The sequence below is a fragment of the Amblyomma maculatum genome, chromosome 4, assembly GCF_055883805.1.
Source record: "Amblyomma maculatum isolate TAMU_Amacu chromosome 4, ASM5588380v1, whole genome shotgun sequence".
Taxonomy (NCBI): domain Eukaryota; kingdom Metazoa; phylum Arthropoda; class Arachnida; order Ixodida; family Ixodidae; genus Amblyomma; species Amblyomma maculatum.
The window spans coordinates 151,224,234-151,296,322 of NC_139347.1; the positions used below are offsets into that span (position 1 = coordinate 151,224,234).

General features: G+C 44.6%; 1 protein-coding gene and 1 long non-coding RNA gene across 2 annotated transcripts; one reads left to right on the forward strand and one right to left on the reverse strand.

Moving 5' to 3' along the window:
* Positions 1-27,963: 27,963 nt before the first annotated feature.
* Positions 27,964-34,214, reverse strand: LOC146193308 (uncharacterized). Its single transcript, XM_084600513.1, has 4 exons — positions 34,079-34,214; positions 32,792-32,848; positions 29,199-29,271; positions 27,964-28,095 (listed from the first exon to the last, which is right to left on the reverse strand). The coding sequence occupies exons 1-4, from the start codon at positions 34,186-34,188 to the stop codon at positions 27,964-27,966; spliced, it is 372 nt and encodes a 123-aa protein (XP_084456639.1). The 5' UTR covers positions 34,189-34,214.
* A 2,400-nt stretch (positions 34,215-36,614) lies between these two features.
* LOC146193309 (uncharacterized) lies at positions 36,615-42,665 on the forward strand. The gene is made up of 3 exons (XR_014706437.1): positions 36,615-36,831; positions 37,961-38,049; positions 42,608-42,665. It is a non-coding gene; the product is annotated as an uncharacterized LOC146193309 (long non-coding RNA).
* Positions 42,666-72,089: the final 29,424 nt, after the last annotated feature.

Genomic DNA, 72,089 nt, shown 5'->3' on the forward strand with positions numbered 1-72,089 from the left:
GAGTAAAATATTATATGAGGAACGCCTGAGGAAATTGGACAGTAACAGATGGGCAGCTAAGGTATTTAAATACCTGTACCTAAAAAGCGTTGACTCACAATGGAGGAAAAGAACTAGGAAACTAACTAGTAAGTATGCTAGTAACAAGGACGGAGAAATAAAGAGCATTAAGCAACAGGTGAAAAACACAGAAGGTAAAAATTGGATAAATTCAATGAAAAAAAAAACAGAGTGTGGAATTATACCGAAAGTGGAAAATGCAGATCAGGAAGGAAGATTTATTTTAATAACTCAAGAGGCAGTGCCCTACGTTTTGAATCTAGATCAGGGTGCCTTAGAACACGCAGCTACAAAAAGAAGTTTAACAATGGAGATGACGCATGTGCTGTATGTGGAAACTCCAGTGAAACAATTGACCATATTATACTCGAATGCAATGGTATCCATCCGGAAGTTGATGCAGGCACAATCACTGTTCCTGAAGCTCTGGGGTTTAGAGATAACAGTGACCGGGTGAATAAACCAGCGGTGGAAACTAGCAAAAAACGGCTGGAAGATTGGTGGCTTAAAAGCAGAGAAGTGACATAATGTTAATAATGTAGGAGGAAAATTTAATATATAGAATGATGGTTTAGTTAACCATTCTAAATCAATAATTAAGATATATGGAGAAAAATGAGCATGATAGCTACTGCTACCACCCCGTTTCAAAGGGGACGCTCCTATGTTCCATCCATCCATCCATCCATCCATCTATCCATCCATCCATCCATCCATCCATCCATCCATCCATCCATCCATCCATCCATCCATCCATCCATCCATCCATCCATCCATCCATCCATCCATCCATCCATCCATCCAACCGTCCGTCCGTCCGTCCGTCCGTCCATCCATCCATCCATCCATCCATCCATCCATCCATCCATCCATCCATCCATCCATCCATCCGACTTTCCTCAGACATCTTTGGGTCACACATCCGCTGTCACTCACTGCATCGACACCGGTACGCACGCCCCGGTGCGCCAATGCCCTTATCTCGTATAGACTGCAGAACGTCAAATTATCTCGAGTTCGTTAATGACATGCTTCAGCGCGGCGTCATCCAGCATTCACACACCCCTTCGGCTTCTCCAGTTGTTCTCCTGAGGAAAAAGGATACCTCTATCCGGTTCTGCGTTGTTTACCGGCGATTTAAAAAGATAACGCGAAATGAAGTGTTCCGCCTTCCGCGTATTGATGACGCACTCGATTGCCTTCAAGGTGCCGAATTGTTTTCATCTCTAGACCGGCGCTCGGGTTACTGGCAGGTACCTATGGCAGCTGACGATCGACCAAAAACCGATTTTGTGACACCTGATGGCCTCTATGATTTAATGTCATGCCGTTTGGATTGTTCAACGCGCCGGCCACCTTGGAACGCATGATTAACACAATTCTGTGCGGACTCTAGTGGCATGACTGTCTTTGTTACCTGGACGATGTTGTCGTGTTTTCAAAAGACTTTATGTCACATTTGGACCCTCTCGAGTCTCTGCTGAAGGGTTTGACTGACGCCGGCATGCAACTAAACTTAAAAGTTGTTGCTTCGGGGCTCGCCAGCTTCCTATATTTTCAAAAGTAGGTGTTTTTCCAGATCCTGCGAAACGTTTTGCAGTAGCTGAGTTTGCGTAGTTTTATCGGGCTGGGCTAGTATTTTCGTCACTTCGTCCGCAATTTCGCTTCGATCATCTCGCCGCTGACTGAGCTCCTTGCCGGTGACGCCATTCTTTCGTCTAGGACATCCGACTGTGATGAGGCCTTTTCGATGCTTCGGCGCCTTCTAGTGTCGCCTCCGATTCTCCGCCATTTTGACCCTGCGGCACCTACCGAACATCACACTGATGCCAGCGCTGTAGGTCTCGGCGCTGCTCTTGCACAACTAAAGCGCGGCTAGCCAGAGTACGTTGTTGGGTATGCCAACCGCACCTTACCAAAGGCCGAAAAAAATTATTCTTTAACCGAAAATGAGTGCTTGGCCATCATTTGGGCAATTAGGAAGTTTCGCCCATATCTCTACGGTCGTTCCTTTTATGTTGTCACGGAAACGGTCCCCAAGAAGCCACTGATAAACGCGTTCAATTTGTAGAACGAATTCTTTTGAGCATTAAACCAAAGTATAACTCCTTAGAACAAAGCCAGTGATTTATTATTAATTTTTAAAAACAGCATTTTTTGAAGTTCGCGGGCAGAAAGGATGTCGTTTGGCGGTCTCGCATGGCACTATTTCCTTGACCCGTGACGTCATGGGTGAGTTGACTGGCAAGCAAGCCAGAAGCTGCCATTCGCTGCAGCCACTGCAGCCATGACGTCACGGACACACTTCCGGTAGCTGCGAAAGTCGTCTGCTCGTGCGCTGCGCGAACTCCTCAGGCGCCTCAGGCGTGTGCGAGCGAGGTAAGTGCCTCCACGCACACTGCACACATGGGTACGATTTACTCGTGCGCTGCGCGAACTGGCGAGCTTCTCAGGTGCCCCAGGCGTGTGCGAGCGAAGACAATGCCTTCACGCACATGACACACATGGTTCCAATTTACCGCTTCCGCATCTTCCTGCCGGTGACTCCGTAGCCATTCGCTTTTTCTTCCGCGTCAGTCCAAGATGAAAACGCCTTGCTGTGTCGTCGGTTACAAAGCCAATGACTCGCGAAGCGTTGAACTTCGGCATACTCTGCCCAAAGATGCGCGTCAACGGGCTGCTTGGATGGAACGCGTCGGATTGCAAGCGTCGGACGCCCGCCCAAGTTTCCTAGTTTACGGTCGTCATTTCGCACCCAATGCGTACTTCTATAATCCGGTAATTGTGCGGCAGTCGGGTATGGATATCAAGCACCTGAGGCTTCGACCGAAGTCCATGCCGACACCCTTCCTTCCTACCAGAAGGTAAGTTTCACGGCTAAGATGAATAACTGTCTTCACGCGCGCGAATGGAAAATAGGATTTATTTGCTTTAGGCGCGAGTCAAAATGTGTAACGCTTAAAATGGGCCGTGTCCTAGTTCGGCTGCCACGCAGGTGCGGAGAGGAGTAAATGCTGTTGTCTTCTAACAGTTATGTTCGACGCACATTGGCCGCTGTGGTTCAGAAAGGTAGTAGATACTATAGTGCGCTTTCTCGTGGAGAGGTTATGTTTCTGTATGTCCCATAGGTAAGGCGTAATTGCAGTTGGAACGGCGCGTGCCGCGCCTTCGTCTGTGGTTTGGGATGCGTGCGAGTTCGATGCTAACCTTGGCTTGTAAACACATCGAGATGGGCATCAAAAGGGATCGTATTTTGTGCGATGATTCAGTGTACACGCAATAAATGGTGGTTTAAATATTATCGCTGCAACGATATACCTTTGCTTCGAACGTGCAGTACCCTGCCAGTTAAACCGCAGAACAGCAAAAACAGTACGAAAAAGACACATGCGGACATGTGCTGCATCCAAATTGCGCCGCCGTTCTATAGGAAAAGCACCCACGCGATCGTCCAACAGTCCATCATTTTCTGCCAGTTAAGGAGCGATTGTTCTTTGAGCAAGCATTTCATAATTACAATGTCGTTCCAAGTCTAAAGAACTAGAAAAAAATGAAGGGAGGTGGGGGGTTGAAGTAGTTATAAAACTTTGTAACCACATCTGTGCGTCTAAGTGTGCGTGATTGACAGTGAGGCATATAATTTTTATCTCTGCACTGCTTCCGGAGTGAAAGCAGCTGTGCCTGCAATTTTTTGTTTGATTTCTATTTTTAATTTTCAGCTCATTGAATAGAACATTCCAATGCAGGTAATTTCTTTTCACTTGTACATTCGTCAAATAAGTTTTCAGTATTAAGTGAACTGAAAACATTTCTTTGCATTGTAGTATTGTGCAGAAAGCTAAACAACATTGCAAAGTTACTTTCATATGCAACAAGCGAATAGTGTTGGCTCTTTATAATAAGAGAAATAAATGAGCATTTGTTGTTACGCGTCTCTGTGTTCATTTCCCTCTCGTGTTCAATGCCTCCTGCTTTATGCTCTGCAGTTTACTACACAATAAAAGTTAGGCAGCTTAGCTTTGTTCGATATACCAGTAGGCTATGTGATGTGCTTTTTTATAATTTCAATAAGAGCTGCCTATTTAATTGGTTTCAGCCTGAAGCCCAACCACAGACTGCGGCAGAACACTATTGAGTCACTGCATCTACTAGCCAGCCAAGAAATGCAGTAAGTAGTAGCAAACGTTGACTTCCACAAGACAACAGCTGTATGTAAACAGGTTAATAAGGAACTCAACAGGTATGCAACACCTTTTACATGAAGCCAGAACCACCTTTCAGTACAACTTTCAATGTTCATGTGCTGTGGAGAGTTATTTCACGGTGTAAGGCAAAAGCAGGGTAGACCCACCGATATGCTGCCCAGAAACTAACTAACTCTATGCTATTCCCTTACTACCTACTACAATTTATAACAAGGAGATGGTGTTCATAAAACTGTTGTATCATAGCCAAGAACTGAGAGCACTGCTTGTTTTTGGCGATTGTCAGTTGTAGTAAATCCCAGTAAATCCCTCCCTTTGTTCGAAAGAAACTGTCACAAACATGCATAGGAAAATGGTAAAATCATTCCTATATATTTTTTTTTACATGGTGTTCTTTTTCAGTAATTCTGGTCTATTCAGCATGTGTTCAGTGCTCAACTTTCAGACAGATGCATCTGCCTTTTTTTTAGGAGTCAGTTCGGAGCTGCACATGCTCTGACTCACGGCACAATGCAGCAACACAGACCCAAGAGCAATGGCCCAATGCACCCAACTGCACACCGCAGCATCTGTCCTGTTGTAAGTAGGATGCACTGCACAAGAGGGTAGGAGTTGCCAGAATTACATGTGTAAGCCTGCATATGAGTTGAGGGGGAGCCTCAGTTTGCAAGCCAGCAAGGTTGACGACTGGGCTAATTGGCAACGGCTCATTTTAAACCAGCCAAAGGATGAGACACAGGGAAGAAGAGAAAGGACAAGAGAACGAGTCTTCGTTGTCTTCTTTCGTTCAATAAACATTCAGTGGGTAGCCCAGCCTTTTCCTGTTCTCTTCTTCCCTGTGTCTCGTTCTTTGGCTGGTTGAAAATTGCAAGTCAACTTTTTGACAAGTGGACTTTCTTCGTCTGGGCAGCATGGTCGTCAGTCGTCACTAGTTGGGGTGACCGTGCTGCCCAGACGAAGACTAAGGCTCCCGCTCAAGCATGAAGACTAATCAGCCAAGAAGACGCAGACAGGAAACAACAGACGCAGAAAGAAAGAGACTGGTTCGTTCTTTCTGCCTCTCTGTTGTTTCCTGTGTGCGTCCTCTAGGCTGGTTGGTCTTTCTTCATGCAATGCACCAACTAATCCAACCAACGTGTTTTACTCCCGCTCAACCCTTGCTCGGTTTCTTTTCACTTCGTGCACGCATCTTACCTCATTCTACCTTGGAATATCAGCATGTTGTAGCAAGAGCAAAAAAATGTGGCAGCTACGCAGGTACACCTGAACCTGAGAGTCCTTGTTGCGGCCAGGACTATAACTGAACTACCTGCTGCCCCACTATCACCCATACCAAAATGCTTTAGAGCACAGGGTGCATCAACCCCACAGCCACGGGAACTACCATCTCATATAGTGCAGCCAGAAGCAGAGCGTTTGGTGTTCGACGACGGTTGGACTGGGATGAAGAGAGAGAGCCAGCTGCAGAGCATGATATTACATATATGCCGTCATTTGAGACAAGTTTTGGCAGGTGTGTTAAGTGTACAATTAATACTAATATAATGCTTACATGAGTATGTACGCTACAGTAGGCTCATGGTCACTGCTCAGCTCAAGAGTGAGCAAATAACACTTACCGCAGTGCGCACAGTTTAATGCATGAAAAATGCAAAGTAGTGACTGATGAGTGCGCATACTTAAAAGCCCTCCATGGTAGTGCCTCTTTCTTTCTCTTTTTATCACTCCTTCTTTAATGCTACAAATGAGTTACTCTTTGAAAGCGATATGCCAACTGCGCATTTATTTTTGTTTACGGCTAATTTATGTGCATATGCTGCAGTGCTCCCTAAAGTAAATGTTGATAACGTTTGAGGGCGAGTTTGCATGTCAGTTCAGTAGATACTGGAGTATTAATAATTTGAGCATATCCTCCACACACACCTATGAAACATGTAAGTCGGCATAACTGTTTACTTTGAGGACATTCATTTTACAGTATAGGGATGCAGTTGTGCAAACCTCAGACCAGGGTAGCGCTGTGAAAGGCCCAACCTTTCGTATTGCTAGAAAGGAGTTTCAAATGAGCCCATGACAACTCTAATGCAATGGAATGGTTTTTATTTGCAGTTCACATGCGGAGATACCTCTGCAAAATGAACAAAAGTTCATTCTATTTGAGGGGTGTCTGAAAGAGCTGGTAGGCACCTGCCGCACCTGCTCCCAACCCTGCCGCAGTCACTTTACTGTGGAAGGCACGCTGCTTACAGTGCGTGCTTCATGTGCACTCAGCCAGGAGTTTACCTGGCGGAGCCAGCCACAAGTGGGTAACAACGCAGCTGGCAATCTTCTGCTGGCTGCAGCCATACTTTTCTCCGGCTGTCCAGTGGCTGCATGCTTGAAGGCCATCAATGTGCAGACCATCTCCGAGCGGACATACTACAACTATCAGCGGGCCTACCTGCTGCCTGCTGTAAAGACGGTATGACTGCATGAACTAGAAAGCTCTCTGAAGCTTCAAAAGCCTGGCAGAAGCCTCATTTTTATTCATAAGATAAACCATACCGGCAAATCTGTCAGTAATAATTTAGGCATATATGAAAGAAATTTGATGCAAACTTACATTTTTGGATTCAGTGCAGTGCATTAACATATCTAAGCTGTCCTTATCATAAAGCACTAAGGATGCATGGCTACGTACAGTAGCAAGTGAAGCGTTCCATGGCCAGAGACCTAGTGGAAACTGGGTCTCTTCAAGAGAGATGAAACATACATTCGACACTTTATTTCAACGGAAATAATGTAATAATGTATGCTCACCCGGAACAACATATCAGAATTTGATTTTTAAAGAAATGTTAAGAAAAGTTACAAAGCCAACTTAGTGGAGGGGCCAGTATATATCCTGCAATTTGCCCAACCTCAATTTTGAATCGCTATAAAAAATTTCTTGCAGCTAGCTGTCCAGCTATTTTTCTGTCAACACTCCACATACAGCCAAAGGAGGCCATAGCTGTGATCTTTTCTCCCAGGATGGCTATCGTGTAAAATGTAATTAAACGCGGCAACCTTGATAAAAATAAGCTCAAATTGTGGAGGGGCATAGCTAGCAAAATATTAAACCCAAAATCCAGCAACTTTGGGATGTGATTATGCATTTTGTTGACAACATCCATACTTGTTTTGGAAGGCCTGCTAAGTATCCTTCATGTTTGCAAATATGTGCAATTGCAGTCAAGACATTTGTGTTGCCAAATTCAGAAAATGATTTACCATAAAAATAGCCATATTAAATTTCGTTCCAACCAAAACAAATGATGCTTCAGAACATGCCCAATCATATGCTTATAAAACATGTGGTGTTATTAATGTACTTCTAGACTTCAAAAGGTAGCGAATATAACCCTGTTGGCAAGTTCATTGCATTGACTAAAGCTGTGGATTAGAAGGATTGAGTCCCAATTTTAGGTGACTGAGTGGTCAGTGAACAGAAAAGAACTGCGAATTACTCTTTAAGTGACAGGTCTTTAGTGAACTCTTGGGCTAAAAAGGTCTAGCATTCTTTAATTATATTAATTTGACTTCATGCTTACTTACGCAACCCTATGCGCTTGCTCTTTTATGCCTACCAGTGCAATGCTTGCCTCCTTTAAGGATGCGCATCCTGCACCAAGCCACATAAACAGAACATGTAGTAAGCTGAAATTGTTGAAGCATTGACTTCACCCATGCGCGACAGGAGTGCATCAAGCAGAAGAGTCGAGTGGCGCAAAAAGTTGCTGGCCCCAAGTCTCAGCAGGCCCCCACTGGCGATTCCCGCCAACCAACTTTTGTAGAAACCTCTCATGAGTGCACAGATGCGCTTACCCTCCCGCCAACATTCTGTTTGGAATATCGCAATCTTTCGCTCCTTTCCAGAAAAAAAATAACATTGAGGGAAAACAGCGAAAATGCAGCTGCCAATTCCATCATTCAGAAAGGCACTAAGACCACGTATGTCAGCAGTGCATTGAGTTCACAGGTGCCAGTACAGTCTGTGGCTCAAGACAAGCTGTGCAAGCAACTCGTTAGATTATTTCTTTTCATCAGGATGTGCACACTTGCGTGTGTTTCGGCTGCAGCCTTTAGCGGCATTTGTCAAGAACTTAGCCCCTACTGCGCTTAAATGGGAATGCCCTCATAAACAGAGTACTCGAGTAACTCTCAGCCACACATGCGACCCCATCGATAGCGTGCCAGGGCGCCCAATACACACGCTTTCTAGAGCAGAGCTAGACCTTTCAAGGCACCCGTTGCTGCTGTTATTCTTCTTACTTTATTGGTTCGAACAGCCACCTGTGTGTATCTTAGCGGTCATAGCGAGAACACAGCCTACTGTAACTTAACAGCAACCTAAAAGATAGATGTCAAACCTAATTTCATTTTTAGAATATATTTTGGATTGCCTGTTCTAATGCAGAATAATCAGTTTGGTTTGGTTTGTAGGATTTACCGTCCCAAAGCACCTCAGGATGAGAGATGGCGTAGTGGAAAGCTCCGAAGATTTCGACCACCTGGGGTTCTTAAACTTGCACTCTCTTTTTTTGCCGTTGGTACCTGCTGGTATCACTGGTCTACGTTAAGAAGCTCTCAACAGTGGCTTCTTCAGGGACGGAAAGTCTCTTCTGGTCCCAATTACTCCAACAATTCAATGATCGGCTCATTCAAGCAACAAAAACATTTTCCCCACACAAAGTCTGCTTGTCCGAAGGAAAGAGATGCATAAGGCAGACTTATTCTCAGCATACCAATGTCTAGATCCATAATACCGTGAAAGTTCCTTCAATATAAAGTTCAATTTTTATCTGAAATAATCTGCACATTACATGCGCTTTCAGGTGTATTTCTCAGCCATCAAAGTATGTGAATGCACGATATGTTAGTGAACTACAACTGGCTAAGCTCATGGGCAGCTGATTGCAGCTAGGGGACTCACCCAACAAGATTCATATTATCACAGCCAAACATGTCCCTTTAAGCTGCGAGAGATAAACAGTAAAAGAGCAAACTTTTTCAGCTACTCACTTTGGCACTAAATTTAGAAAATTGTTTTTAACACTTTATGCAATTACCTTTTCAAGCCTTATTTAGCAGCATGTGTGTGCTTGCTATGATTGTAAAAGCCTAAAATAGAGTTCATATTTTATATCAGGCCCTTAAATATCGACGGTATAGATCTTATGTAGGCACAACAACTGAAAACATGCTGTCCTGAATGCAGCTTTTTCAGGAGCAGCAGGCACTTCTGACAGCTGACCTTCAAGACATACAGCCTGACCTTGCTGGCGATGGTCGGTGCGACTCACCTGGGTATAGTGCCAAGTACTTAACCGACAGCCTGCTTGCCACGAAACTTGGCAAAATTGTCTGCACTGAGCAGGTTGTGGTTAAAGAGGTGAGATTTCGTTACCTGCAAAGAAGGAGCAATACAATGATGGCACAACAACATTATGTAGGTGGTTTACCTGGCTTGTGTGTACAGGCGCTCGGTTGACGTCCCAGTGCCACCGCAATTTTGTGCCAGCAAAGAAAAAAAAAGGAGTGTTGACAAATCAGAATGAGGTTACATAAGTAAAATACATTAAATTGAAATCAAATGTCATCAGTCGTGTGAGTTGTATACAAACACAGAAAAGGACTACAGACTACATAGAGTTGTCAGGGGGAGGGCGTATGGGGCTTTAGCCCCCCACGAAATTGTTTTATACTGTCATACACCGCAGACCAAAACAACCACCACAGCCGGAAATTGATCTGCACTTTGTCTCCAGCATGTCTTTTTCGCACTCAAAAAGAGATTTCTGCGGGAATAAAAAAAGCGAAAGGTGCAATTAGTTTTCTGAAATTGTTCATCGGACAATACAAAGGAGACAAGCCATGCTATCAGAAAAGCTGACAAAGCACGCAGAGATGCAATGCATGCAGCAATTCAAAAAAAGAAAAAAAAACTTAGAAAGGAGCGTGACATCACATGCACAGCCTCCACAGGCCAAACTCGATCTTCTGACGCCGCGCTTTCTTCTCCCTCTCGGGCCTCTTGTTCCCAGTGAATCTGAGTTTTTATGTCGAATTGGTCTACTGAGAGTCCTCGTCTGTTCGTAACACTCCAGTTTGTAAGAGTGCAGATGCTGCATTATAATCAAAGTAATAAGCACACTAGAGAGTGCAGGCAACCATTCCATCTGCGGGTCCGTCAGGAAGACTACGTAGTCGAGCTAACGTTAATTGTATGGCTGAAAAAAGGCCTATGATGAATTTTCAGTTCTGTATTTGCTAAATTAAACAAATGATTTTAGTCTGAAACAATTCATGCGCAAGATACTCAATGAAACGAAAGTCCCTGATGGTATAGTATTTTTTCCGTGCAATCTTTGCATCCCGGCATTCAGAATTTATGGTGCAGTTTAGAGGTAATAGGTTGGTGACAGGTATCTCGATACGGAAGAGGCTGAGCAGCAACATCAGCCCCCCCTCGAAAAAAGTTTCTGGCTACGCCACTGGTGAAGGTACTCTTTTACAGAAAATGTTCAAATGGTAATCAGGAGCGGGTTCATATAAAGTGATATTATGCTTTCACTACTCACGGCATGTCCTCATAAGAAATGAAATCCTGTTATAAAAGTTTGCACCACACTAGCAACTTTTGATCTGCTGATGACGGATATCTGAGTAATTTAGGGGAGGAACTGTAATGCACACAAGAGGACCTTAATGTGTATCGGGTGATAATAGGACTGAAAAGTGACATCAAGTAAACTGAAGTAAGTTAGCAAGGTACGAGATATAGAAAATTCACTTGCCTATGTTAAGTAGCACTGCTCATTAGGAACCAAGGAAGGAAGTTACCAGTGGAATAAGGAGCAACTGAGGGGCATCTTAAAAGCCCCTTGATGTGAATAGCCGCACCATAATATTATTGCTATGAGGAAGCCGAGGACGCGCAACATGGAAGACAGAAACCTGAAAGTCACTTCACATAACAAACAAGATTCCAAACAGAGGCAAATGCACAAGGGTAGAACGAAGTACGTTGGCGAGATGTGGAAATTCAAAAGCCACAGCTGGTGCTGGAGATAATTAGAAGTGAATGAGTGTGGAAGCTAATAACTGCAATGAAAGAAAAACGTGGCTTCATAAGTTATTTCATATGTGCTTTTTTGTTTCTTTCACAGTCAGATGCAGTGCCTAACAGCGTAGCAATGGAGAAAGGACTGAGAAAGGACCTGGAGGGCCTTGAGGATGCTGGAGTCACAGTATGCTCTTTGACAACAGGTAATTCCAGGCTTCTGTACTTCGCTATAACATGAAAAGGCAATCTCTTATGTAGTCCAAGGTTGAAAAAAAGCTTGTCTTACAAGGAAAATGCATGATTTTGAAGCAAATATCAGCTGAAGGAAAAGACAGAAAATGAATGAAGTTTCAAGGCCCGTATGGGTCCTTTGTTCTGATATAGAAATGAAAACCAGTTCGGCCATGTTTATACATGCGATGACCACCGCAATAAGCATGTGTGAGCTTCTGGCATGGGCTAATGTGTCCTGTAAAGTCTGTGCAGAGTTCATTGGTAGTGGAAGGACTCTAGGAATAGGCGCAATGATAATGTTGATTCTCTGGCAGTGATTGTGGCAGAGTTTTGCGCAACAGTGTGATCTATTTTTGAGATCATCTGCCAAGGCATTCTACTTGGCGCCACTATTAGCGACCCTCCTCAGAGTACCAAAGAAAGAGTTCAAGCAGGCCACCATTTCTCATGCAGCAGGCATAAGCAAAACAATGGAAACGTTTTTCACTAGCTACAATTTTCAAGTATGCTATGTGCCTACTAGCAAGTTGCGGCAGCAACTTGTGTGTGGAGCAGTTTATAAACGCTCTCGTAAAGATTGCGACGCAGTAATGCTGCTCTGTAGATTCTATCCTCATCGGAGCCGCTCATAAGGGCTTCGTGCAGAAACCCATGGATGGATGGATTGAAACGGGGTAGTAGCAGCAGCTATCATGCTCTTTTTTCTCCCTATATCTTAATTATTAACTTAGATTGGTTAACTAAACTATTATTCTATTTATTAAATTTTTGTTTCTACATTACTAACATTATGTCACTCCTCTGATTTTAAGTCACCAATCTTCCAGCCGCTTTTTACTAGTTTCCACCGGCGGTTTATTCACCCGGCCACTGGTATCTCTAAACCCCAGAGCTTCAATAACAGTGACTGCGCCTGCATCGACTTCCGGATGAATACCATTACATTCGAGTATAATATGGCCAATTGTTTCACTGGAGTTACCACATGCAGCTCATGCGTCATCTTCATTGTTAAATTTCTTTTTGTAGCTGCGTGTAGCCACCCTGATCTAGCTTCCAAAAGTAGGAAACTGCCTCTTGAGTTATCAAAGAAAGCTTCCTTCCTGATCTGAATTTTCCACTTTTGGTATAAATCCACACTCTCATTCTTTTCCATCGAATTTATTCAATTTTTACCTTCTGTGCTTTCCACCTGCTGCTTAATGCTCTTTATTTCTCCGTCCTTGTGACTAGCATACTTTCTTGTTAGTTTCCTAGTTCTTTTTCTTCATTGTGAGTCAACGCTTTTTAGGTATAGGTATTTAAATACTTTATATCTGCCCATCCGTTACTGTCCAATTTCTTCAGGCGTTTCTCATATAATATTTTACTCTGAGCTTCCCGTACTTCGAAAGATCCCCAGCCCATATCTCCCTGTACCACCTCATTTGTGGTTTTGCCGTGGGCACCTAGTGCTAATCGCCCAACGGCTCTCTGATGTATTTCTAATGTCGAGTGTATCTCTGATTTTAGGCACAGAACCACATTTCTTAAAGTAAGTCCGGGCACCATAATTCCATTACAAATACCCCTCAAAACCTCATAACTGTTTTATCCCCACAATGCCCTATATTTCATTATCGCGGCATTTCTTCGTCCTTTGGCATTAAGTGATTGCTCATGCTTCCCAAAGTATGCCAATCCTTCGTGTATTTTATGGCCTTGTATTTTATGACACTGATCAGTTGAGCCGCTGAAAATCATAAGACCCGACTTGACTGCGCTAAAACTGAAGCCTAGAGTATCCCCTTTGTCTCCGTAATACTGAACTAGAGTTTGCAATTCTTCCAGACTCTCAGCTAGCAGCACAATATCGTCTGCATACGTCAAACCGGGGAAGCGCTGCTCTACCGCTTTTCCACCTAATCTATATGACAGGTTAAAACCTAGGTTACTGTCTTGTATCCTCCATTCCAGGTTTATCAAATAAACAATGAACAGCGGCGGTGATAGAGGACAGCCTTGTCTTAATCCTTTGCATGCTTTGACATCTTCCGTACTTCTTATCATTTCCCATGTAATTTCTACTTTGTTATCCCGGTTTATTTCCCTTGGGAACTCTATTATCTCATAACCGACACCTTGTTCTTTTAATATGTTCCACAGAAGTTCCCTGTTCACGTTGTCGTACGCTCCGTTTATGTCCAGGAAGGCCAAATACAAAGGTCTCTTTTCCACTCTAGATATTTCGATGCATTGGGTTAGCAAGAAAGAGGCTATCATCTAAGCGCCTACCATTTCTAAAACCGTTCTGAAGTTCCCCGAGTGTCCTGTTACATTCTACCCATGTTTCGACCTTTAATCTCACCGCCTGCATGGCCAACCTGCACATAACAGATGTTATGGTAATCGGCCTGTAGGATTTTATGTGCGCCCTTTCTCTTTTCTCTTTATAAATTAAATTCATTTTACTCTGCCGCCAGCTGCACGGAATTCGCATATTCGTTAGGACAGTTTCCGGAGGTTTTAACAACGTTTGCTTACTTTTTGGACCAAGTTCATTGATCAGCTTGATCGGAGTTCCATGTATTCCTGTAGATGTGTTTTTAGGAATATTTTTTTATTTTGCTATTTTCCACTTTAGATTGGTCAGTTCTAACCTGCTTTGAATTCTGTTACCTTGTGTTGCTTCCTGATTTGCGGAGATTACCCTATAATCGCTCTTAAATGACTCGGCTATAACTGATGTAATGTAGTTCACTGCGTTGTCTCCCTTTAAACAATTTCCCTCGTTATATTGAATCCGATCCTGCTTTCTTTGATTCTTCTTCCCTAGCCAGCTTATATGGTTCCAGAATTTTCTTGCTCCGTCTCTAGAGGCATCGTGTATGTCAGTCATCCAGCGATCGGTGGACTACCTTATTTTACTTTGGATGAGGGCCTGTACCTCAAGTTTCTTCTGTCGATATGATTCCCATTTTTGGTCGATTTCCTCCTGAGATACCTGTGCTTTCTTTGCCACTTGGTGTTTCCTTGAAGCAGGCCGTCGTTGTTCAATAGCTTCCCTGATTTCCCTATTCCAACAGCTCCATGGCCTCCTCTTTCCATTCCAGCGGTTTGCTACTTTAACCTTCTTAATTTTCCTCCTTATGAGTAGTTCTACCTGTTCATAATCACACTCTTCCATGGGGCTTTTCTCTATTGCTTCCTCTATGTCTGCTGCTATCTGCGCTATTTGATCGTCGTTTAATTTTGCGGTTGCTTTTTGCCTAAGTTCCATTTCTGTTTTCATCAAGGGCGCCATCTGCAGACTAATACGTTTATGATCACTTCCCAGACTACACTCCCCCAGGGGCAAACAAGCAGCGCCACGAGTGGGTGCCAGAGCATTTTTGTAGTGGCGGCCGTGGGGAATGTAATCGAGGTCTGTGCAGCGAAATAATGGCAGTTTTGACCAGCTGAAGTGATGTAGCGAAGCATGAACAATCAAGGAGCCACATGACAAAGGGACAGGGACGAGCCCTGGCTGCCTGCTGGGCGTTTATTTCTAGGCTGGAAACACGAGAAGCGGAAGACCACAGGAGGAGAAACACGTGCAGTTGGGAAAGGCCGAGCAAAAAACGAGGGATAAAAGAACACATTTTTCTTTGGTTTGCATAACAAAAGCAATGAAAGCTGGCGGAGAGCAGCGACACCTGACGATGGACCCCGTATAAGATTGGAGCTCACGCTCGTAGACGGGCAAATATAGACCACAGGACAGGTTAAGTGAAAATTATGCAATGACCAACTGTATCCACAAGCGCGGCCCACTGGCGTGCACGGCGGTCCCAGTAGATGTGCATTACTTTTGTCGGGCATGCTAACTGGCACTATGCAGATAGTGCAGATGTCTAGGAGTTGCCCAATTTCTTTTTTTTTTTGACGAATTAAGAAAGACTGCTAAAGCAGGTGAAGGTAGTGTGTCCTCTTTTGAGAAAAACGCTTCATGAAAATGTAGGCGCGGCATATCCAGCAATGATCGCCAGCTCACTGCTCATTCGACAGAAGCGATTCGTAAATCTTATTTGGGGACGTGAAATATAATCAAGCCAGTGAAAATCGGTACAACCCAGCAACCCAGCGACGGCAACTTAGAAATTTATTTGTGTCCATAGAAGGAACGAGCGGCGAATGCGACCCACGCGCAGCAGATCCGCTGTGTTACCACAGTGCGGCCGAGCACACCAGCCACTACAAAAAACTCTTTTCCGTCGTGAGGGGCGCTCGCACTGCGGAGCGAGCTACTGCTGCACGGTGCTCATAGTAGCATTCATTTGACCTTTGGGGCGCCGATCCGCGCTGGAATAGGTCTCAAGGATGCGTCGGCAGAACTCGCGCCATGACGTTAGGGCGGCTTCTCGGTTCTCGTACCATGTACGAGCGCCATTTTCCAGGCTGAAGAGAACGTTTCTAAGCTTGGCGGCGTCGTCCCACTTATTGAATGAGGCGACCCGTTCAAACTAGACGAGCCGGTCTTCAATGTCTTCGGTTTTACTGAAGTGGAAGAGCTGAGGCTGTCGCGGGGTCTGCAAAGTGTAGTAAACTGAAGCTTGCATGGCAAGTCGAGGGGCGGTTGCGATGCTGACCTCCAACGGCCCGTGCTCAGGGGGCAGGCCTTGACTCCTCCGGCTCGCACGGTGCACAGGGGTGTCGCACGACACCGAAGTTGAGTCCTGGGCACGCGGAGGTGCGCGGGACATGTACTGGGATTGATACGCAGCGCCGACACCAAGCTATGTCACGGACAATGGGGCTAGACGTGTCCACAAAGACAGGGAGAAGCTGTACCAGCAGCCAGCGTTCCCCACATAACGCGCGAGCAGACTTCAGCGTCTTTTTCTCCCAGGCGCCACCTAAGAATTTCGGGAACACCAGGTGGCAGTATTATGCCTTCATTCATTGCCACATTAACAATGGCGTACTCTCATGGGGCAACACTTACGAAACACACTTGTCGCTACAAAATTTACAGAATGGAGCAGCTTGTCACGTTTATTACGCACTGCGCTAAAGCAACACATACTGGATGACGATCATACTTTATTGGTTTCCGAACTCGTGGAATATAAATTAGGTGTTTTTCTCGTTCAGTTGATGAAGGGTCTAAAAAATGTTGCTCTCATTACGAATGAATTCCTCATTTATATGAACAGAACAATATTTGCATTAAATGGTAATTTATTTTACCCAAAAAGCCCACTAATTATGGGAAGGGAACAGAATATTTAGATCGTTCTCACAATGGAACACACTGCCAACAGCCTTAAAAGTGCAGAATTTGAACCGCTTGAATTGAGAACGTAAGAATTTTTTTTATATTATGGCTCAGTATGATGTGATTTGCCATGCGATAATCTTCTTTCTGTGTCCTTTTTCTGTATTTTTCCAACGTCTATTGACATTTTGCCACTGTCTACACGTTTTTTTCGAAAATAGCGGAGTGAATTAAGGTTCTTTCTTCGCTTTAAGTAGCATTCTCCGGCAGCCGACACATTTTATTGGGTGCCACACCATCTGCGACGGTATAGCCGACGGTAACTGGAGACAACTTAACTTGATTGGAAAATGCACTGAAAACTCTATACAGGAATGCACATATTTACAACAGGTGAAACAGCAAGCACGATAACGTGGAACTGGCTAAACTCTCCGGAATGGCGGAAGAGGCGACAAATTAAAATCTAGCTGCTTTACCTACCTTTCGGAGCACAGCACACATTTTTCATCACCCAATCTCAGCAATGTCACACATGATTGGTTCGCGAACACCCCGGCATTTATTTCGATTTCCGTAAGGTTCACCTCCCTTCCCTAAAATAAACAATGCAAACGGGACAAAAAATTCGTTTCACAACAAACGAAATGATTGGCTCACTAGATCACAAACTCTCCGACATGGACAAAGATACGAGAGATCAAAATCTAGCCTAGAACGAATTCAGACCGCGGGTTCAATTTTATCACCTTCGAATCCCGGCCACATCGTTCATCATAACAATTTCACATCATAACAATCATAACAATCTCACACATCATGGGTCCACAAACACTTTGGCATATCTTTCCATATCCGTCAGGTTCATCTTCCTCTCCCGAAATCATACAATCCAAAAGAGACAACAAAATTCAATTAGCAATTGAACTTTAAAGAATGGAGCTCGAATTGTTTGGTTCACTAGGTCACATGCCTCACCCAATGCCTTCACAGTGTTACAGAAATTCTCTGCCCTAAAAGAGAAAAAGAAAACACAGTGAAACATATCAAAACGTGGTTCTGCCTGCGCAACCGTCGCCTGAAGCTTGCGTCCTTGGCGGCTCCTTTCACGGGGGAACTACCGGCATCCGAAGCGCCACCACTGCGTACATCAGAAGAGCCGAAGTTGGTCCTCAGGCACCGCATGCTACTCGTCACCTTTACACTCGTGCCCAGACGTCCGCTCAGCGTCGCTGGTTCCCACCATTGTTGGTATCCAGGGCTGGAATCGTCATCGAGACCCGCTCAGCGCACCTGCACCGACTAATTGCTACTTTTATGGGCTCCCCGTCAAGGACGAGGGCCTTATACCCTTCAGCCAGGCAGCATTTGTTCTTTGAACAATATGGCGTCCTTCCAAATAAGGCACTCGTTTTCAAGCTACGCTGTTTCCTGGCGATGGGTGCAGTCGGAGTACTACAGGGCCGTCGGTGTATACAGTTCGTAACGCTAATGAGAACAAGAGCCCACAGAGCGACGCAGCGCCGATAACTGACTGCCTGTCTCCTTGTCTTCGAGCACGACCGCAAAATCGTAGGGACTGCTTTTCCCCTCAGCCTACGTTTCCGTTAAGGTGGACCCGGCTGTGGCTGCCTCTCTGTTCGGTTCTTCCCGACTCTTGCCCGAGGGCAAGTGGGAGACAGCCGCAGCTGGGCATTGAACAAGTGACCCAAAAAGAGCGGATGGTCGTAATGGCATTTACTTCTTTGAAGAGGTTCTTATTTTTTGTTGATCTTTTGTCAATGCTGCATTATTTTTTAAACACCTTCAAGTCGTTTATGTATGAAGTCCCAATTCAGGCCCTGACTACGGGCCCTCTTCCTGGATACATATGAAGTATATCATGTTTGTGAAGAAGTTTGTGAAGAAATTAAACTAAACGATTGCGGATGTAAAATATCGGTGGTATTCATAACCCATGTCGGTATAGTTTCAACCCCAAATATATCTTGCGTCAAGAAATGAATAGCTGTATCAATTTTATAGTTTAGTATCGATAGTGTCGAATCATATCAATGCGTTTAAATCTTGTTTTAAGTATTACATTCCCAACTAATTTTGAAAATTTATGCGGAATAGGTAATCATATGCCTGCATCTCATATAAAAGAAAACACTAGATACTGCCAGTCCACCTAAGGAGTGGAAATTGCTAAAATAATCACCATACGTAAATCTTGATATTCTAGGATTCCGAAAAACTACCTCCCAATTATACCTCTAAGCTGTCCAAAAGTTTAGAGCATATTGTCACGTGGTGGTGACAATGTATTGGTAAACAATGAGAAAACTTGATATTACAGGAATCGACGCTTTATTGGGCTGACGTGCGTCCGCAAAAGAACTAAGGATTCGGTGGTGACTATACTAACAATCATGCTCAGCGGACGCCGATTTACGAATGCCAGTTTCAACTGTCAGCAGAGAATTTATTGGCGACGAGGAAAGATCTAGATAAAGCCACAAACGATCACTAGCATGAACTCGCAAATTGTAGAAACACACGCGAGCAGCTGAAATCTTCGAGATACGTTCCGACGCATCTTGCTTCCTCAGCACATTGAAGATAGGCGGCGACCTCGAGGTTCCTCTCGTCGGTTACGTGCGGCAGCAATGCGTCGAGCGTCGTTGTTGGCTCGCTGCCGTACACAAAGCTGAATGCGGTCACCTTGGCTGTTTCCTGGATGGCTGTTTTTAAAGCGAAGATTACGTACGGCAGAATGGCTTCCCAGGTCTTGTGCTCGTAATTGACGTACTATATGGTAGTCATGTCCGCAATCGGTTTGTTGAGACGCTCCGTAAGTCAATTTCTTTCAGGATGGTACGGAGTTTTTCGTCAATCGCTTGGAGGACTGTACTGCGGGATAGCTCATGTCATCTGAGGCGAGCCATCCTGTTTCCCTGTCTGTAATGAGCACTTAGGGAGTGCGGTGTCGCACCAATATGCATTCAGCAAAGAACTTCTCGACTTCTGTCGCGGTTTTATTGGTCAGTGCTTTTGCTTCAGAGTAGCGGGTACGGTAGTCATGGCCACGATGACCTACTGTCATCTGCAGATGTCATCGAGGGGCCGAACAGATCAATCCGAATTAGTTGAAAGGGGTTGGTGGGGGCGGTATGGGGTTCAGTAGCCCAACTGGCCTGATCGGTGGTGTTTTTCGTCGATGGCGCTCACGGCACGTTTTTGCATAATGGGCAACTTCAGCAGGTAACCGCGACCAGTAATGTCTCTCTTGGATCCGATGTAACGTGTGCGACATACCGAGGTTCCCTGCAGTCGGCTCAGCGTGGAATTTCTACAAAATATCATTTCAGTGTGCCTTACGCACGACAAGGAGGTTCGTGGTCTTAGGCGCAAAGTTCTTCACGAGGGAATCATTGCGCGGCGAAAAGGATGACAACTGACGTCTGAAAATAGCAGGAGGGAAGCGATCTTTCCTTCTAAGCAGTCCGCCAGGTCTTTCAACTCAGGGTCTGAGCGCTGCTGATGACCGAATCCGCTTGCGCTTACCTGTCCCACGAAGGCGTCGTTGTTGTCTTCTGGGGGCGCCCCCACAGGGACCCGGGACAAGCAGCCTGCATCAGAATGCTTGCGACCAGACTTGTAGACCACTGTGACGTCGGTTTCTTGGAGGCGTTAGCTCCGTCAAGCAAGGCGGCCGGAAGGATCTTTCACGTTGGCAAGCCGAACCATCAGAGCACATGATGATCGCCTAGTAGCTTGAATATTCGACCGTAGAGGTACGGACGGAACTTTACCGTGGCCCAAATAATCACCAGGCGCTCCTTCTCGGTAGCGGGTGATTGGCTTCGGCGCTTGAGAGGAACCTGCTAGCGTAGGTTATTACTTTCTCCTCTCCCTGATGTTTAAGAACGGGGACGGCGCCTAGGCCCATGCACGCTGCTCACGTCGCTGTGTATCTTAGTACGCAGCGCTTGAGTCGATTAAAAAGACATATCTGCCTTTCTGAGCTGCGTCAAAGGTTCGGCGAGGCGCGAAACGTCCTTGACAAATCGTTGGTAATATGCGTATAGTTGGAGGAATTGGCGTACAGCATGTCACCGGACTGTGGAAACTGTGCGACAGCAGATGTTTACTATTGATCGGGCGAACTCTCTCCTTGCTAACGATATAAACCAGCAACATCTCTTCGTAGGCGAAGCCATACTTCTCTGCTTTAAGGTTAAACCTGAGAAATAGATTGCGTCAAGCACTGTTCGAAACCTTCTCATATGGCTCTTCGAAGTTCGAAGAGATGACAAAAATGTCGTCTAACTATACCGGATACATGTTCTACTTCAAGCGAGCCAACAAGATATCCATTACTCGATCAGCATAGCTAGTGCAGAGAGGATGCCGAATGGCATTACCTTGGACTTGCAGAGGCCATTCAGCGTGATGAACGCGGTTTTACGCGGTTTTATGCAGACGTTTTCCTCGACCTTCATTTACCAGTACCCGGCTTATGATCTATTAACCTGACGAACTTAGCGTGGTAGAGCCGATCGATTGTGTCGACGATGCGGTGGAGGGGGTAGACATCCTTCTTTGTTATGCTGTTCAAGCAGCGGTACTCAAAACCAGAAACGAACTGTCCCGCCTTTTATTCACAAAATGAAGGGAGCCGCCCATGGGCTGTTCGTTGGCTGGATGACGCTGCCACAAAGCATTTTCATCGACTTGCTCCCGGATGGCGTTGCATTCTGGTGGCGATACACGATAGGGGCTTTGAAGGGGCCGGACGTATTCGTCTGTGATAATGCGATGTTTTCTCAATGGCGTCTGTTGCACCTTGAACGGTGACGAAATGCTCTCGCAGTATATTTCAAAAAAAGTGGTTTGCCACCTCCCAGGTAGTGCAGGGTTAACATAGAACGTCGGATGCTTGCCTTGGTCAGCTTGGTAATTAGTAGGCTCGTTTTAGAGGGCGAAGACGGCTCCTATGCTTACATTGAGAAAGGTGCACCTTGTTTCTTTGTTGAGATACTGGTATTCTACGATGAAGTTCGTTCCGTCATTTGAGCTTGTCCATTCTGAAAATAGCCGATGCCTCTTATCATGTCACGTTTTCTATCTAGTAACAATTGCGGGTTCCCGACAACGACGTCGTCGGCGGTGGCGATTTTTCCTGTACCCACAGAGACGATGACACTTGATTAGGGCGGTGCGGTCAATTCTTTATCGAAGACGTTGAGAGCGACGTAATGCATCGAAATTGTTTTAGCAGGTATGGCTTTGTCGAGAGCTTGATAAGCTTAGTTCGGAGGTCATTAATCGCCCGGTGTTCATTGTAGATAGTAAGGTAGGTGCGTCCATTTACGGTAAGGTTTGCGGTGCATCTCCCCGACGGCATAATAAGGTTACCACTAGCGATGCGGATGAGCGCATCATCCCAAATGCTCGTAGTTTTTTGAGTGGCAAACGGTACACTCAGGATAGAATAGTTAGCTCCAGTGACCATTAGGCAGTCACTGTGCGGCGTTTGATATTCGTTTCAAGGTCACGTGTTCGTATTTTTGCATCGCGCGTGGGCCTTCCCGTCCGATCTCGACTCCGTCGTCTGCTGAGGTTGCCGCCGAAATAAACGTTTTTTTTTCCTCTTGCCTCCCTTAGCAAAAAGAAGTACGTTTGGAATACACAGCGGCATATTTTTTACGCATTTTAAATGTAATTCGTATTCACGAATGTGCTCAAAATATGTCTGAAATATGTTCATCAAATTCCTTGCTGAATATTCAAAATGTATTTTTAAAATGTGTCAAAAATATCGTATCTGAAAGTACATTTCGAGTATAGTTCAAATAGGTGAAAAAATATGTAGGCATTTTTTACATACTTAAAATGAATTAAATATGTACTTTTGCAAATATGAAATAAATTTGTCTGAAGTACACTTCAGGTATAGTAAATGGGTGGCCCTTGAAGATATATTTGCAGCACCCTTCAAGCATCCTTAGAAAAACCATGCTTAAAATCATATTTGGGGCAGCATCTTGAAAATGAATTTGAAATGTACTCTTGTAAATGTGAAAGCAATGTGCCTAAAGTATATCTCAATTATGAAAATGGATATTCCTTGAAAATATATTTCAAGCACACTTCAAGCTGCCTTCAAAGATCAGTGCTCAAAATCATATTTGGGGTAGCATATTGGTAATGAACTAAAAATGTATTTCTGCAAATGTGTATTTAATTTGTCAAAAGTACAATTTTAATAAACGGACACTGGGGACTAAATTTAATGATCATTAAACCTTGTGCAAATAAAAATGCATTGTAATGATGTAGATGTGGATGACAGCTCGTGCGGACTGGCCACACGTGCGCATCCGAACAGTGATGCCGTTGTTAGCTGGAACGGTCAGGTAACGTGGCCGCGTGAGACTGGCATTCGGCAACGCATCATGGTACCCTGCCAGCCGCCAGCCCGTATGTTATCTGACGCAAGCGCTCAGCGCTCCAAGCCACATGCAGGCGACGCACGCTGCTGTCCCACACCTCGCTGCCAGCCATTGGCATTAAACAATGCCATTCATGTAGGATGCTCTTTTTGTTTTGTTGTTTTCCTGTCATTTTCGTTGCCGTCCGTGGGTCCACTACATTGCCATGTGTGTTCAAGCTGTCTCTGGCTCCTGGTGGACCCGGGGCCACTAACAATATCACAGACATTACACTACCTATTACCGCGCGAGCTTTTTTAAACACATAAAACAGTGCTTCGAATAGTGTGCAGAACCCATATTCATTGCTCAACCCTTAATTCCTTCTGTGGATTATTTCAAAGGTAATGAAAGATATATTTTTTGCATATGCAACAAAGCTACATTCACAGAAAGAGTGCTCAACAATTTCTGAAATTTTAATCCAGCAGAAAAATTGACACACACATAGGCGCTATTGCACTGTATGGTGACAAGCAAAATACATAATGTTGCATTTCAAGAAGAGAGCTTTGTCGGGCTGGCTGGTTCATTTTGAATGGAAGGAAGGAAGGAAAAGCTCAAACGGACGGGACGTGTAGGAAGGCGAGACAGACACATGAGCTGCTCATGCGCCTGTCTCGCCTTCCTACGTCCGGTCCGTTTGAGCTGTTCCTTCCTTCCATTCAATGTTGCATTTACCCACAAGCTCCTGTTCCAAGAAACTGCCAAAAAGTTCTTGCACAAAGTGAGACCGAGCAGGTCGGGCTTTTTACTCATTCTGGAACACACTTTTTTTTTCCAACTTTTGCATGGTTTTAAATATTGATAATGTCAAACTGAGCTACATTCATCAAGCTGACCATCTTTCCCAATATTTTTTCATTTAAAACGGACTTCTTGCTACTGCGGGTCTTAATCTCTGGCCATTAATGAGCTGGTGGCCAAGCAGCGCTGAATTAAGATGTGGGCTAAGGAGGCTGCGGCCCAGGGTCTTATCTCCGAAGATAGGAGGAGAGGGCCAATTTATTCTAACCTGCTTCATATATAGGACGGCAAATAACGTAACTTAGCAACAGGTATGAAGAGGAAAACTAAGAATGAGACGGTGTCCCTGCTTAATCCGACTGATTTGTTTAGCAACAGGAGAGACCTTGTCGAGCTGCAAAAGCAGGGTTTCCCCACCATTCTCGGAGGCCCCTTTCATGTGAGGTGATCTGCACCTGCTTATATTATCACAGAAGTTTTAATAGTTTCCCCTCCATCCTGTGACATATATTATGTCGAGGCATGCAAAAGGAAAGAAAAATAAAGAGCCTCTGCTCGTGCCACAAAGTATAACGGGCTTCCATCCTGTGACAGTGGACTACATAAAAAAAATGTAATTGAAAGAGCTGATGCAAGTAATTTTTTTTTTACACCGCCACCTTCATCCCTATCACTATCGCCCTTCATCTCTCAAATAGTTCTGTCTGTTCTTTTCTGCTTCTTTAGGGGAGGAAAATGGGCTATGTCAGAGTGAGTGCCGGACTAGTCATGTCTGACTGTTAATGGCTTTGCTTCTGTTCTGTGTGGTGCCAAACTAATGCATCACTCTCGCACTAATTGCAATAATCACATCTTGTCCTTCTTAAATTTAATATATATAGAATAAAATGGGGCATATTGCAGAAGTGTAGGATAAAAGTGAGTAAGGACAAAAAAAAAGGGGGGGGGGGTGTTTAGGTAAGCGCTTTAGCCCAGGGCTATTTTTTAACTCTGCAAAAGACAGAAAATTAACGCTCAAAATTCAGTCAGGCTGAGCAAAATGTGGTTATTTTCATCATGGTAAAAGAAAACAGCTTTCCTTTATGCCCTCTAACTTTCTAAACAAGTGTTTGTTGCAATCTATAGTTGTTCCTTTCTGTGCAAAAAAAAAGGAAATCTCTTATCTGGCATCTTTATTTTAATGAATCTGCAAAAAGCTATGAAGTTTCGAGCTCTAGACTCGCTGCTTCATCAAGTAGGCATGGCTGAAATCATATTTAAACAATGTGTTGAAACTTTACGGATATATGGAAGCACAGAAAAAGTGGAAATCATGACTCATGTGTCCCTTTGCAACTTATGAGCTGCTCAGTGATGTATGTATCATTGTAGGACAATAATCACGAAGGTTGCAAGACATTCAAAAAATTTATTACACATTTTAAACCAACAAAGAATGGTGACTGCACAAAGAAAATAATAGAATCAAAATATAACAGCACCTGTTCTACAAAATGAAATGAGTGAGAATACGAGCCATCCATTAGAATCAGCCAAGTGACACCCGAAGAGCAATGGAGTCAAAACAATAAGCTTAGCCCATTCACGAAGCCAGAGACAACCACGGCTTCATCTTGCGTTATGAGCCTTTGTTTTAGCCATCCTATGTAGTTCCCTGTAACCCAGTTGTTTGAGCATCAAAAAAAAATTTAACAATCGAGTAAGACGTGCAAAAGCTTTTGTGCACAGGTGGCAGTTGATGGAGACGAGGACATCCAGTGCACAGTGCAAGAGTGTGTTGCAGTCTGCACATGGGGGGATCCACTGCAGTTATAGCTACAGCACTTCATACTTGCTTCTCATGAGTAATTCCTGAGTTTGAATCCACTATGCCCCCATTGTTTCTTTTTAGTGTGAATGCACTACAAGCAGACACACAAGCATTAGACAATTTGGCTATGCCCTGAACCGCTGGATTAGTGCTAAATACATTCATGCTCACATAAGGCACAATAAAAGACACTAACTTCAAAGCATCCTGCCCATTTGTAGCTGACCATATTTGCCAAACGCCTAGACAGTCAAAGCCTAAGAAGCTGATGCCCACCTGCCCCCTTTGCCCCATTACTGCTGCCATAACACTCAACAAATGGGAGGAAGCCCCTGGCTTGGTAATCGCTGAACAATATTGTTATGAAGACAAAATAATCTACAATATTCCAACTGACCCTGCCACTCTGTCACTGACACAACAGCTCTAGCCAACTTTGGCACCGACCCTGCACAGAACATGCAAGTTCCAACTGTCGACTTTCAGAATCGGCAAGCCTCGCTGCCTCAAGCATTCACAAGAGCAGCGAATGTTATATGACCTTGCTGGACTCCTTGATTGTGACTTTCAATGGCAACAGAAAGCTATTAATGAATAGATGTCAAGATGAACATAAGTATACCCAACAGCTTGCCTTTTCAGATCACTTGCCCCCCCTCTCTCCCGTTTTATATCACCCTTTCAAAGCATGATGCTCCAAGCCTTCATTACCATTTCAAAAGCTGATCAGAGTGGAAGCAAGTGCTTATAGTGCAGTTCGGCAAGCAACTTTTTCTTATAAAGGCAAGATCTTGTCAATGTGCCTGAGTAAGCCAGCAGCGAGGAATTCACTTCACCAAAGACAAGATATCTGGAACGTGCCCACTCTCATTAACTGACAAAGATATATTAGTAGCAGATTTAGGAAGAGGAACAACTTTTATTTCATTTATCTCTTTCTTCCCAAGTGGAGCTCTGCGTTCAGTGCTCCATGTGCCACCACTTTCCTCCAGGCCCGTTAGACTACAATTGTAAGAGGTGCAAAAGAAAAAAAAAATGAAAGGCCAGAAAGTGAAAAAAAAAACAAACAAACATAGAGACAAAAAATAATGGGAAAAAGAAGATGCACAGAGAACACATCCTTCACTACATCAGGTTTAAACTGTACCCAAATACTCGCCAAGCAGGCAAAATTAGGAAAATGTATGAAAGGGTAAATGAAGCGCAACTATAAATACATACCTCATAGAAGCCACATGACAGGAAAAAAAAAACAAGCTTACTTGTAACAATGGCAAAACACTTAGCAGGGAGAAGGAAAATGTACATATATATATATGTATGTATACAATTGGAAAAAGAATGAGCAAAAATGACAAATGTAAAAGTAAAGGCAATAAAAGACTCAGTAAGCATCCATGACTGGAAAACTTCCAAAATGCATAAAGCTGCACAAGTGGAAACAAGGAGTGAAAGAGGAAACCGACACTTACTAAAGGTAATGCCTATTGCACCAATACTGCAGGCTTCTGGAGCTCAAGTCTCAGTGAATAACAGTGCACCACAGAGGAGTTATGAAATGTATCGACACAACTCGTGTAACTATTGTTAAAGCATCTAGCAGAGCTGGTTCAGTCTAAAGGAGTAACTCAGACCTGCACATCGCAGCACCTCCAGCAAAAAAATGATAATAATAGAAAATAAAAGAAATAATAATAAAAAGAAAGAAGTGGTATGCCCAAAGTACCTATTTGCTCGACAAAGAAGCAGGAGCCCTCCTCTGTACAGAGCATGGTAAGGGGTCTGCAGGGGGTCTGACACCTTCCAATTACCTAGCTCAGTCTTCAAACCTCATTGGGGTGCAGGTGATCTCTATTGGAGGTGAGATGGTCAACACCAGGCTATTTAGCTGAGTCAATTTGTTTCTTTTCTACGAAGGGCAGTCATACTCGCTTTCTAGCCACAGTTTGAGTAATTGTCACATGACACCAAAGCAGGCACAATGTTGGTAATCGGGGATGAAACCATCCACCACATCAAAACGAGGTCACGGCAAGGCAAGGTCCCTTGACTCTATTAATAAACAGGCACTTAAGATGTGCCTTTTCTAGCCACTTCAATATGCTTCACAGCAGTCCTGCACACTGGAGCAGGATCTCAATATTCGTACGAAGAGCCCCCGGGGTAGTAACACCAGCCACACCCATAAAAACCATTAAATTGTTTATAGTTTCCGACTGCTGAACGAATGGCATCCACTGAATATGCAGCTGCAAATACCCTTATTTGAACCTGTTCTCCATGTTTAACTAATGGAAATCCTAAGGAAAGCTTCTGTAGCTCCTTTGCAAAGAGTGTAAAAAGAGTGGTCATGTTTGGCTTTGAAAAACCAAAACAAATAGCAGGCATAAGCCTGTTCTGCTTTCAGACTGCAAGGTCCAGCTCAAGAATATCACACTGAACTGGCCAGATGTCAAACGTTAATTTTTAAAACACTTTAATTCTATCTGTATTCCACAATAGTGAAATATTGTGAGTTGAAAAATCAGCCGACAGCCTGGCATGTTCTATGCCATCCACTACGTCATCACACTTCCTCTGATTCTTTGCGGAAGCAACTTCAAGTTTTGCTGCCCAAGAATTCGTTGAAGCTGCTCTTTCAAAGGAATTACAAGGAAGGAAGAGCAAAAGGCTATGTCAATATCCCATTCACAGTTCTCGCAGTGAATCTCAATCTGAGCTGTACTACCCAAGTACCTGGTACAATCAAGACAATAGAAGTGGTTCTCAGCTTCAGGAATGTGTACACCCAAAGCTTTGAAAAGCAAGTATATTTCAATTTTTTGAGCTTTTCCTGGGTACTAGATGATATTCAGCAGGTCCAGCGGGTCTGTCATCCCCCTGGTCGCTGACTTTATGACGCATCACATAGGACATGAGAAGGGCTGCAACTTGTGTTCTCTCATCAGCAACTTGCAAAGTACTTTGTTGAGCTCTGCAGTCAGCATCTTAAAATAAATGAGATATTCCACAAATATTAATTGGAGGAAAATGTTAGTTCACATCAAATTTTCCTACACTCCACTTATACATAAGTGCCAAATAGCAGAGTCTAACTGATACAATGACAGGTGTATTTTACTGACAAACAGTGCGATATGGTTCCTTGCATGATAAATTCCATTTTTTTACATTTGTTAGGGTCAGCATAAAGGTGAGCATGTACTGAACATGCAAGCCAGAGAAAGGTTATCTGCCCAAAATGCTTAACATTTGCACTTCATTCAAAGCTTTTGGTGTCAAGATGGAATTATCTGGCATTTAAATCTTCAGCATTTCAGAAAAAAAGAAACATGCTCACTTGAGGACCTGTCTTCATCAGAACCTGAGCTGTCTGCATCACTTGGCACAGGATAAGGTACTGGCACTTCTTCCTGCTTTGATAAAAAAAATGAGTCCAGAGGAGAAAATCTTGCCTCACTCAATAAGAACTTAGCCCAGCTTTCCTTTCTGAAATTACTGAAGCTTAAAATATTCATATCATGGTAAGCTTCATGAACAGCACTGCACGCCACTTACAACTATTATATGACAGTAGCATATTAATCAATGTTGCATGGCAGTTTCATTAAACCAAGGAGGGGGAGCAGAAAAGTGGACACAACAGAACCAATTCTTTAAAAAAAGAGAAGGTGGCCACTACATGCAATTCATTTTTATAATCAGTTTATGAGGCTCGATAAACGTTTAAAGAGACAATAGCTATCCCTGCTAGTTTCCTATTTAACTAAAATTTGTTCAATTACTTTTTAAATCTTCACATAAAGGCTGGTTCACATGCAAGCAATTGAGTGAACTCAGTGGTGAGCGGCATCGACACAGCAAAAAATTTCCAACAGGTTGGAACTGGAGAGCTCGAGCTGCCGTGACAGCTCAAAATAAGTTTTTTAGTTACTCCGGCAGAAATTGCTGGAGTTCTCACTTGCATGTGAAAGGCTTAGGCGCTCATATGGCAATTATAATTTTAAAAGCAACTGTTATAACTGAAATTGATTGAAACGCCCACCTAAAGCCGTATATGTAAACACTTTGGATGTTAAGGGGAGTCAATGGAAGGAAAAGGAGAAATGCTACATGGTGAACGCTGGAAGGCCAAGTTTGCTACATGGCCGCTTGCCAACTGCAAGCCAAAAGGGTTCGTAATTTCAGTATCTGAAACGATATTCAGCCAGGAAGAGCACCTTTTTTAGTAGTCTTAGTGGCATTAGAGTTAAAATCAGCAATTCTCCAGAACTAAACATTTAAATAACTAAATGTACATTGGAAAAGTGTCAATCATAAGCAACTACATTGCCATAGGTCAAGCACTCATCTTTTATGTCTTTTATAATAACCTGAGTCTCCTAACATTGTGGCATCCTATGGCAGACACGAGTAATTGTGTGCAGCGAGGGGTAATTATGGCGCGCTCTTGTTGCAGCAAAAACGTGAAGATGCACGTGGTAGCACTGACTGACCATGATTTTGCTTCTTCCAGAGCCACACATGGCTCCTCCTAATGGTCAGGCTAGATACGTACATAGATCTGATTCTGCTAAACAATATTTAAGTATATATTTAGCAATTCTTTGCTTCCACCTTGCGCAGCTGCTAAATTAGAGGATAAAAGAGTAATTCAGGCCCTACCAATCTTGATGCATAGAAGGTGACAAAGCCCTGACTAAGCCTTGAAGCATATTTTTGTTTATCCACTTCCCTCCAAAATCACAGTGACATACCTCTCCAAGTCACTGAACTGCTTTTTGCATAATTATCGCAGGCATTACTGATCACAGAATCTCACTCTTGGTAGCGCGAGTGACACTCAAGCTGAAAGAAAACTAAAAAACCTTCAGCGTGGTGCATATCAAAGCCACATCCCTGTTTATGCAACAATGTGACCAGGGCTTAAAGTGCTGTTTTGTGATATGGGTCAGGTATTAAAAGGTGGGAAAGAAAAAAATAAAAAGTATCTGAAGAGCCACTGACTTTTCAGTAAATCCATACAACTATAGGTGTCATTGGCATTAAAATTATGATTTTAAAGTCATCAATAAAGCTTGACAGAAGCAAATTAACAGACTTTAGTGAGTGACCTTATATTTATTGATGACCAACCTCAGATAGGGTGTCCCCTAAGCATGGTAAACACACTTGATAACACTGTGTATTTTGGAAACTGCAACTTGGTGACATTGGAAACCCTGTCCTCCTACAGGTGCTCTCATTTTTCAGCTTTTGTCAAGCCATTTCCTTGCGTTAGCAGCAACTCAGCCACTAATTCCTGTTTCTTGCCTGAGGCTATCAGTGTTCAGAGCGATAAATTGATTTCAAACCTGCAAACCTGGTCCTTTCTCCATGAATATGAGCATAATACTATGCTTTCATACATAGTCATCTTAATTACTGCATTACGACTTTGGTTTTCACATATCCTTCACACGTGACATCACACCACTACAACACGTACAAAACCAAGCTTTACGTATATTTACATTCAGCCCATACCGTGCCAATATTCCCAAGTTTTTTCAGCAACTTAACATTCTTCCCATCTGTGCCTTACTCACGTATAACTTAGGCACTTTCACATATTGTTTTGTTAGTAACAACAATCTTCTCTAGGTTATATATCGTCAAGATCTTACTGACCCCAATACCATTAGATTTTCATCAAGAAGTAATTTTCTCCTGCCAAGAGTGTGCACTAATTACCGTAGTTGGATTCACATCAGTCAAAGCATGGAATAACATACCTCCGGACATCAAATCAAGTCTTTTGCTACATTTGTTTAATGGCGCTCATTTTGTTCTTCAATTCTTCAATCATTCAGAGCCACCAACTAATGAAATACTTCATACACACTTCGCAAAAAGTTACTTTTAAAACTTGTTTTCTTGCACATGTTAACTTGTTTGTATTAATATTTGAATAATGGATACTTGTATTTTCTTGTATTACTTTACGCTATGCTGCTGTTCTTCCTTTCATTTTTTTTATGATATGATACTACTTGTCGTTCTGTCTACGGCTACTTCTTTGTGGGGTATTCTATAATTTCAGAATGAATTTTTCTTCCTTGCCTCTATAACATTCATTTGTTATAGAGGCAAGGGAAAAAATTATTATTGTTATAACATACTATATTTTTACTTTGTACATTTGCTGTAACTACTGCTCCCTTTCATAACTCGTTTTAATTAGCTGAGGAGGTCCCAGTACAGTACATTTCACTATGGGACTCCTTTTGTATTTATTTATTATGTATGTAATGCTATCATATATGAAGTGCAATAAACTTGAAACTTGACCAAAAAAAAATTGAAATCTTGGACCCTGGTTGCAGTTTTAGTTTGGATCTTTAGACCTCAATCTTCTTTTTTTTTCTACTTGCAGCACAATAGGTCACAAAAAAAAACAAGCACAAGAGCTACTGTAACGTTTCCATAACAAATTCTGGGACAGGCCAAACTAAAATGTTACAATTTTACATGCGCTGTTGCCGGCTGCTCCAGGAGAGTGTCATGCACATCTGTGCCTACTGGCAAGCAATATCTTGCTTTGGCCTGGTGTAAGAAAGGCAGGGTTATTGGTTATCACATTTATCACTTTTTAGTGGCAGCTCTAATAGGACACCAAGTTTCTCAACAGAGAAATAAAAGGTATTTTGAAACATCTCAAAATAAAGACCATCAAGGAAAGAATGCAGTGTGAGATGTCATATGTAAACTATGCTAACTGTGCTTAGTTTGAACTGTGCTAAAAATTAGATACCAGATTATAAATCGAGAAACTTCGTGCTGTGCGAATATGAAGTTCCTTGTAGTGGGGGCAACTGAAACAAATATGTAATTAAACACTGACAACTTTGTGCCATGAGCATTCTCTTTCTCTGCCAAAAGCCTTTTTCATACCTGGCATCAATCCAGGGGCACCTCTCTATCCTCGTCTTCATCAATGCTCTGTGTAACCTGGTAACAAAGAGCATAGATGTTAGACATTAAATCAGCCGACTTCATGAAACATCGGGCACACCGTTAACATACATTCAAGTAAAGCTTCGAATGCAGAGCTCTATGCAACATGCTGAAGTGCATGTGCTCCCCCCCTTACACACACACACACACACACACACACACGCACGCACACACACACACACACACACACACAGCGGCCCTTCCTACTATGCTATATATCTAATAATGTAAATAATATATCCTGGTTCATATGTTAACCGCATGGAACTAAAATAGTAGAGTTAGGGCAAGGGTGATGCATTAGTTTAATTTCAGCTCACAGAATCCAAGCACAAGCTATTTAACAATCAGACGTGGAGGTAATGCATAAAAGACTAGTCCTGCACTCACACTGATATGGCCTGTTTTCCTCCTCCAAAGCGGCAGAAAAACATTGATGGAACTATTTGAGAGATGTAGGGTAATTGTGACAGTGGTGGCAGAAAAATATTTTCCTCATTATCTCATTTATTGTGCAGTTCCATTTTTTTCAATGTTGTCTATCACCACAGGACTGTGAGATTCACAGTAAACCATTAAAATCACTTCTCCAGTAACTAAGCAAGTGCAGATCACCTCACAAAAAGGGACCTCCTAGAAATCCTGTTTTTGCATCTCGACAAGGTCTCTCAACAGCTAAACAAAGATTATGCGGGGTTCTGGTTTTCTCTCTAAGTGCCTGTTGCTGGAAGTTCCATTATTTGTGATTGCATATATGATGCAGCTTAAAACAAAGCCCCTTCCCCCCCCCTCCCTCCCCCTCCTCCTACTCTCATAGGTTGCAGCCGACTGGGAGCAGAGAGCTTATTTAAGATGACACTTAGTCTATGAAGGTGCTGTACGGAATACCGTGATATTACTGTAAAAGGTCAGTAAACATGGCGTCAGTGTAATGTCCAGCGCCTAGGCAGTGAGAGATTCAAAGTAGCAACTTCCGGGATGTTTGGCGTACTTATAACCCCCCCCCCCTCCGCCACATTTTTTTTTTACGAGAGATCTCGACTGCGCACACACTTATGCAAATGAGACGCTCCTCAAAGATCGCGCTTTCCGACCCCAGAACAATTATTAGACTCGGCTCTATGTTTTCAAATGAAATGAATTAACACCATGAAAGCAAGCCCAGATTTGAGTAAAGTCTGTCCGCGCGCCTTTAGCCAACCGAGTTCGAACGTATATATTTACCTCTCCGGCCGCCTTGTACTACTGCAGAGTGGTCGGTAGAACTGTCGTCGTCGTAGATCTCGCCAAACTGGGGGCGTCGAAGTCAGAAGCTCCACCGCTCGAAGAGGCATGAGAGGTATCGGCAGCCATGTGCATTCTGAACCGCCGATTTTCTGTTTTTATGTGCATGAGCACATATCTTGCTCAAGGTGGCGTTTGCACCTTAAAGGCATAGCGCGCGTCGTTCCACAGGTTCCACAGTCCCCCTTTTGTCACAGAACGCACATCGACGAATCAGTCCAATAAAACGTATCCAGAAATCGTCCTGCCTTTACAGCTAGGCCTAGGCCTTCCCTTGGCAAAGCGGTGTGTGTCGATTAACTCTATGGATCTATGGTTTGGTGTGGTTGGTGTGGTGATTAAATAGATAACTGCCACATATCTGGTGAATAGTGTAGATCATAAACGTAAATGTACATACCACTGAAATTAAGTGGTACTATGCGCCACCTGCCTTTTGTATTTTGTGAAAACTACCTTGCAACAGACTAGCCTTTAAGCCACAGAATCCTTGGCCTACATCGTTTTAATTCACTCGTTTTCATTCTCGGGATAAAAATTCAAACGCTGAAGAGCATGAAGGACTGTCCGTTGAACATGCATGCATGGGTACATGAGCGCAGCCGCGGTATCCAAGTTGAAACGGACGTTCAGGGCACAAGATTAATTCCCGGGTCGCTCGAAATTGAATTTGGCTTTCCTGCAGTAACGCACTTGCACAACTGAACCGCTGAACGACTATGGTCTAATTGCCACAGTTTTTTTCGTCAAGGACCATATATAGTTATTTGATACTGCCCATGGTAAATTGCATGGTCTAATTTGTTTATAGAACTTAATTCCCAGTTGATATATCTGGCTGGCTTATAGAAATTTCTTGCAAAAAGGGTCCTGGGTTCGCGCTGCAAGCTTTCATGCTCTACGTGCTTCCAGCATTAACACACGCTCGACCCCATGACTAGAGCACTGCACCTGATTTTCCGGTCCGGGCCCGGCCCATGCCCACCGTTTAAAGGCCGAGCCCAGCCCGGGCCCATAACTCCAAGCCCGGGACTGGGCCTGGCCCATGCGCACATGAACCAGGCGCGTACCTGGCCCGCGTTTCCACTAGGCCCGCCCCAGGCCCGACAAAGTCTGCTTGCGCAGACGCCTTAAAAATGTACTGCTTCCAGTACATAAAAATAAGCCAAGATGAGACAAAAAAAAAAAGAAACTTACAGTAATAATATTCTCAGCAGAGAATTAAGGGCAGTAGTATCTGTAGAAGCAAAGGTTTCGTCGAGAGAGTTTTGGGAAGACATTTTACTCCTTTGTCTACAATACGCTTTCTTTTATTCGGCGTCAAATAAATCACTGGACCAAATTCAGCGGCAGGTTTCCTTCATTTCCGAAAGAAGCTGTATACACAGAAAGCGCCGGCCCGCGGCCCGTTCCCATGCAGTGTTCTACCGACCCCCTGCCCCAATCCCGATCACGTATATAACACAAGCAAATATACGGGACGTCGTGTCAGACACGTATGGCGAGCTTAGTACGGATCTCACATATGCTCTTTCACATATGTACTACAATCAGCTGAATACGGCAGCGATGATGTCTTGCGATGTGTTTGCTAACACGTTGAAATGGCCACAGAGCGTAGCGTGGCGGAACGTCCGTGGTCACGATGGCCACGATGCCGATCTTCTCTGTCTCTTACTCAAGTGATTAAGAGGGACTCACGTATACCACTTTCAGGACTAGATCATGCCTCCTAAACCTCCTGCGTCCCTTTTGTTTTCCTGAATACATTCGAGGGGTGCACATACATCATGACTGATGTTTTGTGGTCGTGTGCGCCTCTCAGCTAGCAGTTCTAGTGAAATGATGCCGAGACAGCGAGAAAGCCGAATTGTTATCCTCTCGAACAATCGTCCTCATAACGCTGCGGACGAGTTCTTCGTTAACTTCCGGGCAAAAGGAGCAACATGCAGTACTTGTCTGACGACGGCGACCGCTAATTGACAAAAAAATAAAAATAAAATAAGAATGGAGTTGATAATGAAATTGCTACGCCTTTGTATATGAAGCTGTACACATTATGGTGCGTTACAAAACCTAAGCAGACACAAAAGCAGATGCAGAAGGAGCTGTGTAAGAACATTGTGTGTGTCAATGTCAAGCGAGACAAAAATGTGTCGTGTAGGCCTATAAAATTTGAAAAATAAATATATAAAAAGGTTGCTTGTATTACGGCCTCCGAGATCACCGTTTGGTGATCTCGGAGGCCATGCTTGTATACATGGTAAAAAGATGTCATAAGCGAAAAAAAAATAAATGAGGAAAAAAATCGTTAAAATAGAATAACAAGGGCTATATTTGGGCTAAATGGTGTGAGTTACTACTAAAAGAAGAGACAGAAACATTATTTACTCCTTATAGGTGGCGGGTGCGACACACGTGCGATTAGGCCATTTTGGGATCCATTGGTGACATGTGATACCTTGTTCATGTTCGCGCTGTTCCAATTTCCCGATGAGTCTTTTGCTGTAGAGTATGTTAATGTAATTCAGGGGCACGACGCAGTCGTCAAACGTAACTCAAAAACCTTGCCGACGTTCAGCGGCCCTTCACAGAAGGTCAATCGGATAAACGTTGCCTGGCCCGAGAGGATAAAAAACGGCGGGCAACTGGCTCATCAAAGCTGCTCGTCGCGCAAGCTGTCAAGTTCAGCCGTAAGTATACAGACTGTTATTGTATTTTTTGCAGATGTAGAACTGGCGCCCTTGCATTGAGCCAGATAGCGTTGCTATTTCGCTGTGTCGGTATGCATACATGTTTATCAAGAAGGAGGAATAGACTTCGCGTATCTCCTCCACCCGCGTCTGGCGCTTCGCCTCGGATGCTGGCTGGTGCGCGTTGTTCTTCGGTCAGGTTGATCGCGCCCAGCTGGGTCTCAGGGTCAGAGCTGTGCAGGGTCTCCCAGGTTCTTTGGTTATTTATATTTACGGCCCTCCTTGGGGAGAAGGCGCATGCACGTAGTACTCAACATGTCGACAGTGCAGTAATTTTTTTCCCCCAACGTTGGTATAAAGGGAGAAAAAAATGCGATGTCACGCCACAGAAAGACTTTTGGCACATATCGCAGTGTCCGGATTTTGCAGTGACGTAAACAAGTGGAGCCATGGTTAAAATACTTTATGCTTGTTTCTGTACTCTGAAGGGACGGAAGGGGAAAGTTTTTCATCAAGAACTGGTCCTAGATACCAAAAACCGGCGTTATTGGGTTTTTCAGATGCCGTAATTTTTTTGCCGGCGAATGTTTATCAATGTTTTTTGGTTAGAACCGGAAAGTACATTGCCTGCTTGTGCCGTCTGTTTTTTTGTTTTTTTTAACGATATTTACTGCCTAAGGGCATCAGTAGGGTATGAGATGAAGAATGAAGAAATGATTAAATTAATGGAAAAAGGTTGGGTGATTTTATGAAGTGAAGGAGTGAGCATGATGTCCCTCCGTCCAGGTGATATACGAGGCAGGATTGTTTGCTAGTAGGCTAGCTATCGCCAAGTGCCGGATTCGTGTCAATTTCAGTGCTGGGCAGTCCCACAGCAAGTGGTGAATGTCTGCTTCAACATTTTTGTTCTTGCATATCGGACACCGTGGGTGGGGATATGTGTCCCCGCCCAGGGTGTTCGATATGTAAAAACAAATATGAACGTAGTCATTGCTTTTTCAGAGCAAGAGCTCAATTTTGAACTGTGCCATTTGTATGTTAAGGCAAGTGATGTCATTCACAAGCCATAATATAGAGTGAAGCAAAGACGGGTATGAGAATGTCTGCTAATAGGTTTTCTTCTTCCTAGCTGTGCGCAGCAATCTGGAAATATTACTGAATGCAATGCTTGAGGAAGAGGAGGGATATGGTGATGCCCATCGACTGAAGACCAGCAAGGTTTCTGTCTTCTGTGCCTTCCATTCGTGTGTTATAGGCAATAATGAGAAAATGTTTTGTATTGCTTTTTAGATTTCTGTAAAAATGTATTGTTTTCCTTCTTTGACAACAGCATAAAATGCTTACGTTTGCAATCTAATCCCTGAGACAGAGTCAGAAATTAAATAGATCTGCAGGCCATTAGGATATGTTTTAAGATCATCATGTAGCAACTTCCTTATTCGAGTTAGCAGTGTGCTGCAGAAGCCTGTTTGAGCCAGAAATCCTGTACAGGGTGGTCGTGAACCCCATGTGTATCGGCCAGCTCCACAGCATCTTCGAGCTGGTAGATTGTCAAATTATTCAGCAGAAAGCTTTTTATGTTATTCAGTAAGTCTGGCACACCAATTTCAGCGAGTTTAACATGCAGTACATTGGCAAAATAAATTATTTTTCTGAGCCTTAATGGGCAGCTTGGTGGCATCACCTGTTGCCTTAGTGTTGATGCTAAGCTTTCACTATTCTCTTAAGTACCACAGCTTGCTATTGAAAATAATGTTCAAATTGCATTCTTCATTATACCATTAGTCTCTTACATTCTTCCAGGCCTCTTATTGATGAATGACTGCTGCTTGTTAAAAGCTAGGAATCAGTTCTAAATTGTTTGTGTTTAAGCAGTTAAACATCATTTTTTGAAAAAAAAATTATGGTGTTTCTTTTTTGTATAATAGAAGCCAGAAAAACGAAAGGGGGAGACAGCATCTTAGGCTGGAATTAGATCAAAAGGTAAGCAACTACACGTTTTTGGCTATGTTGAAGTAGTTAGAAGGCTTATCTATGCATAACTCATATTGAATAAAAAATTGTCATTGGCAATTTAAATACATTTTTTGCAATATTATGATCCTCCACATAAATAAGAGTTAAAATCAGTCAAAAATTTTTCATATTGTGTCTACTGGAGAAATGAATGGCTTGTTTGCAATTTTAATGGCCTGGGAATGCAGCATCATATTATGCATGTAGTGATCACACAGCCTCAGCTCTCTGTGTCAATTTCTACAGGTCATGTTACAGCTAATGATTACTTTTGTAAATGGGGAAGGATTTTCACGGTACAATTGAGTGTCACAATTAAAGGCCTGTGATCAATCATTACATGGCACTCTCTGGCACTATAAATGATTGGCATGGTGCATGTGCAGAATTAGACATATGATGAGGAATGCTTTTCAATGCCTGTCCCAGTCCTATCTGCCATCACTGCAAATTTGTGACTGCCTGCAACCCAGTATTGATTTCAAAGCTCTGGCTTGACTTAGAAAGGGGTCCATTCACAGCTGGTTCATTTATTGCTATATCTTGAAGCCGGTTAACCATTGGAGGGCCTGTCTAAGAGTGCACTGTCTTAGCTCAGCGAAACTAACAATAAACGAACACGCAGCGCAGTGCTAATACAGTGGAACCCCACTATAGTAAACTCGGATATAGTAAAATGAAACTGAAGTCCCAGTTCCTCTTCCATAAGTGACATCTTTTGCCTAAATGGTAAAAACATTTTTGGTAACAATCAGTTGTCGTAAAGTGCACCTGGCCACGGGGATGTACTTCCCTTGAAATTACATCACTGCACACGCACTACTTAGAATCGAAGGGCAGATATAAAAAAAAACAAAAAATGCAAAACTGCTTTTTTAATGGCTTTATCATCAGGCTCACCAACACTAAGGAGCCAACTTTACATAAGCCTTAGAACCGTGAAGGAAAGAATGCAGTGCATAGGATAAAAAAGTAAAGGTGGCTATGAATATGGAAGGAAGGTGGTGCAGTTCACTCAGAAGTAAAAGAGCGGAAAAGCGTAGCAAGAAGTAGGGAAAGAAAGAAATTTCCGAGCTGCAGGGCGAAACACAAGGGAGTGATGGCAAGAAATGTAGGCGCGGCATGTTCAGTTTTGCTGTGCTTGACTGTCACATACATTTCTCATCTATTGCCTTTTAAATGCCCTAAACAGTGGAGCGCAATGCCGTGTACATTCAAGGCTTTGGTTTTCACATGAAATCACTCAGTTGAACAATAATAGAGTAGAATGTTGAGCTAATTGGTGTAACATCTTGGAAGGAGGCAGCAGAGCAGGGGAACAAAACCGAAGAAGCGCACACAGACACAAGGACGACGCTGCACTGACAACTATATTGATCTGAACCCGCGCATCTTTTCTCCCTTCACTTTACCTCTGCAGCTAACTTATTCCTTATCTTTAACATCCTGCCAACAAGCGTAATCTGATTCCTTTTTCAACAGTACCACTGAAGGCGTGGTAACACACTGGTCTTCCGAGCTCCTGATTGCACGTGCTTCGAAAATTTCCCTTGTTAACCTGTCCTTATTCCTTCTGAAAACCTTCACATTGTGAAGGTCAGCTGGACATTTTTGGTCTTTGCAAATACAAATAAAGCAGCCTCTGCAGTGCACTGCGAGGTTGGTGTCTGACTTCTCCGATATTGCTGCAGCGTGCTCTCTAATTTTGTCATTAATGAATCTTTCTGTTTGTCCAATTTACTGCTTGATGTAGGTTTTTTTTTTAGCGCAAAGACAAGAAAGACGAGACGTTTGCGCTAAAAAAAAAACCCCTACATCAAGATGAACTACCAACTCGCCCAGCAGGAAGTGTTAATCAATGTATTGCTTCCCACAATGTAAGGGAATCTGGTAAACAATCCCCTGGATACAATCGGAGTACCTTGTCTGGTGCGCAGTTTGGCATCTAGACTTAAACTCCTGGTTATTCACTCGAGCAAACTTGCCTTTGGCTCTGTTTTATGTCGCAGGACACAATCCGGATGCCATGTCTGTGTCCAATCTTCATCAAATTATGGGTCAATCCATGAGTATATGGTACCACTGACCACTTATTTCTTTGTTTAAAGAAATAATGTAAAGGGCATCCTCGGAAAAAGGAGCCGTCCAAGCTTACTTTGCGTGCGCCTTTACTGCTGATTCTGATCACATGTCGGTGGCAGCACTTTGCAAAGTGTGGAGGCCACGTGCTCCTGTGTTCTCTCTTATATTGCTTCTAGCTGTACTATGTCGCATAATTACATGCCAAAGTTATTGGCACGAGCACAAGACTGCCTGTCTTGTTTGCGTGATAGAAAAAGTTATGCGTTCACATAACCTTTACTGTGTTGAAGAGCTGGAAAGGAGCAGACATTTTCTGCCAGCCAAATAGTCTGTCTCATCATCATTATCATCATCCTTTTCTATCCCTTAAAGGCCCCAAGTGGGGTATTACATTGGGGGGGGGGATCGATAACATATGTATCACCGGTCAGGAAATGAAAAACGAGAACAGGCACTACAATGCAGTAATACAACAGCAATACAAGAATACCATAAATTGTACCTGAGCACAATTCAAAAACTCCTAAAACAGACTATGGCAGTATAAGAGCAAAAACAAATGCAACATATTCCACAATCACATAAACTCGAAAGAATAAAAATTGCACAGAAAGGAAACCATTGTAGTTGTTCGTTTAGATCGGCAGCAAGTATAGCCGTAAATTTAAATGTCATGCTTGGAGGCTATTGATTCGGATAATTTATTCCTTGCTGCAATTGGTCTAGAAAAAAGGACCTGTTGAAAGCATCAGTGTGACCATGAAGACGCTGAACGCTCATTGAATTATAATGTCGACAAGAAGTGCCTAGTGGCAACTCTAAGAGCAAGTTTGGTCAATGAGGACAAAGTTGTGCAATTTTCCGTCGGAATTTCCAGTGGGTGAAGGTCAGGAGAGGCTTTGATACCAGTTATGTAATCCAAATAATGTGCGCTAAAATGTTATCTGAGCACTGTTGCGATACAGTGCTTGTCGTTCAGACTTAGCACTGTATGCGACTACTTTTTTAGAGTACAAACATTTTCGTTGAATTGGGAACCAGAAATCTTGCATCTAGAAAGAAAAGTGCAAATTTTCTTGGGCTCACTCATTCAGAATGCACCTTGAATATTTTAATCTAAGTGCTCGCTTTGTCTGTTTCATCTGAGGCAGTTGAGACCATTGCGCATTATTTTGAGCAAGTGAGTCCATTTAACCGAGCAGCTGGCGGGTGCGTATGTAGGCACACCTTCTTCCTGTAGGTATTGCTTTATGTACACTGGAATATGGACACTGCCTCCTTGCATTCCAATCTTATAGTTGGTGCTGTGCAGTGGTAGCTCAATCGGCGTTGGTTGTACAATACATAGCTGCCTTTTGTGGTGCCACCTCAAGGACGATTTCTAAACTCTGCAAGTGATACCTTTCTGATTATGTCTGCAGACCTTGTGCAGGAGCAAATGAAAAAAAAAAAGAAGGTTATTTTCTAAGGCCCAGACAAAGGCAAATAAGTTTTGCTCAGTAGCATTGTTGGTTGCTGCACGACATAGTGCAAATGATTTCTAGCTGAGTAGCATCTTTGTGTTGCTCTGTGCTGTCGGTAGCTAAATAAGTTTGCGAAATTTAAACTTCACCCATCTGAAGCTCCAATGTGCAGTGTTGCTCATGTTTTCTTTCTGTAATGTTCTGTTGTTTTATAGAGTTGCCAGAACTTGTTGACGTCTTCAATACTTCTGGGATGGCTGGTGCAGCAGCAGGAAATACGGGAGGTACTGAGTGTTTTGGCTGTCCTGTAAGTGTTGATCAACTGATGCAATGAAAATTAAGTTAACCTGTAGCCCTTTATAAGAGGCACCTATTCTGCATTATTTTTTTATACCCGTTGCTAAGCATGATTCTCTCAGAAAGTACTGTGTGTCAAGTTGGGTAGTGTAAATGCCTCATTGGGGCACTGAAAATTGACCTGACAGAGCTGCACAGTCTAAGCAGTAAGAAATCTAATCATCCCAGATACACCTTCAGTTTTACTATGAACAGAAGAGTTTAACATCAAGTCTAAACAATGTTTGTTGCGCTGTTGGGACCATGAAGGTGGCACATCTATTGGATCAAAGTGGGGAATTCGCTTGTAGGATGAAAGAGCACTGAACAAGTGTAGAGGGGGAGCCTCAGTTAGCAAGCCGAGCCAACATTTCGACAAGGGGACTTGTCTTCGTCTGGGCAGCACAATTACTGGTGGAGGTTTTAAGTACGGTTTTGCTTCCGAAGAGACAATCTAGGGAGGAGGGGGGGGGGGAGAAAGAAGCAGGGCGAGAAGTGAAAGAATGTTTCCTTGGGTATGAATTTCTAAGAGCATGGAACCAGTGCTTTCATCATCACATGAAAAAAAAAAGAAAAGCAGCAGCAGCAAGAAAATTTAATATGCAAAGTAAACGATTGTCAGCACCTAAAGCAGGTTCGATGCTGACACGTGTTTCTTGAAAGGGGACAGGTAGAACGAAAGGAAGATGGTTTACCCGGTATGAAGAAGTACTGAACAAGGGTAAAAGGGGTGCGCCTCAGTTCACAGGTCGAGCCAACGTTTCGACAAGTGGACTTGTTTTCGTCTTGGCAAAGTGATTATCACTGGCAAGGGTTTAAATATTCTTTTGCTTTCGAAGAAGAAAAGATTAGTAGGGGAAAGTGGATGAGAAGAAAGTAGGTGAAGGAGTGTGGAGGGGAGGATGGGTGAGAAGGAAGTAGGTCATGCAGTGAAAAAATAAATAAATCTTCAGTATGTATTTCTCAGCCTGGAACCAGGGATCTTGTGGTGGCCTGCAAAAGAAGTAAAAGCAGCATACCAGGAAAAACTAAAATACCGGGTAGATGATTTGTCACCACTTAAGAGAGAGAGAGAGAGAAAACTTTATTTCAAAAATAAAAAGAAAAAAAAAAGAAAAAAAGGGGGGGGGGGGCAGTGAGTGGAGTCTTCATTTCAAGACCCCAGTGGCCTGGGCTGCCGCTCTTGCCTGAGTTACCAGCCTACGCTGGGTCTCTAGATCAGAGCATTGCAGAGTGGCCTCCCACTGCGCCTCCGAATGGTGCATGTTTATGTGTGGAGGTTTGGGGCCTGTGCACCCCCATGTGACATGGTAGGCGGTGGGCTGGTCATTGCACCAAGGGCATATGTCTATGTATTGTTCTGGGAACATTATGTTGTATTGATGTAGGTTGGGGTAAGTGTTGGTTTGAAGCTGTCTCCATTCCCGCATTTCTTGTGCATTTAGACCCTTGTGTGGAGGGGGATAAATCCTACGTTGTTCCCGTAGGTACTTAAGTCGCGCGCCGTAAGTCGCTGGGACAGGAATGCTGGTTGTAAGATCGGGATTAGTGGTCGCTCGGTTTGTGTGACCTCGAGCTAGCCTATCCGCGACCTCATTACCTTCCAATCCAGAGTGCCCCGGAACCCAAGTGATCTGATGTTTGAGCTGTGAGGTTGTAGCCAATGGGTTATTTGTGAAGCGAGATAAATTTTTAGGTATTCTGCCTGCAAGGAGGAGCCGACACGCCGCTTGTGAGTCGGTGATTACGTGCAGCTCTCGATTGGTCGCGTCTCCGTAGGTAATGGCCAGTACGATCGCCGCCACTTCCGCTTCTGTGATAGTAGAGTGCTGGATGGACATGCTGGAGACTTCTGTGTATGAAGAGCCCACCACCACAGCTGCTGCTGCGTTCGGTGTATGCTCGTATAGAGCGGCATCCACATAGACAGTTTTCGGACTGCGTTCCACTGCACGTTTAAGATAATTCACTGGGGCGTGTCTTCTGCCTTCGTTGTGGACTGGAGACATGTTCTTTGGGAGCGGGGACACATATACTCTTGCCCGGTACGAAACAGGAATGTTAGTCTTTGTCTGTATAGCTTGCACGTCCGAAGGATAGCCAACGCGCTCGAGAATGAGCCGACCAGTCTCAGTTGACAGAAGGCGTCCCCTTTGAGACAGGAGGACAGCCTCTTGAATTTCTTCAAATGTGTTGTGCAGTCCAAGAGCTTCCAATTTGACGTTGGAGGTGTATGGTGGGAGGCCTAACGCGTTCCTGTAAGCTGCACGTATCATTGCGTTTACTTTGTTGAGATCTCTTCGGAGCAGGGTGAGGTAAGGTAGTCCATAGGAGAGGCGACTGATGACCAGCGCCTGCACCAGACGGATCGTGTCTTCTTCCCGCATGCCTTTTCTGTTTCTTGTCACCCGGCGGATCATTTTAGAGATCTGCTGTGTTGTGTTCTTGAGGAGGTGGAGCACGTGGTCTACTTTTCTATCGCTTTGGAGCCAGAGACCCAGGATTCGTATGAGTGGCACTTCCCGGATTGGGACCCCATGCAGGAGGATGCTAAGATTGCCTGGTGATGTATAGTGGTACCCACGTATACGGATGACTTCAGATTTATCTGGGGAGCATTGGAGCCCGCATCGAAAGGCCTCTGTTTCCACGCAGGTTGCGGCTGCTTGAAGTGATTCTTCTTTCTGGCCTAGAGAGCCGGTGGTTGTCCAGATCGTAATGTCATCAGCATACGGGGTGTATCCAATGTTCGGAACCTGTTGCAGAGCCCTTGCGATTCTAATCATGGCGATGTTGAAGAGGAGCGGGGATATGACCGATCCCTGTGGCGTGCCCTTGTTTGGCATGTCGTGAAGATCCGATCTGATGTCACCCATTCCTATCGTTGCCGTTCGGTTGGACAAAAAATTCTTGACGTATCGGAAGGTGCGCTCTCCGCAGTTTAGGTTATTGAGCTCGGATAGGATTGCCTCGTGAGACACGTTATCAAACGCGCCTTTTAGATCTAGCGTCATAATGAGGTGCTCGCCTCCTCTCGGAATGTTAGAAAGTACCTCCTCCTTGAGGAGAAGAAAAGCGTCTTGAGTGGACAGGCCCGATCTGAAGCCGATCATGGAGGGATGGAAGAGGCCGTTATCTTCTATGTAGTGTTGAAGTCGCGTCTGGATGACTCGCTCGTAGAGCTTGCCCAGGCACGAGGTGAGTGATATGGGTCGTAGCGTATCGACCGCCGGCTTCTTGCCCGGTTTTGGAATTACGATTATCTCCGAGCGCTTCCACTCAGAGGGAATTTCATTCTTCTCCCACAGCGAGTCGTTCAAATACTTGGTGAGGTCGCTGATTTGTGCCTTGCTGAAGTTGCGGATCATGGCGTTGCTGATCTTGTCCGTTCCCGCCGCCGTGTTGCGGGTGCATGATCGAACTGCAGCATACACCTCGGCTTAAGAAATGGGAGCATCGAGTGCCGGATTTTCCTCGCCCTGGTAGGTCAAAGAGCAAGGAGGAGCTGGGCTGGTGCCGATATATTTGTCCTTAAGAGCTTGAAGCAGCGTGGCGTCGTCCTCTGGAAAAAGGTGAGCAATACGCTTCAGGGTCCGTGTAGATGCGGATTTTGATTTAGAGGGGTCAATCAGGTTCCGCAGGATTGTCCAAGTACGGGACGTTCCCAGCGTTCCTCTCAATGACTCGCAAAATTGTTGCCAATTTTGTTGTGCGAGGTTGGTGGCGTATGTCTGGGCTTCCTACGTGAGCTGTGCAATCCGCAGACGGAGAAGTCTATTTAGGCGCTGTCGTTTCCATCGCCTCACAAGGCGGCTGCGCTTCTGCCATAGCTTGACAAGATGGCGGTCTACCTCTGGGGCTTCCAGTGTGCGTTGTATTATTTCGGTGGCTTGCTTGTGTGCTTGTCTGATGTCTTCGCTCCGGTCTTGTATGGACTGAATTGGACCTGATGGGACGTATGCGTTGCGGAATTTGGACCAATCGGTGATGTGGGCAGCGCCCAGATCCCTCCGGATTTTGGTAGATGATATGGATACGCTTAGTATGCAGTGGTCACTTCCCAGGGTTTCTTCTAGGTTCGTCCATGTAGCCTCAGCAACGTTCTTGATCAGGGTGAGGTCCGGGCAGGAGTCACGGGAGACGCTGTTGCCTTCCCTTGTCGGATATAGAGGGTCGGTGAGGAGTTCCAAGCCGAGGGCTTCTATTGCTCGCGCAACTGTCACTCCTCTGGCTGAGTTTGACTGGTATCCCCAGTCCCGGTGAGGCGCGTTGAAGTCCCCGACCACGACAAGCTGATTTGCTTGCGCCAGGTGGGTGGCTTCGGAAAGGAGGTTGGTGAAGTCGGCCTTTGCGGGTCGTGGCGGCTTGTACATGTTGATGACGAATGTACTCTTTCGGCCTCGTTTGTTAGGCACTATCTCTATCGCTAAGTGCTCAACTTCCGGTTCGCATAAGGAGTGCTCGATTACAGTAATGGCGTTTGCGACGAGGATTGCGACCGACGGCATGTGGGGTTGGCGGACCGTGTAGTAGCCGTCAGGCGTCGGTGACCTGTCGGCTCCTACCTCTTGCAAACAGATAACAGATTCCCTGCGAAGATAACCTTAGCCCTGTGCACCTGCATTTAGTTAATTAACTGCCTTCACGAAGAGACACAGCTGGCGTGGTCGTCTGAGACCATACCTAAAGCGTTTTGTCCATTTTCTCCCATCCCTCCCCCTCCCTTTCGCTTTTCTTCTTCCCCGCCCTCTCTTTTTTTTCCTGCTTATCTGTTTTCCCCCTTTTTCCAGGACTTCGGGATCTTCCGCTCCCCGCATTTTTTTGCTTTGGCCGCCCGCACGTACTCATGTTTAGTCTTCTCCCTCTCTCCTAGCATTCAACAGATCCCCCATGGCCGTCTTTCTTCTTCTATTTTTTAGTGGCCCTTCTTTCCTGTGTTTGTACAAATTTCAAACCTTTAAAACTAAAATTCAAGCAATGTAACCAGTGTTGAGAAATACCGGACCCCGGTCAAGACGTCGACGAAGAATAAATGAAGTGTTAATCATATTCGTTCTTTATATATATCTATATATACACAAGTGAAAAATATCTTCATACTGTTTCCAATTTTATTTGGACTCAACGTTTCGGCAGGAGCCCTGTCGTTCTCAAGACTGAGGGTACATGGTTCTTGTTTGTCTTCTTGCAGTGTTAGCAACAGAAGAGGAGATACAAACAGAAAATGGGCACATACAGGTGAACCAGCTGCGCACGCACAACACAAACACACACGCGGAGGGCAGGGTAGGCACAAAGGGTGATCCACCCCAGGCGCCGGCCGGGAGTCAGCTGTATATACTACAGGCAGCGGCAGAACAACCTCGGGAGAACAAAAAAGAGGTGGGGGACAGTGTTTGCTGCAGATGGTGAAATAAATTGCGGTTCTCACTAAACGATGAGAGCGCCAAGCCTGAAGGAGGTTTTTGCAGAAGTGGCCGACTATGAATGGTGAGCGCGTTCGATTTGAAGATTTTTTTCCTTTTTTGTATCTGTAATCCTCCCCTCCCTTGTTCGGACCCACTGGCCCAACAGGATGAAAAAAGAAAACAAAAACAGCACTACCGGGGGGACATTGCTGGCTAAAAGAACCTGTCAGCGGCGAGAGAGAGAGAGAAAACTTTTAATGCGCATAATAATCAGTAAAATTCGCAGGAGCTGGGTGGTCGGTGCCCCTAGTCCAGGGCTCCGCTGGCAGCAGCTGATTTGCGGACTAGCTGGATAATCCAGGCTTGCTGGTCCAGGTTGTCGCTGGTCAGGGCCGCCTCCCACTGCTCGTGTGTCGGGCATGGCACTATTAACGTTGGGTCAGGTTTGTCCTGGCATTCCCAAGAGATGTGATGGAGTGTGGGGCTTGCACCGCACCAAGGACAGTAACTCGTGTATTTTGTTGGGATTATCTTATTTAAAATTTGAAGATTAGGGAATGTGTTTGTATTTTTCTCCAGTCTATAGCGTCCGAGGAAGGAAGTTGTTTGTGTGGTGGTGAGAAAATTCTTCTTTCTAACCGTAGGTGTTCCAGCCTGTCGCCGTAGGGTCCTAGGAGAGGGGTGAGGTAGGGATGGGGATTCGCCCGGTTTGTGAGAGCTCGGGCTAGATCATTCGCTACCTCATTTCCTTCTAGGCCTTCGTGTCCAGGTGTCCATGTAATTGTGTGCGTCTGGGAGATAGAACGTAATATTGCACACGCTCTTTTGTGAGGTTTTCCGGCCAGGTAGTCCCTGCAGGCTGGTTGGGAGTCCGTCACTACGTGTGATGACTTCTTTTGGTTGTCTTGTGTTTTTATGGTGACGGCTATTGCCAGTGATTCCGCTTCCGCAGGATCCTTGGCATAGATCGAAGCCTGAATAATTGGCCTCTTCTTGTGGTCAACTGCAGCTATTGTGAACTTGCCAGGTTCGCCGTAAGCCCCTATGTCCACGTAGACAACTTCCGCGTCTTTAGACAATTGTTTTTCCAATGATTTGACTCTGGCTTTTCTTCGACCCTTCTGTAACTCATGGTGCATGTGCTTGGGTATCGGATACACATAGATGTTGTTTCTTGTGGATGTCGGAATTTGTGATTTGATCTCAGAAGTTCTTAGTGCCTGGCATAGCCCTAGTTTTGACAGGATTTCCCTACCCGCCTGCGTTGTTGTTAGGCGTTGTTTCTGACTCTCTAGAACCGCCTCCTTGAGCTCCTCAAAGTTGTTGTGCACTCCGAGTGCCCAAAGACATTCCGTTGATGTTGTTGGCGGGAGGTTTAGGGCCGTTTTATAGGCTCCTCTTAAGATAGTGTCAATGGCCCTTTTATCAGTAAATCTAATTTCGTGATTTGGGAGCCCGTAGGTAATCCTGCTAACGACTAGGGCTTGTACAAGGCGGAGGGTGTCCTCCTCCCTCGTCCCTTTCCGGTGCCAGGTCACCCTTCTAATCATTCTGGAAATTTGGTTGACTGTGGTTTTGAGTGTTTTGATTGTATAATCCACTCTCAAATTGCTTTGCAACCACAGCCCCAAAACTCTGATCTTGTCCTTCTCTTGAATTATCTGGTCTCCTAGAAAGAGCTGAATTTCTCCTGGGGACTTGTAATTTCTTCTGTGTAGCCTGATAAGTTCGGATTTTTCAGGGGAGCATTGAAGACCGCTCTCCCCGGCAAATTCCTCGACTAGGTCTATAGCGGCTTGCAGAGCTTCTTCTTTTTGCGCCAAGGATCCCTGAGTAGCCCAGATGGTGATGTCGTCCGCGTATAAAGTGAAGCCAATATCAGTGCGGGTCAACAGTTTTTTTGCTAAATTTATCATTGCTATGTTAAATAGCATTGGAGAGATTATAGAACCCTGCGGTGTACCTTTGTTTGGGATGGGTACTTTTGGTGATCGGATCTCTCCAATTCCTATGGTGGCTGTGCGATCTGAGAGGAAAGCCTTCACGTATTTGAAGATTTTCTCCCCGCAGTTGATATTGTTTAATTCGTGCAAAATGGTTTGGTGGCCAATGCTGTCGAATGCTCCTTTGAGATCTAGTGCCAGAATGAAATTTTCGCCTTTTCGGGGTATGGTGTTGATGACTTCTTCCCTAATCCGGAGGAAAGCATCTTGCGTGCAGAGTCCCTTGCGGAAGCCCAGCATGCAGGAAGGAAAGATGTTGTTTTCGTCGATGTAATTTTGGAGCCTTAGGTGGACTACTTTTTCATAGAGTTTTCCCAGGCAAGAAGTGAGCCGGTGGCTTTCCAGCCTTTGGTATGGTGATGATATCCGCGTGTCTCCAAGCTGATGGGACCTGTCCCTTCTCCCACAGTTCTTCATTGATGTACTTCGTTAGGTCTTGCAGATGTTCGGTGCTTAAGTTCCTAATCATGGCGTAGGTGACTTTGTCTCCTCCAGGGGCAGTGTTTCTTGTAACTGTACGGGCGGCTGAGTAGACCTCCGCCAGTGTTATGAGGGAGTCAAGGGAGGGGTTTGGTTGACCCGCATATGAAGTTTGGCAAGCCGGAGTAGGGTCTCCTATGTATTTCTTGTGCATGGCGGTGATGAATTCTGCATCTGTGCCCGAGTATTTATGGACTTTGGTGTGGAGGGTTCTTCTTGTGGCCGTTTTGGTTTTTGAGGTGTCTATAATGCTTCTTAATATTGACCATGCTTTAGCCCTGCTTAGGGTACCTTTCAGCGAATTGCAGAAATCTGCCCAGTTTTGCTTGGCGAGCTTTATAACATACTCTTGTGCTTCAGCTGTAACCTGTGCTATCTTCATTTTAAGTTTTCTATTTAAGTCTTGCATTTTCCACCGTTTTAATAGACTTTTTCGGGCTTCCCATAAATGTAGGAGATGTCTGTCTACTTCTGGGGTTTTTGTCGTTGTGTTGATGGTCTTGGTCGTTTTTGCATGAGCATCCTTCAGGCTTTGAACGCAATCTTCAATTGTTGTGATGCCGTCGAGTGGCGGTCTAATTTGTCTGAACTTGTCCCAGTCTGTTATTTTAGTAGAGCCAATGTTCCTTTTCATACGGGTTGTCATTAAGAATAAGCTAAGGATTTTGTGATCGCTGCCGAGTGTTTCTTCTAGATTGGTCCAGGTCAATGTCTTATGTTTTTGGTGAAAGCTAGGTCTGGGCAGGTGTCTCTGCTAACACTGTTTCCTATTCTAGTGGGGGACATGGTGTCCGTCATAAGACAGAGATCCAGCTGCTCAGCCGCTTCCAACAACTTGGTTCCCTTCGGGGTGTCCTTATGGTAGCCCCATGCCGTATGTACAGCGTTTAGGTGCCCCATAATAATAAAGGGGTTCGTTCCCGCTATGCGTGTGCATTCCAGTAAAAGTGGTTTGAAATCTTCCTGCGTGTTGCTTGGAGGACTGTAAAGGTTTAGGACAAACACACTCTGCTTTCTTCTTTTTTGAGAGATGACCTCGATGAGAACTTGATTAATTTCACTGAAGGGAAGGTCGTGCGGTATGACTGTTAGTGTGGGGGCCACTAGTGTAGCTATTTTAGGTGCCGTGTCATGGGTGTACATGAGGTATCCTTTGAGGTATGTTGTGCATCCTGTTTCTTGGAGACAGATGACGTCCGGAGGTATCGGTTGATTTTGAATAAACATCTGCAGGGAGCTGCGTTTCCTCTTGAAGGAGCGACAGTTCCACTGCCAGAGCTCTAGGTGGTTTGGTTGCCGGTTAGGGGAGGCAGCCATCAGCGTTACTCGCCACTGACTCGCAGTCGCTGAGATCTGTCATGCCAGCGGACCTTCGGTGGGCTTTTAGTCGAGGGTCATCGGGAATTCCCGTGCGTTTTCGCACCCCCTGAGTTATTATTTGGATTTTCGAATTGAATTCTTCTTGAACTGCCGCAAATTGAGTTTGCGTGGCAATTTGTTGGTCTTGGAGTTGTTTGGTTAGTTGTGTCATGGTCTGCTGCATTTGATTAATCATTTGTTGCATTTGAGTAAGAATGCTTGGTGCGTTTTCTTGAGTGTGAAGTCCGAGAGTTTGCGTAAGCGGTTTCTGCCGTTGCGTTTGGAGTACACTCGCCTGTTGAGGTTGAGATGCGGAGGTGTTTAGAGCATTTTGTACCGGTTGTGGCTGTATCGATACTATTGATGAGGGTTGGGGGCAGTTTGCTTCTGACCCATTTGTAGGAGTTGTTGTAGTTGTCCCACCTTATTGAGGCGTTTCTGTTGTTCTGATAGTTTTATTTTCAGTTGTCTATTTTGCGCTTCTAGCCTAGTGCAATGCTGGCATGGACCATACCCGTTTAGAGCAGTGGGAGAGGCAACCTTTTGCTATCGTGCTCTAGCTTGTCTGGCGTCGCCCCTATCGCTTCTGGTGGTCCCTACTGGTTGGGCCTAATTTTTGTGTCTTCTGTTGGGAATAGTAGGCTGTCAAGTCCCGTCCCTTGGATCTCGATCGGGACTGGAGTCTCTGTTTCTCTGCCAGCTGCTGTTCCTCCTCCTCCGATGAAAACCAGCGGCGCTCCATCGGCTTGATCTTCTGATCTCTCCGGCTGACGTGCTGCCTGGGGGACTTCTGTTGCTGATTGTTATTGCTTTGTTTATCTTTGTTGTTGTGACGTCCGATATGTGCCCTGAGGCGCTGCTTGCAGGCCTTGTCTCCCGTTGGGTGGTTTCCCTGGCAGGCCACTCACTTGGCTTCACAGGTGTGGTTTTCCTCTGGTTCGTGAAGGCCGCAGTTCCGACATACGTTGGCATTGGGTGTTGGGCAGACATCTGCTCTGTGGCCTGCCTTGAGACAGTCTTGGCAGATCTGTTGGGTTGGTCGATATGGGTAACATGCCGTCTCTCCCCCGTAATAGATGACGTAGCGGGGGAGAATGGTGCCTATGAATGTTAGCACTGCCGTGCGAGACTTTCCCAACATTCGTGCTTGAACGATCTCGTCCCCTTGTGTGCGTAGTCGGATGTTTGATAGAAGCTCCTCTGATGGTGTGTTTGGATCCACTCCATGAATAACTCCTCTGATTACGTCCTCAGGCGCCGCCAGGTAGACGTTGACTTTGTAAGCCTTGTTTTCCAAGGTCAGACTCTTGATGTGCCGTATGGCGTCCGCAGTCTCGTCGTAAGGAGTGCTGACTATGATGATGTTCGATCCTGTGCGGGGTCTCAATAAATTTGGAGAAGTCGCACACTGCCGGGTTGTTGCAGGCAGCCACGATGGCTCTTGAGAACTGGGTAGGAACAAATGTTCTGACTTCCATGCCTTTCTTGGGACTTATTATCACCTTATAGTGATTTTTAGGAAGGGGTGGTAATTTCCTCCTCTTCTGAGAAGTTGTTTGATCCATAGCCGGCTGTACTGGCGATGCTATCGTTTTCTTCGGTTTCACGACGGTCTGCAGCAAGTGCGTCGGGGGAGCATAGATCTTTCCTGCGATCATGACTTGTTCGCCTCTTGCTAACCTTTGACGATTCTTCTTGCATATGTTTACGTGCCAGTTGGAGTAAAGGTCATCCGGCGTCCAGGCAAGACCCTCTACCATGTCCTTAGAAGTTTGGATTTGGACATCTAATTCCATTCCCTGGTGTTTAGCAGAGTGAGCTTGGTTAGCAGTTGTTGATCACAGACCCCTAGATCCCGCTTCGCCTTGGTCTAAGGTATCCATGCGCTCTGGGTCGGCATTATTAGGCCTCGCATCGCCTAGCATGGCCGCCGCCGAGGAGCTTCAAAAGCCCATTTCGATGTCCAATAAAACACTCACGGGTTTGAGAAAGGCCTCGGTGAATTCCGGATGACTTCAAGAAGGTCCTCGAAACAAACTTTCCAGGATTTGTTTTCCACACAATTTCCTTTCTTCTTAGCCGAGCCCAATCGAAGTGCGTCCGCTCCCTGTCAGCGGCGAGTGGAATTCGAGCCTGCTTAGAGCGGTAAGTACCTTGCGATTAAAGATGAACCTCGGAGGAAGAAAAGAAAAAAAAACATCTGGGGGACAGTATAATGGTAAAATACTTTGAGGATTTCGCTAAAAGATGTGCGCGCCTAGTGTGAAGGAGGTTTCTGCGAGAAGGGGCCTATGGAGGACTTCAAAGAAGCGGGAAAAAGGGAGAAAACAATTGGAGGGAAACGAGGAAAACAGTTAAGGGACAATGATTGATATAAAGCTTAGCATTAAACTTGCAGGGCTCATATAGAAGACATTTCCTCAATGTTTCCGTTTATCCTATTATTAATTGTCCTAAAATCATAACGTATGACTCACGCGGCTCCCGATCCTGAGTATCATTGAATACCCCTGAAGAACTGATAGTTGGACTGAGTCGAATGAGGGCTGTTTCTGGTTGATATGTTTTGAGAAATGAACGTTGGGCAGAGAGCGGACATGAGCATGGTGATTATTAAACCGCATTCGTAGCGGGGTAGCCGTCTGGGTAATATACTGCATACGGCATACACCGCATTCTAGGAGTTATATATTTGAGGTATCGCGATCAAAGTTACCGTCTATTCTCCGCTTGAACTTTGACACTGTGCTTGTTGCGCAGCTTGATGTCTGCATGTGCTTGCACACCTGGCAACTACTCTTTCCTAGCCGCGGGTTATTACCTATTTTCGATTGAACTAGATGGTGCGGATGTTTTTCGGTCGTCTGTAGACAACCTGGGGAGGAGTTGCGAAAATATTGGAACGACGTTCACTTTGTTCTAGACTGTTGAAATGCTTCTTTAGGATTTTGACGACGTTGGGAGGTTACTCATGAAGGTGAGTACCAGGCTTGTTCGACGGTCTATTTTTTCCTTTCGTGGACGTCCCTCCAGTATTTCCTCTCGGTTGAGTTCGTATGCCTTTTTTATGGCGTCGTCAACAATATCTGGCGGGTATCGTTGTTTAGTCAGGACTTCCCGCATACGTTTTGCGCTTCGTGCGAAGTCCTGATCTTGGGAAGGAAATCATTTGAGTCTGTGATCCTGAGAATATGGAATGCTTGTTTTTGAGTGATGAGGATGACAGCTATGAAAATGTAAGTATTGTTGCCGGTCCGTGGGTTTTCTGCATACGCTGGTGGTAAGCGAACCTTCATGGACCACAATTTCAACTTTCAGAAAGTTAATTTTGTTTCGGGAATATGTGTGCATGAAGGATATGCTAGGATGGACGTCCTAGCATATTCCTTTTGCAATTCATATTAGGAGATCTTTGGGGTTGCTGTTAAATTGCCAAAGGCAACTGTTGTGGCAGTGTCGTTTTACGTCAGGCCAGCAGGTGGCTCTCCCTCACGTATTAATCTGGGCTAGTTGTTGACTTTGCATAGGAAATATCCCAGTTGCCCGATTATACTCGGAGACGATTTCAATGCTCTACACCAAGATTGGGGGTATCCTACTTCAAGCCTTCGTGATTGGCGTGTGCGGGATGCCTTCGCTGATGCGTTATGTACTCTTCTGAACAATCCCGGTACAGCAACGCGGACTGTTTGCAATAGCAGCCCTGCCACATATGCTCGTGATCTGACGTGGTGGTCTGGCCCTGGCACTCCCTCGTCGCGGATTGAACCTGATTGCTGGGGAGTGACCATCACCCAATCATCATCGGCGTTCATCCATCACGAGCCCGCCGGTTACGCCGTAAATCCACAGTGGTCAACTTGGATAGTTTCCACACTATTCTGCAGGATCTGCTGGTGGAGTCGTCACTACTGCTTGTTGACAGCATAAAATGCGCGTTAGGCAAGGCTACAACTAGTACATGGACAAATGTCGATCGACCGGTTCCTGACATCGATCTGCTCAACTTGTGTGCTGCTCGCCGACAAGCCGAGATGGCAGCTTTACGAGACCCTAAATCAGCTCAGGCACGTACAAGGGTGAACCATAATACAGCTAAGGCTCGCAAGTATGAACGGAATCTTGCACGACGGCAGTGGTATACTTCGTGTGAGCAGAGTAATACCAATTTATCAAATACATCTCTCTGGCGAACTTTCCGGGCAATGGAACAAAGTAGCCGTCGTCCCGACACAGCGACTACCGCATTCTCGGCAGCTAACTTGTCTCCTGACGATTTTGCCAGAAAAGTAGCACGGAAGTTTTTTCCAAAATATGATGTGTTGCCTCCTTGAACTACCATTTCTAACGTTGCAGGGATTCCAGCACACATAGGCAGACTGCCAAAAGCAGATGTCAACGATGGTATTGACAGTCCTTTCTCCATGCCTGAGTTGCTTGCGGAAATAGATGATGCCAAACGGAAGACATGACCTCATCCTGTTGCCATTCCATACGAAGTGTACAAGACCCTGAGTAACGCTGTACTACCTAAACTTCTGGACACAATTAACAAGGTATGGCTAGACGGCTCTGTTCCCGAGACCTGGAAATCAGCCATTGTGATCCCAATTCCAAAACAAGGGAAGCTACCGACGGATCTCACCAACTTTCGGCCGATTTCTCTAAGATCAACACTGTGCTAGCTGAAAGAAAAAATGTTAGCCACACGATTGTCCTGCTGGCTGGAGCAGCACCGTTTCTACTACCCCGCACAAACTGACTTCCGTCCATCTATAGGCACTAAAGATAGGCTGGTAGTTTTGGTCTCGCAAGTTCTGCCGTCAACCCGCAGGCGCAATGTGCGCACCATTCTCGCGATGGATGTCGAAAGGGCGTATGATAACATTAGCCACGAAGCCATTTTGAATTGTATTGACACGCTGCATTTCCCTCTTAGGGTACGCAGTATTGCAAAATCCTTCCTTGAAAACACAAGATTTGCAATACGGCTTAAGGCGATTACATCAAATCATTTGTCCCTGCTCGCGGTGTACCTCAGGGCTCGGTACTGTCACCAACACTGTTTAACACTGCCTTCATTCTCCTTGCATGGCGCTTACATATTGTTCCTCAGGTCAACTTTTTTATCTATGCTGATGATATTACGGTGCGGAGTACACAACATAACATCTTTACTGAAGCGGCAACCTTGCAGTCAGCCTTTTATATTACTGCCAACTATGTTAAATCTGTCGGCCAGAGCTTTCCACGAGCAAAACTATGTACACGGCGGTCGCCAATCGCTGGGGTCGCCGTAAACTCTTGGCGACGCCTATCCGTTTCCCCAGCTATCTGAGATCCCCCTTCACGAAATTTGAGACATTGAAAATTTTGGGATTATTGATTTATCAATCGGGAACGGGAAGGTCGCTTTCTCAGGCTAAAAAGCAGGCGATGCATACCTTGAGCCTAATAAGACGTATCGCTCCTAAATTCGGTGGAGCTCGCTCCCACGCCGCACGGCCTTTGATACAGTGGTTCTGCAGCCACGCCTCATTCATCAGGCATAGTTTCAGCACTAGACAAGAGTTCAATGCGATCGTGTAGAAGCAGTAAATAGAGAGGCTATGAGAACCATTACTTGTCTCCCCCGCATCACACCGGTCGTGGCACTACAAGAGAACGCTCAGCTCAACACATTAGATGAACTAGTACAGCAACGCCGTGATGCTCGTAGCCTTAAAGCGACCCTTTTGCACTCACCGCGAGCACTCCGGGCCTATGCTACAACGCACAACATATTGCCGCCTTCATCGCTTATTCTTCCTCCATAGAATTTTGTTAAGCTGAACGAAAACAGAACTACTGACATTCATAGACCAACGACATATTATGCGGCATCATCCCTTCGTGAAATGATCGCAGAACAAGACAACAAGCTGCTCCAAGGCTCAATAATTGCATATGTAAATGCGAGCACTGATGGATATGAAACAACTGCAATTATTTGTCCTTTTAAGCCGGCGCTTATTAGCACATTCAGATATCAATTTGCAGAACCTCCTTCTTCTTTCTTTGCTGAGCTGGTTGCTGTTCAAGAGGCTCTGCACTCTCTCTCAGTCACCACCTTACTACCGACAGCCAAAATTGTCATCCGCGCCTAAGCCCTACAAGCAATACGTATGCTCAGACGCGTCAGTCGCAGTCCAGAAATTTGCCAGAATATACATCGTCTGGCGGCTCATATCTCGCAAACCATTCGATTTGACTGGGTCCCACGTGTCTTACTTATTTCGCAAACCTCTGCAGATTCTGCAACCCGCCAGGCGACTTTACCTTCACCAATGACAAGCTTCCTCAAATAGATGATGCCACTCTGCTTCTCACAAGAAAGCAGCACCTCCGCGCCGCACACGTGCTTTTGTTCCACCGTGTGCGGTAACCCTTCCCAGCGGTCTAACCCCCGCTGCGGAGGTTGCGCTACGGAGGACCAGGGTCGGGATTGCCCTCACACCTGCTCTGACCCGAACATGGCCTCAATATCGATATTTAGATCAACATGCAGGATGTCCTGTCTGCAAGTCAGAAGATCACGAGGCGGATATTCACCACTTGTTTTGAGTCTGCGCGGCACTGAAGCCAACTAGAATTCGGCACCTGACGGCAGTGGGCCTTTCGCCGAAATACTCATCTTTATACATTGCATGGACGCAAGGGCCTTATCATCGCCCTCTCTATAACTTTATTAGAACAGCCAACCTTTTTTCTTGCATTTAATACCCCTTTTAATTTCTTTACATATTCCATTATGCCCTGAGGCAATAAGCAATGTTATTAAAAGAAACTGTCTTACAGAACGTACAAATCATATGATTAGCGATATGCTCGCAATGCATGTCGACTGCCGCCATAGAAACTGGGTTGAAGTCCTCCTAATTATAACATGCGCATATAACACTGCTATGCAGTAAACGGCATGCTACAGTCCGTCTCTTCTTTACGCCTGACTTTCATGAAGTACACTGGACATGTTTTTACCTTTCTCACTCCCAGTTGAAATTTCATTAGCTCATACTCTTTTTTTTGGCTGATGAAGCTCGCTGACTCACTAGACTTCGCACTCTAGTCTAACTAGAACGCTACGAGCAACACTACGACAAGCGTCACTAAGATGCTCATTATGCCCCTGGTGACTTGGTGTGGCTTTGGACGCCTTTGCTTAAGCCTGGTCTGTTCCAGCAACTGTTGTACCAGTATACTGGCCCTTTCATTATACAGGAACTTCTCAAAGCACTCAACTTTGTATTCTCTCGCCTGACCACCCAAGGTCGCCGTTCTCTGAAGACTCAAATTGTTCGCGTGGCCTGCATAAAGCACTGCTATCAGCGTGACGAAGCTTAACTCGCCCGGCGGGCATCGTCTGCGAAAGGACTAGCGTCACGAACTTCCCAAGTCCTGTATGGGAGGAAGATGAGGCCTAGCGAGGCAGAAGAACAGGAAGCTTAGCCTCGGTCCGCTCTTGGTGTGCTAACATTCAGCGCATCTTACCATCCTATGTAAATAAACCAAGTAATATATATATATATATATATAACGGTTGTAGTCTTACCTATATACATCGCATAATCTGAGGCCCATTTTATTGCATGTTCTGATGTCTCCCGGGGATTTTGTTGAATCTATTTCTTGATTTGCCGTATATATATACGAATAAGGGGCATATCAAAAAATGAGGCAACTCAAAAATGAGATCTAACAAAATCCGCGGAAGGCATCAGAACATGCCTTAGAAAGGGGCTCAGATTAAATGGTGAACGCTGGCAAGTCTTCAACCATTATAATTTCTCCCAGCTTATAAAACCCTCGCTTTAAATAGTGGATTCTCTAAAAGTGAGACTTTCATTACCCTCGTTATTAATGACGTGGGATGCAAATGCAGAGAGAAAATATGGATGGAAATAACCAAGCCGCATGAAAATAGTTTCATTTAAAGTTTCCAGTGGAACGCGAATGAAAACGAAGGGGACTACCCCTGGTCAGCTTGAACCGCCAGACTACAGACAGATTTGCGGTTACAGCGGCTGCTGTTAAGTAGCAAGGGCTTGGCAGATCTTCGTTCTGTTTTGCCACGGTTCTAAGCATTGAAACGCGGCTGCTGGCAGCAATATTGGAATATGAATGTAAGCTAGGAGAGAGTGAGGGCGAGATTCGTCATCAACAATATTTCAAACGCTAGAGATGCTTTACGAGACTCGTTACTGGGCTTAGAACAAAAATCCTTAAGCCGTATACTTTTAACAAGACTTTACATTGTTTCAACGCGTGATAATTGGAACAAAATATAAATTATTGCGAACTCATAGATTCGACCTGTAAAACCTGGTTCTCTAGACTTACAATAAAAAGAAGTTTATAATTTGTTTATTGCCACATACAGGTCCACACCAGCGTATAAGTAATTCTATTTGAAGAATAATATACTACATATAATGATCACCGCTTGCTGCGCATCTGTCCTAGGCTTTTTATTCGTTCTATACCCTATTAGAATTACTGTCTTTAAAATATTATTCAACATAAAACTAGTGGACGCATTGATTTTAGTGTACTTTGCTCATGTCAACCGAACCAGGTCCTAAAATTTTGTTCAAGATAATTTACCTTTCTTTGTTCTTTCAACTAGTGCATAATTGGCGGACAATGATGTATACCAGTCGGTGTGCATTAATTGTATCGGAAGTGGTATGGAACGTGAGGAAATACTTGCTGCAAGAAAACGCTCTACCTCAATGAAGTTCAAGTTGAATAGTAGGTGATTGAATGTTTGCAGCTTTTGAACGTAACGATATTGTGCATTCATTTAGCATTAATATTGTAAGCCTTATTAGGTTGTTATTAAAACGCTTCTACTATTGTGAAGTTCGAACTTTAGCACTTATAGAGGCTTCCTCATAAGCCAGTGAATGTTCATAGAACATTGCTCCTCTACTTTGCCACAGAAATCGACCAGCCATTTACCTCCAGGTGCACACTTCTGAGGTGGATTGCATATAGCATCGCCGGGAGTGACCATATTACACTATATTTTGCACAAGCTTGTCCCATAAGGCAACCTATAAGAAATTATGTAAACCATTTAGTGGCAAGAACCGGAGACAGCCTCTGCTGCTATTGTTATCGGCCTCCAACTTGATGAAGTTCTTTGTCCTTATCGCCGTTAGTACAGTTCTCACCCTGATCTTAAATTCCTTGAAGCACACTGCCCGCAGAGGAACATCTCTTTTTTCGAGGTCCACCTGTTATGAAATGAAATTGCTCCCGTTTTCTAGCACCCATATTCAGTGTAGTGCATGTTTTACTAGCTCTCTTTATGCCCTTCACCGGCTCAGCGCTGTTTGATACTCATTCCAAATTAACAGTCTCCATTCGCTAGCTCTGAACGTATTCCTGCCTTTCCATATACATTGGGTTATCGATAATGATCACATCCCGGAAAAGGTTCACTTGAATACGTGAATACAGTGACACATCATGACACGTTAGATGCACCGTTGCCATCTCCCTTCTCATCTGTTCCAGCCCGAGTTTCCATAAAAACAAGCTCTGCAGCAGCAGATTCGTGCTCCAATTTCGCCATGTCGCACATTTCTACGCAGCATAATTCGTGAAGAGAAGCTATCTTTATGCCGCATTGTAGCTCAAATGGCTCTTCCCTTTAATCTAAGTAACCAGTGTTGTGGCGAACAATTGCCATTAAACGGTAAGTGTCCTCATTGTTGCCCTTTGCTGGAACAGTGTGATGTCTGATGCTTGTGAAACAGCCTAGATACCACTTCTTTTGAGTGAACACTTCATCGGGAAGGAGAGTCACTGAAGGAAACTGGAAAAGGGCTGTAGCAAGTTTGGAGTGAATAATTGCATCACCGGAACTTTTCTGTGTTTTCATGTAAAACTAGTCTACACTCCTTTTTTCAAATTCTCTCGCACACTCTCTTTCTTTCTCCTTATGCCTAATGACAAAGGCTCGAAATAATAAAAATATAAGTAAACTTGAACGAAGTTGTTCGGTAAAGACTGCCATCATAATTATTGAATAGTCTTTCCTGCACAAATTATATTTCGCTTCACAGTCCTGAGCAGTGAAACCTGGGTTTATTACCTTATTATGCCATATTATACATTCAATATTTTATTATTCAATTAATCAACATAGCGTTAATGTTTTGCTTAAGTTGATACCACAAGTGCACGTACCGAAGTGCTGCTGACGTGTCTCAACATACATTGCATGCTCTTGAACAGTATAAATACCTAAGAACAGGCTCTCGCACAGTCAGATTTTTTGAAGACTTCCTCCGCAGCTTCACTGATGAAAATAATGTACGCTTCGCTCATGTCGCTTTTCCTCCTGCTCACGGCAGTTACACTAGAGTCAGTACAGGTCTGCCTACTGCTCATATCATGCACTCGTCTCCACACTGCGAAATCCTTATGACGTCTCTGCCACACACTACCTCGAAGCCACTAGACGCGCCTGTTTAGAACGTGATGAGGGCATTTAATTTCTTGCGGTTATTATATTTTCGCTTCAATGCTAAATTGACTGTTGCACTTTTTCCTAAGCACGTTCTAAACGCCATATGGATGTCTAATGTAGCTTAATTCCGAAGCTTAGTAAATAATTTGGTTGGTCTTTTCTCTCAAGCACGTATTGCTGTTACACATATCTGGACAAATTTAGAATGCTTAAAAAGAGTGCATTTAATTTATGTGTCTCATTTAAATTGTCAGGACAGAACAATGAGAAATGCTTCTAAATACGCTGAGTTTGCATACTTTAGGAACTTTCTTGCTCTTATCAGCGTTCTGACTCCAGCTGACTGTTTTAAACTTACATTACAGAGCCCATGTTCCCAATAATGCTGCCAGACGCCCCATGCGCCGACAATACAGTTGCGTGGGCTTAGTAAGGCGAAATTCAATTTTACAGCTTAGGTGTTTTTATTGCATAGAACTAGACCACTTTTAAGCTGTTGACCAGGGAATGTTCGCTGTACTATTTAAACCGTTCTGGCGAATGCCCATAACTTGTACTCTTTCCTTGAAGCATACTACGGGGCAGGTGCCCTGTTGTCACGTTCTTCACAAAACACTTATTAGTGTTTTGTTCAAAAAACACTTCATTAGTGTTTTGTGAACAAAACACTGAAATTCCCTCTCCCAGTGTGTGAGACGCTGCGTGTGACTGCTTACACGCATTATATTACGCTGTATCTGCGTGATGAAGCGAGCCTGCGGCGCTGTCTTCATCTTTTTGACAGATACGGCAAGGTGTCTAGGGCTGCTCTCAATTTTGAAAAAAGTAAATATCTTTTGAGTGACAGTCCAGAAGCACTCCTCAATGGTGCCCTACCAGTTATTCACAGCGACATCATCCGCATACTTGGCATCTATTATGAGGCATTTGGGATAGCAGCTTCAGTGTGGACTTCCGTCTTAAACGAGGTGCGCAGCAAGGTGACTACAGCCAGTTCCTTTGAACTACCCATGTTGGAGAAACGCTACCTTGACCACACTGTTTTCAGCAGGCGAATATGATACCTCGCACATGTAACGCATCCACCTCTCAGAATTTTGCGTTCCCTTCAGTCACTTGTAAGTTCATTTTTTTGGGCAGGTCACACGGAACTAGTATGCCATTCGGCACTCGGCCAGCCACGTTCGAAGGGTGGGTTTGCCTTCCCTTCTTTGTCAGTATGCTGTCGGCTGCTGGCTCTACGCTTCCTTCTTCGTTTGCTGCAGGGCGAGGAGTGCCCAGCACGGGTGCGTGCCTTCTATTTTTTAGGCACAAATGTGAGGGAGCTTGTTCCTGACATACCACTGAATGGGGGACCTCAGGCTTTCCGGATGTCTGCTTTTATTCGTGTATGGTGGCATTTCGTCGCCACGTCCGCCATGTGAGTCCTGACGTAGACGTCTTTGTGAACAGAATAGTGGAGTCAATGGGAACGCGACTGCTTCCGCTGGTGCCTGCGAAGGGCGGATTCCCCTTGGTTACCACTCACAGCGTCGTTTCTGCCAGGGCATTTACGTGACTTTATGTGGCTTTTGGAGTGGGCGGTTTTGCCTACACGAGATCGGCTGCAGCGATGGGGCATTGTGCGGACAGTGAGGGGCCCCAACTGCCCACTTCAAGTATCCAATCGTCACATGGCCCAGCAATGCGTCGTTGCTCGTGTTTTTTGGAGGGGAGTTAATGCCGGTTTCAGATGTCGAGGTATTAATCGATTTCAGAATTATGGTAGATGGCCTCGCGGTCGCTTTGCACGATTGCTGATTGTAGCTGGCGCTTTCGCGTTATAGCGCAATCGTTGTGAGGCTGTCGCATCGAGCCGGCGCCGACGTGCGCTCTTCCCTATCCTGGCGCGTCAGCGAAAGGAGATCGTAAGCTTTCTGGCTGAGGAACTTTTCTACCTTGGCGAACGAAAGTTCCTTCGCCAATGGTCTTGCCCTTTTGTTTCCGTGTCGGATAGACATGTACGGGGGGTTTTTAAACCACCTTGGTACCCGTAATATAATGTAAATATTTACGTTAACTCACTCCTGTATACATCGCAACACACATGTGCATCCACACATGTCGAATGAACGTGTAGTTAGTGGCTTTTAACACACCTTGGTACCTGCAATATAATGCAAATATATATGTACACTCACAGCTGTTCACATTGCAATCCACATGCTCAATACATACTGTGCATATGATTGCTGTATATGTTTATATTTATTTCGATGTCAGCGCACGTTAAAGATCCCCAGGTGGTCGAAATTACTCCGTAGCCCTCCACTACGGCTCCCCTTTCTCTCTTTCCACTTTCACTCCCACCCTCCTCCCTTCCCTTACGGCGCGGTTCAGGTGTCCACAGAGCAAGTGTGACAGATACTGCGCCTTTCCCTTCCTGTGAACCACAATTATTTATATTTAGTTTATTGTACATGAAGGTACCATATGTACCTTCATGTACATTGTGATTCAAAATTTTATATATCATCACCAACTGCCCAAACTTTATTCTGTATGTAAATACTGATCTGCGATGTATTTGTTCGTTAGGATGTATTTTATGTACACTTTAATTTGCTGTTCATCATATGCAATTCCTGTTTGGTCATTTGTCGCCGCTCATGTGAATGTCTAATGTGAATGTCTTATGTCTAATAAAACATTTTCTAAACAAAACACTTATTTGGAGATGAAGTGAGCCCCGCCGGGGTGGTGCACTGGTAAGACGCTCGAATACTGTCCGGAGTGCCCGGTTTTGAACCCTACCACGGTGGCTGCGTTTCGATGGAGGCGAAACGAAGTTGCGTCCGTGTGCTGTGCGATGTCAGTGCACGTTAGAGATCCCCAGGTGGTCGAAATTACTCCTTAGCCCTCCAATACGGCTCTCCCTTCTTTCTTTCCACTTTCACTCCTACCTTCATCCCTTCCCTTACGGCGCGGTTCAGGTGCCAACAGAGCAAGTGTGACAGATACTGCGCCTTTCCCTTCCTGTGAACCAATTATTATTATTATTAGCATGAAGTGATGGGGAAATACTTTTTACATAGTCCTTTCTATGTGTCGTCTGGAACAACCGTAGAGCTCCAATGGGCATGTGAAGTTTGGGAAATAACTTAAATTCTGCTGACACTAGTGCACTTAAATACAACTTTTATCACTGTCATTGTCAATTTAGTTGCTATACCAACATTCTTTCTTATAGAGCGCATTATATATATTGTACGTAGTGTTCACAAGGCCGTTGGCGACCAAAAAAAAGGAGGATTGAAATTTACTTGAATAAACTCTTTATTGGCCTTACTTGCGCTCTCTAAATAACTAAGCAATCGGCGGCGGCGATAGCAACAAGCGTGCTCGGCGGTTCCTGATCTAGGAATTCCCGTCGTAAGCGTCAACGCAGAAACGTCTAGATAAGCCGTGAGCTTTGCGAGCATAAACTGCACCATTGTCAAAACACGCGCGAGCGGCAGCAATTTTCGAGAAATATCTCGGCATCTTGTGCGACAAAGAAAATGATAAGGCTGCTTCTAGCGACAGTGAGCATGAACAAACAAATAATACAGAATCCATTTGTGCTCTTGAAATATAGTGATGAGGCCGAAGTCTGGTGGGTGTTGAAAAAGAGCAAATAACAATTTGAATTGTCCGCGGTAATATGTAAGAAATCTTTTGCCAGTTGTTTCTGAACGTCGTTATTGACATTAATTTGCAACAGAATATCACTTTGTAGGGCAGATCGTTTTTGGGTGCCATTACTCTCAAAATATGAATGCAGTATACGGATGCATGACCTCACCACTGGTTTATAAAATGCCGAAATTTCAAAGAAACACTCTCGCCATTCAATCGGTTTGTCAAATTTGCAAACTTTTGCGAGAGGTGCTATAATATTTTAGGTTGTTTTGATGCGTATCCTTTTCGTACTGAATATTCTTGGCTTACCAGGGCAGTGATAGCACTTTGAGGGAACTAATATAATTTGCAAAAAAAAAAAAAAACATAGCAACTTTTGTTTTTTGCGCAGTACGAACTACGTCATATTTTCATTAGTGCTAGAAGCAAAGCGTCTGATAACGTCATGCGATTAAAGGTTAGAATCCCTATAAACAATGTTTATTTTGAGGCTACATGAAAGAAAGCATCACTTAAGTGCGAGCGCCCCAAATATGCTATGAGTAGGTCGAGTAACCTTTCACAAACAGTTGTGCATTTAAAACTGACATATATAGCAGTATTCCTATTATTCTCATCCTTCTGCACTGCGAACTAGCAGAGTGGTCACATGTACAGAATACAGCTGGCTGAATTCTCCTAAATAATTTTTCAGTCAGCGGAGTAGCGATCACTGCGCAAAGGACATCTCGCTCGACACGAAGCACCTGATCGCCCGTATCAATCGCACCGTTGCCCCGTTTCGTGGAGCTAAGAAAGACAGTAGTAGAGCAGTACATTGAAATTGTTTACCTATTCATGAAACCCAGTGACGCGAGCAGAATACAGGGCTTGATTGATGCCGCATGCTTTGAACATTTTTCCAGAGTGCACGTGTCGTGCCTCTTCTAATTTTAAGCTATTGGTGGCCCACGACGATGTTCGTGATACAAGACGAGATATTTCACGCTCAATAAGGTGCATAAATGAGCGAAATAAGACGTAGAAAGCCAGCAGCATTGCCTTATTAGCACCCTGCAATGCAGATTTGCTGGCGCCACCTAGCGGCCGACCGGATCTAACAATGAGGCGGCCCAGAAGCAGACGCCATATATGTTGCGGCAACTACGTTCCTTTTGCATTCGCGTTTTTTATCTAGTGGCTTCAGTGCTCTCGAGCAATGCTTGGAGTACTAAAGATGCGAACAAGAATAAAAATAAGTGCATGAGCGGTGCCAAAGACTGTCACAAGAGCGAAGGGGACCCAAGCGTGCCGATTGCTAGGGAGAACTTGTGAGAAAAGATAAAAGAATATTATATCAGCTGTTAGAAAGTAGTGTAACTGAAAATTCGTTTTCTTAGAGGGTCAACAGCGTATAGACGCCAAGGGGTTAAAATAAGATAATTGCTCTATTGAGAGGGGAAAACGGTTTAATCTTCTGTCTCGGGGCGGCCGCATGCTGGTTGGAGCACTCTCATCAGTACACACTCCGCGCTATAAATATTGGCTTCTACTGCTATATGCTACGCAGGATCGAGTTGCATTGTCGTTCTTTTAAAGTATGTAACGCCCATAAAAGCAACAAAGTCGGGCCGCTGCCTCATCCAATTCCCGCCGCATTTCATCCAAGGCGAAATACAAAAATACTCTTGGGCTGTCTGAAGAGGGCTTTTAATGCGGTGTCTAATCAAAACCTTATTACAGAATTTGATAGGCTCATTTATCTGTAAACTAGTTGTTATTGTGCTGAAAACGTCGAACTGGCGGTGTTTGCAGGCCCGTGATACAGTGTACGCAGAGCAGGAACTTCGTTCTATTGTTCCTCGCTAAACATTTCTTTAAGGGACTGCTCTAGCAGCTCAAGATTTTCTTGTCCAAGACGATCCACCTTTCGATCATTAGTAGCATTAGTCAAACATCATATCTAATGGCCCTACTAATGGAAGCTTTGCGTATGAGTGCCAGCGTTACCCGCCGGCTCTCCCCACGCTTGAGGTACGGAGACACAAAATGCAAGCCCGTTTTCGTTGATGACGCACGCTACAACCCCACAGTGCTTGCAGTCGCCACGACATCCGTAGCGGGAACTGCACCAGCCTTCCTGTAACCTCCATGGCCCTGTCGAAAGCTGAGCACCACTAACAAAAGTGTGCATCATGGTATTAAACTGTAAAGCGAAACCACGAGGAAATTATTATGCTGCTGCAATCAAACAAAAGCAAGAACAAAAAAAGTAACAGGCGACCAATATCTTCTCAGGTTCTTTCTACACTTCTGAGAACGTAATAGGTAAATGAAAAGCTCCGTTTACATCAGCCAACATTTTCTAATTGTTTAATCATTTATGACTTCATCACATATTCACGTGACGCAATGCGGCAATAAATATCCTTCCATAAAAAGGTCCGTTTACTGAGGCAAAATTCAACGTCGTGCGCGCGGTTGCTCCGTCGCGCGCGGCGCGCACTTCGCGGCGACGTCGGCAGCGTTCACGTTCTAAGCATGACCATTATCGAATAGGCGGTGTCCTTTCGCCAGTATTAGTGTTTGGAAGTAACTCTTAAGACATTCGATTGCCTTAAAAACCGCAGAAACTGAGAGCCGACATAATTCCCGCCGTATGACGCGCATGGACCCCGACCGCGCCAGCCGCCTGGAATTGCCCGGCTCCGTCATTTTTAGCGCTGAACGCAGCGTTCCAGAAGCGCCGCCTGGTCACTTCAGGTTGCCTCTATGTAGAGCCGGCTTTCTGCTACCTAGTCAACGTTTTGGGTCGCCACATGGCTGAGGCACACTAATAAATACTCCAGCGCATGACTCTTAGATGGAATAGAAACCAGTAAGGTTGCGCTTCGGTTGCGCTTCGCAAGGTTTGCTTTCTTATAAATCAGAGTGCTAATAAATATTATAATTGTAGATATGAACAAGATATAAGAAGGCAGATCAAATGGATGCAGCAATATGAGACAGTCCAATAGAAGCAGAAAAAGCTCCCTGTAGATGTAGAAAACTTGCAGAAACTGTAAATACGGGGATATCGTAACGGTACCGTGAAAAAAACACCGGTGTGAGCAAAACTTGGCAATGAACAATCGGAGTTGATCTTCACCCATACGAAGACATGATGGGCGCCTAACATACTTAGTGCGCACTGACTGGCTGCTCTGGAACGACATCGCTGATAACGAGATTAATGAGTTTCTGCAATCATACAGCCTAAAACCATCTCTGCTGATATTCATCTGCAGATGGTAAATAATAGGGCCAAAAAGAAGGCATGTATGTCTTTTATTGGTAGAGATAAAATACATATGGCTTCTGGGATTTGATAAAGCTTTAGTTTGAATATCACTTGTAATAGTCTTTGATCAACAGGGTTGTTTCTTGCAATTAGGAGACGGCATCTTGGACAAAAGAAATAAGTGGACATCATTCTTACCTTAATTAGGTAATCACTCTAAAACATTTTGGTCAGGAAGTTAAAAACATTTTGAGCAAATTATCATCAAAAATAAAGCAACTTCATGTTGTGCTATACGTGCTAGATAAACTCTTATTATTTCTGCAACAAAGTTTTCTAGTTCCGATAAAAGTTGTATGCATAATGTGTGCACAAAGCAACCAAGGAATGCAGTTAACCTGACTCCACAGACGAGAGCCTCTTAATGTGTCATAGCAGCCTAAAGGTACAGGGACAATACGAGATGTTCATTCTGCAGTGTGGTAATCTTCGTCTTCATAGCCACTGCCATGCATCGCGTGCTGGTGCGCTCGAGGAAGAAGTTGGTCGCTGCTTTGCTGATTCGCCACGCCTGACTCTCCGCTGCGAGTTCTTCCTGAGAGGCTGAATCCATCTGGGTTTACTGAACAAATACACCCCCACAATTGGTGCAGGTGCTGCTGGGTACGTTGCCATCCACCCTAGAACTCAGAAGCCGCACATTGCCCTTAGCTTCCAACATGCCGGAGGAGACCACCTCGACATCGCCGCCCGTACCAACCACGGTACTGTGTTCTGGCGTTCTACGGCAGCGTGATCCGTGCCTCTTCAGTGGCACGGCCGACCAAGACGTCGACGACTGGTTGTCGGCGTATGAACGTGTCAGCAGTTATAACAGATGGGACGACACTATCATGCTAAGTAACGTTATTTTTTTACCTGACCGACGTGGCGAACCTCTGGTATCGCAACCATGAGGCAGACCGGCCATCTTGGTCTGCATTTAAGAAGAATTTTGCTGAAGTATTCGGCCGTCCTGCAGTTCACAAGCTCCGAGCAAAACAACGATTGCGTGAGCGCACTCAGCATGCCGAAAAGTCTTGCACAAATTATATAGAAGACATCGTTGATCTGTGCAAACGTGTCGACCCACTAATGTTCGAAGCGGCTAAGATCGGAAACATCCTGAAAGGTATCTCCGAGGACGTGTGTCAGATGCTCTGGGTGAAAAATCCTGCCACCGTCAGTGATGTGATTAAGCTTTGCCAGAGCTACGACGAGCTTCGAAAACAGCGCGCTTCTACCCGGAGGTCCGGTATTAGAGAAGACACCATCTCTACACTAGCACTAGGTGGTTCTACTTCATCAGAGGACAGCCCTTTAATTCAGCAGATCAAAGCCTTCGTTCGCGAAAAGGTCGCCCACTAGCTATCCCTGGTCACTCAATTACAAGATACTGGTCGCCTTGCTCCTGACATGGGTCCATCTTTGGCACCTACCATACGGCGTGCCTTACAAGACCACATCGCTGATGTCCTTCCGTCCAGCCCTGTGCGGGCGCAAATAAAGACACCATTGACGTACTCCCAAGTTACGGCCAGGCCACTAATGCCAACCGCACCTGTGTCCTACCAGGCGGCCCTTTCCAACCATCCTTCGCCTTTGCCTGGGTCTGCATTCCATGTCCCTATTCCAAGGATACGCCAACGCCCTACGGACCATTGGCGTACCGCGGACAACCGGTCAATCTGCTACTCTTGCGGGCTGCCGGGCCATGTAGCACGTCTTCGCCGCCAACGCCTTCCACCTTCTCGCCCTGACCCCTGGAACTACTCGTACGACACCGACCAGTCCTCGCCGAGAAATCAACCCGGTTCCGAATTCGTTTCTCGGGACAATCAAACGTATAACCCTCGCCGATCATCTTCCCCTCGTCGCCGTTCACCATACCCGCTTCGCAAACGTCCTACCGGCGCTGTTGAGGGAAACTAACAGTCGCAGTTCCCGGGGCAAGAACTGCGCTTGGTTCGAACCGTCTTCTCCCGCTAACTACTTAAACTATCTTTACTACTTTCTTTCTATCTTTTACTATTAAACTATTACTATTACTATTATTATTACTATTACTATTTACTATCTTTTACTATTACTATCTTTTACTATTTCTATCTTTTACTACTTAAACTCAAGTGTCTTAATATTGACAGACATCTTCTTACCTGGGTCGAAGTTTTCCTCATCGGTCCATCACAGCATGTCTTTGCTAACAACAATAATTCACCGTCAACACCTGTTACGTCAGGTGTACCACAAGGGTCCGTTTTGGGCCCTCTTCTTTTTTTAGTTTATATTAATGACCTTCCTAACTGTGTGACTTCCCCTATTCACTTATTTGCCGATGACTGTGTTATTTATCGCGAGATTGCTGAACCCGCCGATGTTTCTGCTTTACAATCTGACCTCAATAATATAACTAAATGGTGCAGCACATGGTGTATGGACCTAAATGTTAAAAAATGTAAAGCTATGCGAGTGTCGCGCAGTAATTTCCCCCCTGCTTGCTATGCATTGAATAACACTCCTTTAGATACTGTAACTTCGTACAAATATTTGGGTGTGCATATTACTAATGACCTCAGCTGGAAGCAACATATTGATTACATTATTAACAACAGTAACCGCATGCTTGGGTAT

Bases quoted from the DNA above. Each gene is read 5' to 3' on its own strand.
- LOC146193308 (XM_084600513.1), bottom strand. From the start codon at position 34,188: ATGCCTCTTCGAGCGGTGGAGCTTCTGACTTCGACGCCCCCAGTTTGG. The intron at 32,849-34,078 runs GTAAATATATAC...CTTTGTTACCAG, and splicing joins AGTACAAGGCGGCCGGAGAG to GTTACACAGAGCATTGATGA. The intron at 28,096-29,198 runs GTGAGCATGTTT...CTGCATATTCAG, and splicing joins TGATGAAGACAGGTCCTCAA to TGGATGCCATTCGTTCAGCA.